The 72,089-nt window shown below is 39.4% G+C and overlaps 2 pseudogenes; both read right to left on the bottom strand.

Moving 5' to 3' along the window:
• Positions 1–35,486: 35,486 nt before the first annotated feature.
• On the bottom strand, positions 35,487–36,500 carry LOC135230425 (B-cell CLL/lymphoma 9 protein-like; annotated as a pseudogene).
• Positions 36,501–66,093, bottom strand: LOC111749996 (B-cell CLL/lymphoma 9 protein-like; annotated as a pseudogene).
• Positions 66,094–72,089: the final 5,996 nt, after the last annotated feature.

The raw sequence follows: 72,089 nt of genomic DNA, 5'->3' as shown, positions 1-72,089 counted from the left end.
CAACATTCTCTAAAGAGGTGAAAAAACTTATCATTAACTTTATATGGAAAGGGAAGAAGTCCTGGATAAGTAAAACACTATTGAAGAAGAAGAATAAAATAGGAAGACTTGCACTATGTGACCTCAGAACCTACTATACAGCCATGGTAGTCAAAAGAACCTGGTACTGGTACAAAGACAGATACATTGACCAAAGGAACAGAATTGAGAACCCAGATGTAAAGCCATCCACCTGTGGTCACCTGATCTTCAACAGGGGCCCAAAGTCCATCAAATGGGGAAAAGGCAGTCTTTTTAACAAATGGTGCTGGCAAAACTGGATGTCCATCTGCAAAAAAATGAAACAGGACTTAAACCTCACACTGTATACAAACACTAACTCAAAATGGATCAAAGAACTAAACATAAAACCACAAACTATGAAGTTCATAGAAGAAAAAATAGAGTCAACACTAGAGGCCCTAATATACAGCATTAACAGGATACAAGTCACAACTAGCAACATACAAGCTCCAGAGGGTAAGCTAGATAGATAACGGAGATCTTCTAAGAATTAAACAGTTATGCTCATCAAAAGACTTCACCAAAAGAGTAAAAAGAGAACCTGCAGACTGGGAAGAAAATTTGGGCAATTACAAATCAGACAAAGGTCTAATCTCTAAAATCTACAAGAAAATCCAACACCTCTACAACAAAAAAAACAAATAATCCAATTAAAAAACGGGCAAAGGAAATGAACAGACACTTGACCAAAGAAGACATTCAAGTGGCCAACAGACACGTGAGGAAATGCTCACGATCTCTAGCCATCAGAGAAATGCAATTCAAAACCACAATGAGATACCATCTCACCCCAGCATTACTGGCATGGATCAATAAAACGGAAATTAACAAATGTTGGAGAGGATACTGGGAGATCGGAACTCTTATGCACTGCTGGTGGGAATGCAAAATGATACAACCTTTTTGGAGAATGATATGGCGCTTCCTTAGAAAGCCAGAAATACCATATGTTCCAGCAATACCACTCCTAGGAATATATCCTAGGGAAGTAAGAGTTGTCACACAAATAGATATACGTACATCCACTTTCATTGCAGCATTGTTCACAATAGCAAAAACATGGAAACAGCCTAGATGCCCATCGACAGATGAATGGATAAACAAACTGTGGTAATACACACTCTGGAGTATTATGCGATGCTAAAGAACAACGATGAATCTGTGAAGCATCTCATAACATGGATGCATCTGGAGGACATTCTGCTGAGTGAAATTGGTCAGTCACAAAAGGACAAATATTGTATAAGACCACTACTGTAAAAACTCATGAAAAGGTTTACATACAAAAAGAAAAAAAAATTTGATGGTTTCAAGGGAGGGGAGGGTGGGAACGGAAAAACACTTAATAGACGACATATAAGTGGTAACTTTGGTGAAGGGTAAGACAGTACACAATACGGGGGAAGCCAGCACAACCTGTACAAGGCAAGGCCATGGTAGCTCCATAGACACCTCCAAAATCCCTGAAGGACCGAATTGCTGGGCTGAGGGCTGTGGTGACCATGGTCTCAGGAAACATCTAGCTCAATTGGCATAACTGTTTATAAAGAATATGTTCCACATTCTACTTTGGTGAGTAGTATCTGGGGTCTTAAAAGCCTGTGAGCAGCCATGTAGGGTACTCCACTGGTCTCACCCCTTCAGGAGCAAGAAAGAATGAGGAAAACTAATTACATGAGGGAAAGATTAGTCCAAAGGACTAATGGACCACATCTAACATGGCCTCCACCAGATGGGGTCTAGTACAACTAGATAGTGCCCAGCTACCACCACTGACTGCTCTGATAGGGATCACAAAGAGGGTGCCCGACAGAGCTGGAGGAAAATGTAGAACAAAATTCTAACTCTAAAAGAAAGACCAGACTTTCTGGCCTAACAGAGACTGGAGAAACTCTGACAGTATGGCCCCCAGAGACCCGTTCAGCTCAGTAATGAGGCCACTTCTGAGGTTTACACTTCACCCAAAGATTAAACAGTCCCATGGAACAAAACAAGACTAAAGGGGCACACCGGCCCTGGGGTAGGGACTAGAAGGTAGAAGGGAACAGGACAGTTGGTAATAGGGAACCCAGGGTTGAGAAGGGAGAGTGTCGAGATGTCCTGGGGTTGTTAACCAATGTCATACGACACTGTGTGTACTGTCTGGTCTGTAAACCTTCATCTAACGTTCAATAAAAAAAAAAAAAAACTACAATTAAAAAAAAAGAAATGTTGAGACTTATCTCTGTTGGTAAAGAAAGATCTATCTCATTCTTCAATAACTGTATAATATTTTTGTGGATTTATCATAAAATTTTTATACTTCCCATTGTTGGACTTAAAAAGAAAAACATACAATGAATACCTTGTGCTTTACTCACAGTGAACATATATAAATATTCCTCTAGGAGAGACACTCAGAATTTTTAATGGAACAATATGTATTTATAGTAACAGCATTATTGAGATATAATTCACAAATTTAAAGTATACAATTAAATGGTTTAAGTATTCGAAGTAGTACATCCATCACCACAATCAGTTTTAGAATATTTTCATCACCCCAAAAGAAACCTGTACTCTTTTGGCCTCACTTTTCATTCCTTCCTGCCCTCATCCTTTCCAGCACCTGGGAACTACTAATTTACTTTTTGTCTCTACAGATTTGCCTATAGTGGACATTTCATATAAATGCTGTTGTTGTTAGGTGCCTTTGAGTCAGTTCTGCATCATCCTAACAATGCATCTTTTGATTTCTTGACTCCTGCAAAAGCAAAAGCATTCGACTGTGTGGATCATAACAAATTGTGGATAACATTGTGAAGAATGGGAATTCCAGAACATTTCATTGTGCTCTGTGTACAGATCAAGAGGCAGTTGTTTGAACAGAACAAGGGGATATTGAGTGGTTTAAAGTCAAGAATAGCGTACGTCAAGTTTGTATAATTTCACCATACTTATTGAATCTCTATGCTGAGCAAATAATATGAGAAGTTGGACTATATGAAGAAAAATGGGCCTTCGGTTTTGGAGAAAGACTCATTAACAACCTGTGTTATGCAGATGACACAACCTTGTTTGCTGGAAGTGAAGAAGACTTGAAGCACTTACTGATGAAGATCAAAGACCACAGCTTTCAGTATGGATTACACCTCAACATAAAGAAAACAAAAATCTTCGCAACTGGACCAATAAGCAACATCGTGATAAACAGGGAAAAAACTGAGGTTGTCAAGGATTTCATTTTACCTGGGTCCATAATCAACACCCATGGAAGCAGCAGTGAAGAAATCAAAAGACGCATTGTATTGGGCAAATCTGCTGCAATGACCTCTTTAAAATGTTGAAAAGCAAAGATGTCACCTTGAAGACTAAGGTACACCTGACCCAAGCCATGGTATTTTTGAGTGCATCATGTTCATGTGAAATCTGGACAATGAATAAGGCATACCAAAGAGGAATTGACACCTTTGAATTGTGGCGTTGGAGAAGAATATTGAATGGACTGCCAAAAGAACAAACAAGTCTGTCTTGGAAGAAGTACAACCAGAATGCTCCTTAGAAGAAAGGATGGCTAGACTGTGTCTTACATACTTTGGATGTGTTGTCAGGAGGGATCAGTCCCTGGAGAAGGACATCATACTTAGTAAAGTACAGGGTCAGTGGGAAAGAGGAAGACCGTCAACAAGATGGATTGACACAGTGCCTGCAACAATGGATTCAAGCATAACAACAAATGTGAGCATGGCATAGGACTGGACAGTACTGCATTCTGTGGTACATAGGTTCGCTATGAGTCAGACCTATCTCGAAGGCATCTTACAACAACAACAACAACATACAAACGTTTCCTATATATGTATGAGAAAGAATATACTGTTACCTCTGATATATTTTATTATATCTCATTATTTTAAAAATACTGGTCATGGTCCGGTAAATCTATTTCACAAGACAAACTTACATAGTCTGAGAACCCAGAGAAAAGGATAAATTAAATGTCCAGTTTTCATTGTTCACTAGATAATGAACACTTATGAAAAACAAAGAGACATCTTTTTTTCCCACATCTTCTTCCAAACTCTGGTATCAAAGCATACTATAATTCTCATCCTCTTAGCCAACTCTCCCTACCTTTGACTGCTTTGACTTCAAGAAAGCTATAGAGTAGGAAATGATAAGAAATGACTGGCTAAATTAACTTACACAATTGCCTTTAATCTCTGAGAAGGCTATTCCAATTGGATTTCCAATACCCCCACCTTCATATTGCAAGTCAAAGTTTAGAAGAAGGTGAGGTAAAGGAAAATGGAAGGTTAGGCAAGAGCAGAGAAATCATTGATTCAGAGACTTGGTTGGGACCTTGAGCCAGTGGGTACTCCACAATAAAGGAATTCTTTCTGTTGAGTCTAAGAAATTAAAAAGCTTTGAAATGGGACTTAGAAAGGCCTGAGCTTCCCGAAAGGTTAGGAAATGGACAGTGACATGGATGAGGTGGGTCTAAAGTTCAGAGATGCAGATGCTCACCAAGGTTGACTTCAGGTAATGCCAAAGCAAAAATCATCATGTGATATGCCTCTCTGGGAGATGCCACAATGATCCACCTCTGTTGTGGTTGTCTTGAAATCTTTTTCATACACCTGCCCCCCCCCATTCTTTCATAATTTAATGAGATTAATAAAGCTGGTCTAACAATGAGACATCATTCAACACATTCAACTATGAATAAAAATTTAAAAGAAAAGTACTTGGAAGCAATATTTTCTGGGCAGCTTTAGACAAACAAAATGATTTAATAACTTGTGGAAAAAATTACAGTCGGTTACAAGAGTGGAGGAAGACATGGTAATTTGGAAACAATGTATGCTCCTTAGGAACAGACTTAACTAATAGAAGACACTTGATTTTGTTGGTAATCATTGCAACAGATTTCCATGATGAAGTAGGTGAAATGCTCCCATGATTGAAATTTAACCAGAATTGTTTTAACATGTTTCCTTTTCCTTTGCTAATATTTTACAATCAAAACACACAGAGTTTCTCTACAACCCTAGCACCACTTGTATGGAATTCCAGATTTATTGAAGATAATTTAGGCTTCTTCCAAAGACGTTCATTTACTGCAAGTATCAGAAGGACTGTAGTATGCACAGCTTTGCCCATAACACAGTGACACACCCTGTACCTAAAAATGGTTTCTGCATAGCAAGACTTCATTATAGTAGTATCATTTCTGCTTAATTGTTCAAAGATAGATAGATTGTTGTTATATGCCATAGAGTCAATAGTGACTCTATGCGACCCTATGTACAGCAGAACAAAACACTTACTGGTCTTGTGCCATCCTCACAATTGTTGCTGTGTTTGAGTCCATTGTTGCAGCCACGATAGATAGATGGATAGGTAGAAAGATAGACAGACAGACAGACAGATAGATAATAGATAATCTTGGAACTTTCCCGGAAGCATACACAATGTCCTAGTTGGCCTATTTATATAGCTAGAGCATTCTGCCAGGTTGGCCTTTTTGGCAGCCCTCCTTGGTTTTCTGGAATTTAGTCCATCTGCTTCTGCTGTAATTTAGTGTTTAGCATTAATTTGACTTAGAAATGAAAGTTTAAAATCCAATCTGAGTATCCCCACTTTACTTTCAGGGACACACACCCTTTTTGTAGCTTTGTTATAACTCTCCTATAGGTGATGTGTTTTGCTTAAAACAACTCAAGACATCTATCACTGTTTTCAGGCTGTTTCAATGCCTCATTAATCAGGATAATTGAGAGTGAGCTGGATTTGTAAAGCAAAGTCCTTTGGTTGACCTTCAAATTCTTCTTGCATCCATCCTACATTGGATGGCATCATCAAGATGGCATTGGTAGTAGATCAACTTTTGTACTCAATAACTGAATGGCTTGGATAATTGACATGGTAATTTATACTCTCTGGGGTGATGTCTTCACTAACATGGGGCAAAGCAAAATGCTCTCTAGCAGGGATAGGTGGTGACACCACTTCTGGAGAATATATTTTCTGGAACTGCTGTATCACATTCTTCAAAATGAGGGTAGGGGGTGTTTAAGAGTTTCAAATGTAATGCCAGACGGGTCCTTGCCTCCCTAACTCAGAATCCCCACAGTTGACTACAGATGCAAGTGCACAGGAATGGACATAGACATGAGAAGTCCTGGCTGCTGGGACCACTTCTTCCTGTAAACTTAATCTGAGCACAAAGTGAGAGAACTCCCTATCTAGACTCCAGACATTGAGAGACACAGCCACATGGATGCTCAAAGTCAAAGAAGACCTGCTTCTGGGACCACAATCATATTGCACAAGCCACTCATTCATTCCTCCTGATCTTCTCAATTTTAGAAATAAAATATCCTATAGAGAGCAGCAGCCAGAGATCTGAAGCCAGCATCCTAGGGGAGACTATGCCTCATAACAGGCAGATTCTTAATGTCCAAGGTCAGAGGGCATATACCCAACCTATGCTCAGCATATACACCTTCCTGAGTTTCCATCTGTCAGAGTCACTTCCCCTCCTATCACTTTCATGTCTCCAGCCATAAAGCTCCTTGCTGGGATTCTCTCAGCCACTTCTCCCTTTCTGACTGTGCTTCAAGATTACTCTTAGAGTGGTTAGTGGAGACTTCTAACTTTACCCTTTCTTCAGCATCATGTCCAAAGCATCAGAGTGGAAAAGTCAAGGCACTTGGAGCGAGGTAGACCTAGATTTGATTTTCAGATCTCTCGCTTATGAGCAATGGTAGCTTAAGCAAGATACTTAACTTCTCATCTTTAATCCTTGCAGGAGGCTGGAAGAATGAACTAGTTCATTCAACAAAGGTTCACTAAGCATCTTAATGTAGGGAAAGCAGAATGCATAATGCATAGCACCTGGCTCATAATAAGTACATGATAAATGTACTTATTATGCTTATTTTTTTCTCATGCTTATTATGGTGAAAATAATAGGCACAGAAATAATATTAAACACCAGCCTGACCTGGATTCCACATCATTCAGAGTTCCATAAATACTAACCCACTGACTCTGGTTTCTGTGAAATTTCCTGGGCCTCTAATTTCTAGTCCACCCTCACTGTAAATAGCACTTCTTTCTTTGCTCAGCTCTTGAAAGTTCTCAGATTGTAGTCTTGTCTTTTTCTCTGTACAATACAATCATCTATGAGAATTTGAATGCCTTCACAAACTTCAGTTACCAAATGACCTCACTAAAAGAGTTCCTCTGCTGAGGTGACATTGGATAGTGTTCTAAGAAATCTCCACCTGCCATATGGTGTGGCAAATGTCATGAGGTAATTGCTTCCTTCAATCCAATCTAGCTTGCCAGGAACCTGATGCCACCTCCATAACACACAACTTCAGTGGCTTAACTGTACTAAGGCCTTCAAAAGCAACTGCTTTGAATGTTCTAACCATATGGATTTGCTGAAATATCTACAATCCCACTAAGTGCAACTCCCTAGTTTTACATCAATTGTCCTCTTTACTAGTTCTTGGAACTGGTTCTAAGTTAAGAAGACTGTTTTTAGTTCCAAATGACTGTACTTTTTGTATTTGTGGTTAGTAAGCCCAACTAATGCTCTCACAGTCCCTGGGTGATGCAAATGTGCTTGGCTGTTAACTGAAAATTTATTTTAGAGGTCCGTGTCCACCCAGAGGTGCCTTGGAAGAAAGGACTGATGATCTATTAAAAAAAAATCAGTACTTAAAAACCTTATGAAGCACAGTTCTACTCTGACACACATGGGGTCATCGTGAGTTGGAACCGAATCAAGGGCAACTGGTTCTGGATAATAATCTCACGACTTGCAGGAATTTGCTTATAATCATTCAAGTGTTTTGTCTGTTATTTTCTGTCTTAGAACAAAATACTATGTTTTTTGCTTGTTGTACAGCTTATTTCTGTCATGAAGTGACAGCTTCCACTATGTGGGTTTCCAGAGGGCATTACCTTTCTTTAACAGAATGTGTTGTGTAATTTATTAACCACACGTAAGGATGGTTGGTCAAATTATTTGCTTTACATAAGAGACCTTATGCAACAAGGTTTTTATTTAGTTTATTTTTCTTGGTGACATCTTTGGGGTTAGCTAAGCAGCTACATAATTCATCCTTAGCTTCTTGCAACCTTTACTTACTAATGGCCTCATTAGTTATTTTGATTATTTTTCCTAGGTTGCAAATTTAAGTCCCTAAATGGAGTGGAGAGGAGTGGCATACAGGAGCGAGCTGTAAAGAAATGGTAAGTCAACACATCACATCAAGCCCAGTGCTGCTAGTGCTTCTGATTTTTCAAGAGAAGCTAGAAACATATACTTTTAATAAAATAGATACTGGAGGTAAAAAAAAAAAAAAAAAAGGTAGATTAGACTTAATCCATGGAATGGCAGTTTGCAAGCCCTGATTTCTTGGTTTAGGATTTTTGTTTCCATGACTGTTTTTTAAATAAAGATCAAGGTACTCTGGCATCTAGATCTATGCTATTAGCGGTTGAGCACATTTCATCTTAAAGGATAGTTCTGATTTTTATTTTATGATTTGAGACATGTTTTAGAGTGGTTAGAGTGTTACTGGCTGATCCATTAGCCTTTCTATTGCTTCTGGAGAATGTGTGTGTGTGTGTGTAACAAAAATAAATGACTCTTCTTAGTTCTATATCCCGGCATCTTCCTATTAGCATAATGTGTGTGCATTTGTACTACTTCAAGTGTTTCTATATTCATATAATGTCTCAGAGGCTTTTCTCCCACAGTTATTCGTGTCATGGAAATTATTACACATAATTCAGGTTTCCCTCACATCTTCAAGATCTTGGCAGCAGGAGCAGCTTACTAACATTTGGTTGACAGATCCACACAGGCTAGTGTTGAGTATTTGATAGAGCTTTCTCCCTGTGGTTGGCATAGCTTATCCCCCTGACCTTTGTAGAGTGTTACTAGAATCTAAATTCACCATTTCCTTAATCATATGTCTCCTTATAGTTTTTTGATTTGCTCTTAATTTTTTTGTGTGTGTCCACTTAATAAAAAATGAAAGTCATGATCATTATGAACTAGTCCCAATCTCTAGGGAACCTCAGAACATCGTAATAGGACACAGAGCTAAATGTTTTCAGAAGAAGGAGAATTTAAGAAGGAAGCAGAAGTGAAGGGAAAAGCAGATATAATCCTTGATGTAATTTTTATATTGTTGGCAAATGCAATTGGAGATTCTGCTGGAGAACAATTTGGGTGAGCATGTGTTTACCCAAAAATGCTCCAGCCCTTCTTAACACCCTTTACCCTCAGAACCTGCAGACAATTATTTTTTTTAATGTTTCAAAAACGGACCTCCCTTTTCAAAGATCTGTGAAAATTCTTAGATAAATCAGAAGAAATCTGATTTATCTCTGACCAAAGGTTTAGCTCATTTTTCCCCAGGAGGATATTTTCTTACTCCAATAAATTTCAGGTTCCTTGTCTTCTATTTTCTCAGTAAATGTTCTGATTTTAAAACTCAACAGAAGACTAAAATCACTGCAACATTCATGGGAAATTTTACAGTTGGAATCATGGTGTAGTGGGTGCTGTACCATCCAGATGACTTTTTTAGGACCAAGGCACTCATTTTCCCAGCTACTAGGAGCAATAATTTACAACTGAATCTTTCATCGGTAATTGTCATTGGACAAAGGGAGCTACCTCATCCAAGTTTATATGCCTTCCCGGAAGTACACTGCATCCACTGAGATTACTTGCTAGCCAGGTGACCATAAGAACCCCATCACTAGTGGTAGATAGAGTACCGATAGCTTCTTGTGTGCAGCAGTATTGCAATTGATAACATTTATTACCAATGACGAACTGCAATGGGATATCAGCTAAAAAGAATGCACTGGTTGATAAAATATCTCTGGACAGTCTGAGAAGTATGGAGGAAGTAGTAATCATGTTGTTGTTAGTTGCTATCAAATTAGCTTCAACTAATGGAGACCCATGTACAACAAAACAAAACCCTATCTAGTCCTGCACTATCTTCATGGTTATTGGGATGATCCATCATTGCAGATACTGCGTATTTTGAATGCCTTTCAAAATAGGGTACTCATTGTTCCAGCACTATAGCATACAATATTCTGTTGTGACCCATATGGTTTTTATTCACTAAGCCTTTCTTCCTAGTCTGTCTTAATCTGGAAACTCTAAAACTTGTCCACTATGGGTAACCCTGCTAGTATTTAAAGTAACAGTGGCATAGCTTCCAGCATCGTAGCAACATGGAAGCCACCATAGTACAATAAACTGACAGGCTGATGGTGGGTAGCACTCATGAAGATTATGAAATTCAATGGCTGTTCTGGTGCCATTGATGTATTAGAGAAAGACACCAAAATGCTAAGGAAAATTAATCCCCAGTATAAGACAAAATGTTAAAGTTGGAGGGTCTTAATTGCAGTATATAAAGCGACTCATTTCCAGTTTCAAAAGTGCAGCAAAAATATAAGAATCAGGTCCAGGACTTAATTATAAGGCTAACAGAGATCCAGAGAAGGTTGAATCCTGAGTCCCAACAAATGTGCTTCAAAGAGACCAGTTCCAAACTTGAGCCTACGTCTCAAATCAAACTCATTGACTGAAAGACAAGCCGTGTTTCCATAAGAAAGAATTTTCGAGCTCCACAGCAACAATGTATAGGAATAAGGCCCCAGTCAGAAGGGAACAATGGCCACTTCTTTGGGCAACCATATATTGGAGAAAGGGGAATAGCCAGACATTTTGAGCATTTTTTGGCAAAAGTTCTGTGTTAACATTGATAGCCAGGACCTAAATGATCACCATAGCCCCTGTGAGACTGGTGGGATCTGATTGCCAGGTAATAAAATGGAGTTATGTCCCATTTTGACTCACAGAAGGTCCAGTTGGTGGTCATTTCCCCATTCAGAAAATGCATGTTTGGAAGTTGGCAGAAACCCCACATTGGATCTTTGGCCTGTGATGAAATAGCTATCCTAGTGAGGAAGATTAAGAAGAAGCCTTCAAAACTGCCGCTTTCCCAATCCAAGACAGCAAATCAAAAACATTTTTGTATCTTGAGTGGAATGACAGAGACCAGTGTTACTTTTAAAGACTTAGGGTGGTAGTTGCCTTCAGAATCCCATTTGATTTGCCAATCTGGCCCCTACATAAGACAGATGACTCCTGCTGGATGATAGTGAACTACCACTAACTTAACCAACTATTAACCCTAATTGTAGTTGCTATGCCAGATGTGGCATTTCTGCTTGAGCAGATAGACATGGTCTCAGCATATAATCTGGCAAATGCATTCTTTTTCCATTTCTATCAAGAAGGAAGATCAAAAACAACTATATTCATGAAGGAACAACAACATTTAAGATCTTGTCTCAGAGCTCTGTCAGTTCTCTTATAGCTCAAAGTACTTTAGTCTTGAGGGATGAGACACATCTGGATATTTCACAGAATATCACATTGGTCCACTATATAGATGATATCACATTACTTAGACTTGAGGCCATGATAAAACACTTGTGTTCCTGAGTGGGGGCGATAAACTCTATGAAGGTTTGAGTTCCCTCTATATCAAGAAGTTTTAATAGCAGTCTAGGGTATGCTCAGATATCCCTCTAAAGCAAAGGACAGATTATTGCATCTTGTTCCTTCCCTCACTAATAAGGATGCACAGGTTCTAGAGGTAGCATATTTCACACTTGGGAATATTGTTCCAATTCATTTACTGAGTGATACAAAAAGTTGCCAGCTTTAAGTGGAACCCAAAGCAGCAAATACAGGCAATGATAAAATCAGCCTTGCACTTTGGATCACAAAATCCATCAGACTCTGTTGTATGAGAGACATCTGTATCAAAAATAACTCTTCTTGCTACAAATGCCTCTCATACCATGGTAGCTTGTAGTAAGTCCTTATAGGAAAATCACAACATAGGCCTTTACAGGTCTGGAGGAAGCCAGACCGTCTGTAGTCTAGAATCATATACATATTCAAAATTCAGTTCCTGACATGCTAGCGGGTCCTGGTAAAGATAGAGCTTCTGACGTAGGACGTCAAGTGACCATGAAGCCACAGCTGTCTATCATGAGTTGGATTCTGTCTGACTACCAAGTCATAGGTCAAGCAGTCTCAATACAAATACATCATAAGATGGAAATGGTACATCAGGATCAGAAACAAGCAATACCAGAGATACAACAAAGCTGAGCAAGCAAGTGTCCCAAATTGCCATGTCATCAATTACTATGTCATTGTCTTCTTTCCCTCAGTTCATACCTACGACTGCATGGGAGTCCTTAAGACTAGCTGAAGGAGGAGGGAAAAAAACTGAGATCATTCATAGATGACTATCTTAGCTATCTAGTGCTGCCATAACAGAAATACCACAAGTGGATGGCTTTAGCAAAGAGAAATATATTTCCTCACAGTAAAGTAGGCTAGAAATCCAAATTCAGAGCATCAGCTCCAGGGGAAGTGTTTCTTTCTGTGTCAGCTCTGGAGGAAGGTCCTTCTCATCAATCTTCTCCACACAGGAACCCCAGGTCCAAAGGACGCACTCTACTTCTGGCACTGCCATCTTGGTAGTATGAGGTCCCCCATCTCTCTGCTGGCTTCTTTCTTTTATATCCCCCCAAAATTGACTCAAGACACAATTCAATCTCATAGATTGAATCCTGCTTCATTCACAGAACTGCCACCTATCCCTCCTCATTAACATCATAGAGACAGGGTTTACAATGCATAGGAAAATAACATTGCATGACAAAATGGTGGACAATCACACAATACTGGGAATCATGGCCCAGCCAAATTGATACACATATTTTTTGGGGACACAATTCAATCCATGACAACGAGTGGGTACAAACCAAAAAAGAACTTTCATTGTACTGCAGCCTTTCTCAGGGGTGCCCTTGAAAGAGAGCAGTGAAGAAAAACCTTACTAATGGGCAGAACTTTGGGCGGTGCATCTGGTCATCCACACTGTGTAGAAAGAAAAATGGCTGATGTAAGAATAGATACGGATTCTTGGGTAAAGAAGGAGACACAAGAAAACAGTATGTGAATGAGCCTATGGGAGAGTGCACAAAAGGTGAAGACTTTTGTCCTGCCTATTAACACCTCCAATGAGTACCCACTGAAGTTATAGGCAGAGAGTAGGTACCCAGCAAAGATGTATGAATTGGAAAATAACAGGTAATGGGTGTTGCCACCAGTAGAATGCAATGGGTAAAACTAGCTATCCTAGTCAGAAGAATGAAACAAACAAAAACGATTCTTGTTTGAGGTTGTTTTTAAATATGCATAACAAGGAACAAAAATAACATCACAAGGAAACATCAAGTGACACTAAAATCTATTGTTCTGTGCCACATAACTGTTAGGGCGTGTGATTAGCTGAATGTCTTCACTTGGGATCAACAAACGGGCTTCCATGTTTAAAGGCAGATTTTTGTAATGATGAGTGGATGTTTGCACGTGTGTGCATGTTAAATTGGAAGTGTTGTACTAGCTTAAGAAACACTGAATCATTCAAAGAGCATTGGAGTGAATCACAAGACCTGTGTTCTAGCCTCATCTTCGCACCAATAAGCTTTGAGAATTGAGTCTTTCTAGACTTGATTTCCTTATCTATAAAATGAAGGGTCATACTAGGTAAGAGGCTTTTCAAATTTTTCCTGCTCTAACATGCGTGTTTGTGTGTGCAGCCCAGACACATACTTGATGCCCCCACAGTTACCACCAGACCTTGACTATGTGCAGCAGCACTAGTCATCTGTCCCTTGTAGCCATTCCCATTTCTTCGTCATTACAAAGAGGAGGAGCCTTGGACAATAATGTATTTAAGTTCTTGTTCAGTTGTGAAGTTCTATCCTTTTTGATATAACTTCCCATGATAGAAACCATTATATAAGAGGCAATCACTGGATTTTTTTTTTTTTTGGAGGGAGGGGAAGTCTCTGTTCTTGTGTTTCTAGAATATTTCAGGCCCTCTATTTTTTTTTTTAATTGCAAATCAGTCTTTGTCTTCATTATGGCCCAAAAGATAAAAATGATAAAGAAAAAAGAAATTTACAAGAAGGAAACATGTAGCTTAAAAAATAAAATAAGTCCAACATATTAATTTTTTTAACAAATTTTTTTTTAACTTTAGGATAAATCTTTAGGAACCAAAAGCTGTAGTTTTGTTCTCATTTCAAAGAAATGTTTATCTGAAGTTTAACAGTTTCTTTAATTACGATTCTATCTCTTTTCATTCTATTTAATTCAAATAAAACTATATCAGTTTATTCCTATTAAACTGCTAAAATGATATTTCTACCTTATTTAATTCATAGTGATCATATTTTTATATCTTTATGTATTTTCAAGTTTGTCTGCTATGGCCATGTATTACTTTTTTTAAGTAAGAAAAATATAATTAAAAAATCTAAGCCCCTCAGAATTACCTTTGAAAACGTATGTAATGTTTGTTTATTCAATAAATATTACCAGGTTCACTGGCTAATTAAAAAGAAATCAATTTTTCTCCATCATACCATAAATCAAAAATATATGTATAAAAAACCCAGTGCGTTGAGTCGATACAAACTCATAACGACCCTATAGGACAGAGTACAACTGCCCCACAGAGTTTCCAAGGAGTACCTGGCAGATTCGAACTTCCATCCCTTTGGTCAGCAGCCGTAGCACTTAACCACTACGCCACCAGGGTTTCCAGTATGTACATACATATATATAGTAATATAGCTAACTACGTTAGGCACATATTGTTATAAGTACTTTACATGTATTAATTCATTTAATCCAATGAGAAAATTTTACAGATGAGGAAAATGAGGCTAGCTCAAAAAAAAAAAAAAAAAATTGACTTGCCCAAGGTCACACAGCTAAAAATTGGAAAGGTGAGAATTTGAACACTGGTAGTTGGGTTCTGAGGAGCCCTGGTGGAGCAGTGGTTAAAATACTTGGCTGCTGACCAAAACTGGTTCTAACCCACTAGCCGCTTCATGAGAGAAAGATGTGGTTGTCTGCTTCTGTAAAGATTTACAGTCTTGGAAACCCTGTGGGTCAGTTCTACTGTGCCCTATAGGTTTGCTATGAGTCGAAATCAACTTGATGGGACTGGATTTTTCTGGAGTTGGTTTTCTGAGACCATATTCTTAACTACCAAGCTATTTGATAAAGATAGAAGAAAAAGATTGGATATGGAAGAATAATTAAACCAGAAAAACTATTTGCTCTCAAGTAGATTCTGACTCACGGTGATCCCATTTGTGTCAGAGTAGAGCTGTGCTTCAAAGGGTTTCCAAAGGCTGATTTTTCAGAAGTAGATTGCTAGATCTTTCTTCCAAGTCACCTCTGGGTGGCATGGAACCTCCAACCTTTCTGTTAGTAGCCAAGCATGTTAACCATTTGTGGCATCCAGGGAGACCTATGGAAGTCCTTGACTGTTTTTTTGTTTGTGCACTGTTAAAGCAAGTAACCAAAGTGGAAATGTATAATGTTTCTCAAACAATAAAATTACTGTCTCAGAAATTAAAGAACAAAAAGGTTTCAAAGTCACGTAAGCCTGGCTAGGACTTGGAAAATTGGATGCTGTGTAGCTGAATTGTGGTTGCCAATGATTTGCGTCTTTTAACATGTACCAAGCCAACATATTAAGCCTCATTACCTCAGTCTTATTAAATTACTTTTTGTAATTTAATGAAATGTGAAGTTAGACCTTTCAGTGCAGTCAGCTCAAAGTGCTGATGTGTCATCTGGCAATGAGTCAAGTGACAGACTCAAGATTTTGAATCTTGATGAAGGTGATCAGAATATCTCAGACTCATTTTGGCCAACAGGTCAAATGCTGTCTTATTCTAAGACTTTTTTTGAATTGCTAGTTAGAAATGAATTAGATTATATTTATATTTTTTTTCTTTCTTTCTTTTTTCCTTTCAATAAGGAGCCCACAAATAGAGATTGCTGGCAAAGCTTAATATAAGATTTTGAATACCTTTTTTTTTTTTTTTTAATATGAGATAGGGTCTTGCTTAGAAAGGTGTCTTTAGCAAACCTATAGGACAAGGGAATACTGCGCAGTTTAAAGTCAGGAAAGGTGTGTGTCAGGGCTGTAACCTTTCACCATACTTATTCAATCTGTATGCTGAACAAATAATACGAAAAGGTGAACTATATTAAGAAGAACAGGGCATCAGGATTGGAGGAAGACTCATCAACAACCTGCGTTATGCAGATGACACAATCTTGCTTGCTGAAACTGAAGAGGACTTGAAGCACTTTCTGATGAAGATCAAAGACCACAGTCTTCAGTATGCATTACACCTCAACATAAATAAAACAAAAATCCTCACAGCTGGGACTAATAAGCAACATCATAATAAATGGAGAAAAGATTGAAGTTGCCAAGGATTTTATTTTACTTGGATTCACAATCAACACCCATGGAAACAACAGTCAAGAAATCAGAAGACACATTGTATTGGGCAAATCTGCTGCAAAGGACCTCCTCAAAGTGTTGAAAAGCAAAGATGTCACATTGAAGACTAAAGTGCACCACAGCCATGGTATTTTCAATCACATCATAGGCATGTGAAAGCTGGACAATGAATAAGGAAGAACAAAGAATTGACTCCTTTGAATTGTGGTGTTGGCGAAGAATATTTAATATACCATGGGCTGCCAAAAGAAAGAACAAATCTGTCTTGGAATAAGTACAACCAGAGTGCTCCTTAGGAGCAAGGATGGTGAAACTGCATCTTACATACTTTGGACATGTTGTCAGGAAGGATCAGTCCTTGGAGAAGGACATCATGCTCAGTAAGGTACCCGGTCAGTGGAAAAGAGGAAGGCCCTCAGCAAGACGGATTGACACAGTGGCTGCAACAATGGGCTCAAGCATAACGATGATTGTGAGCATGGCACAGAAGAGGGTAGTGTTTCGTTCTGTGGTACCTAGGGTTGCTATGAGTCGGAACCCACTCCACGGCATCTAACAACACAACAACAACATAGAACAGAGTAGAACTACCCCATAGAGTTTCCAAGGAGCGCCTGGTGGATTCCAACTGCTGACATTTTGGTTAGCAGCCATAGCTATTAACCACTAGTCCACCAGGGTTTCAGTCATTGTAGTAGGGCCCATGTAAGTGTTTTTATATAGGAAGAGGATGGTGTTATTGTGAGGTTTTAGGGCATTTATGTTTAATCATAAATATCCTTCTGCAAGTAAAATAAAGAGAAGGTGTCAGAGGAGAAGAGCAGATAAGGATGGCTTATGCCCTAGAGTCCCCTCCATGAATACAGGAAAAGAACCAAACAGGCTTCCCTTAAAACAGCAGCTCACAAAATGTCATCTGTGCGCCATCAATATCAGCAACACCTGGGAACTTATTAGAATGCAAATTCTCAGTTCTACTGAATCAGATACTCTGGGATTGGGTTCAGCAATCTGTGGTTTAAGAAACTCTCCAAGTGATGCTGATGCATTCTTAGGTTTGAGAACCGATGTTTAGGTTATTTCTGTCTATACCATGTGTCAATAATTAATATTTTGGGGGTAAATAACTTATGATGACCCAAATGCACAAAAATATGGAATGTAATTGTTATGAGTTGTCTCCTTACCCATGGAACAATACCAAGTTCTGGCATTAAGTCCAAATTAGTGTCTTAACTCAGGCATCACACTAAGAGCTGGGAGTGACAGCAATAGAAGCCAATATTAAGATGACTGGGATGATTCAAGCTAAAGAGAAGAGAAGGCAAAGGGTAATTTCATACAAATAATGATAATAATAGCAATTAAGATTTACTGAACAGTCAACATATGTCAAGTACTGCTCTAAATGCTTTACATGTTTTAACTCATTTAATCCTCAAACTAACCCAATGTGGGTAGCTACTATTATTTTCCATTTTACAGATGTGGAGATTGGGGCATAGATATTTTAAGTAATACCTAGTAAATGTCTTCAGGTATCCGAGGGCCTCTAACACAGGCAAGCTCTTCTCCATTTCCATTAGTCTTTAAAATGCAGCAAAAGGAAGAATTTACTGAGTTCAGACATGTTAAACATTGGAATAGGTTATAACAATCTAGAATTTATGACTTTATGAACTCAGATAATATTTGTTGATATTTTCCCATTTCGGGTAAGTGTTTTCTAGAGCCATGCTTTTGAAGACAATTACAAAGAGGATATTTAATCATCATAATAACCCTATGATGTAGGTGTTACAAATGCCTTCACCTTACAGATGACGAAACAGAGGCTTTGAGACTAAGAGACAACATGCTGGTTTACGCACTGGATGCCTAGCCTGGTCCCCCATCTTCCCCGATTGTAACTAACTTCTGGAAACCTGAGGACTTGTGAGCAATACCAAATTCTAGTCTGTGCTTTCTCCACCATAAAAGCCTAGAGATTCTAGCAGAAACAGTCCTAAGAACAACCCCAGTTATCATACCAAAGTTTTCCAAGTGAGAATTACAAGATAAATTCAAATAGTGTCTGTGAATTACTTGCACATACACACACACACACTTTTTTCCATTAGTGTCTTGTTAACAAACACAATTACCCTAGTTTATACATTAGATTTACAAAATATTTTCCTATACACCTCTATCTATCTATCTTGAGCCCTGGCAATACAGCGGTTAAGAGCTCAGCTGCTAACCAAAAGGTCAGCAGTTCAATTCCACCAGCCACAAAATGGAAACCCTACCAGGCATTTCTCTTCTGTCCTATAGGGTTGCTATGAGTTGGAATAGATGACAACAGGTTTATCTATCTATCTGGAAACCCCAGTGGCGTAGTTGTTAACTGCTACAGCTGCAAACCAAAAGGTCAGCAGTTTGAATCTACCAGGTGCTCCTCAGAAACTCTATGGGGCAGTTCTACTCTATCCTATAGGGTCACTATGAGTTGGAATCGACTCGATGGCAACGGGCATTGGAGATCTGTCTATCTATATCGTTTATTTTTTTAATCAATTAATACTTTGAGGCTATACAAATATTCTGTTTCTTCTTAAACTCTTACCCGCTAATTTAAGAACTCATGGTAGATCTTGCCCGCAGCACTTACCTTAGTGTTCTGAGGTGATTTTCTATATACTCATTCTTTCCAAATTTGTTAGATGTCTCTTCTCCCCCATTTATTTAATCATTCTATTATTTATTTGGAGCCAGGTGGCATAGTGGTTAAGAGCTTCTCTGCTAACCAAAAGGTCGGCAGTTCAAATCCATTAGCTGCTCCTTGGAAACCCTATGGGGCAGTTCTACTCTGTCCTATAGGGCTGCTATTAGTTGGAATCAACTCGAAAGCCTTGAGTTTGTTTTGGTTTTATTATTTATTTATATTATCTAGACTTATGGATACTTCCTTTTTCTTCCCCACTCCTAAAATCAACCACTTCTCCCAGGACCCCTGGCTACTTTTATTGGAAATTGGTACTTAATCCAAAACCAAGATTTGGACTGTGGATAGGTTTTAATTCTCTTTTATAATCTGTGTCTTTTAAAAAGTGAACTTTATTTATAGTTTATTGTGGAGATTAACGTTCTACCACCTTATTTCTTATTTTCTGTTTTCTATATTTTCCTTTCATTATTTTCACCTTCCCTACTTTCTCTAAGCTTGATGGAATTTTCTTTATTCTATTTTTTTCTTCTGCTTATTTTGAAGCTGTGGAGTATATTACATATGTTATTACCATTAAATTTTTAATATAAGCACACGTCTATAAATTTTTCAAGCAAAGTCCAAAGCTATTCAGTATTTTTACACCCTCTTAAACAAGAAATCTATTCACAGCATCTATCTATTGACGCCTCCTATCTTAGGCTGAGTTCTCTAGAGAAGTAAAACCATTGAAGCATATATATATATACACATACATACACACATAAACATATATATATACATATAAACCCCATTGTTGTTGTGTGTGTATATATATATGTATAGAGAGAGACAGAAGAGAGAAATTTGTCTCAAGGAAATGACTAACAATTGTATGAACTGGCAAGTCCCAAGTCCCTGGGTCAGGCATCAGGCTGGAGGCTTCTCCTGACTCATGTAGCTGCAGGGGCTGATGAACCCAAGATCAGCAGCTCAGACGGCAGGCTGCTGGCTCACAGGCTGCAGAGGCTAAGGGATCCCAACAGCAGCAGGCAATATAGCAGGCTATTGGCTCAAGCTCCAAGAACTGGAGATCAAATGATGACAAGCTGGTTGCAGAATCCAGAGCGAGCAAAAGCCAGCAAGCTTTGTTAGAATATTTACATACATTGGATGCAGGCCACACCCCCGGGGACTCCCCTTACAACTGATTAGCCAATCACACCAGATCACATCATAGAGGCAATAACATTATATCACAAAATGGAGGATAATTACATCATTAAATAACTGCCAAGCTATATCATTACTCAACTGCCAAACCACTGAGAATCATGGCCCAGTCAAGCTGACTCACAACCTTAACCATCATACTTCCCCACCTTGAGTGATTGCTGTCCCGAATTTTACTTCAACACTTTTAAAACTTTTATTCAAGTACAGATATCATAAGCATACTGTTTGGTGAATTGTCAGAAACCGAATAACTAAACACATTATGTAAAATGCATACAGAATATTAGCAATACCTGTAGAAGTCCCAGATTCAGAAGACAATGTGGAACCAGGGATAACATTGCTGATGTCAGATGGACCCTAGCTGAAAGCAGAGAATACAAGAAAGATGTTTGCCTGTGTTTTATTGACTATGCAAGGGCATTCGACTGTATGGATCATAACAAATTACGGATAACGTTGCACAGAGTGGGAATTACAGAACACTTAATCGCACTCATGAGGAACCTGTACATAGATCAAAAGGCAATGGTTCCAACAGAACAAGGGGATACTACATGGTTTAGACAGGAAAGGCATGCATCAGCATTGTATCATTTCACCATACCTATTCAATCTGTATGCCAAGCAAATAACCAGAGAAGCTGGACTATAAGAAGAAGAATAGGGCATCAGAATTGGAGGAACACTCATTAACAACCTGCGTTATGCAGACAACACAGCCTTGCTTGCTGAAAGTGAAGAGACTTGAAGCACTTACTAATGAAGATCCAAGACCACAGCCTTCAGTATGGACTGCACCTAAACATAAAGAAAACAAAAAAATCCTCACAAATGAACCAATAAGCATCATGATAAATGGAGAAAAGATTGAAGTTGTTTAGGATTTCATTTTACTTGGATCCACAATCAACACCCACAGAAGCAGCAGTCAAGAAATCAGAAGATGCATTGCACTGGGCAAATCTGCTGTGAAAGACCTCTTTAAAGTGTTGAAAAGCAAAGATGTCACCTTGAAGACTAAGGTGCGCCTGACCAAAGCCATGATATTTTGCATCGCATCATATGCATGTGAAAGCTGAACAATAAATAAGGAAGACTGAAGAAGAATTGATGCCTTTGAATTGTGGTGTTGGTGGAGAATATTGAATATACTATGGACTACAAAAAGAATGAACAAATCTGTCTTGGAAGAGTACAACCAGAATGCTCCTCAGAAGTCAGGACAGCTAGACTATGTCTTACATACTTTGGACATGTTATCAGGAGGGATCAATCCCTGGAGAAGGACACCATGTTTGGTAAAATACAGGGTCAGTGAAGAAGGGGAAGACCCTCAAAGAGATGGAGTCTCACAGTAGCTGCAACAATGGGCTCAAGCATAACAGTGACTGTGAGCATGGTGCAGGACCTGGCAGTGTTTGGTTCTGTAGTACATAGGGTTGCTATGAGTAGGAACCAACTGGATGGCAGCTAACAACCACAACAACAACATAGAAGTCCCTACTCATTCTCCTTTCCTGTTATCACAACTGTATATGTGCCCCATGTGTAATCGTTATATGATTTCTAACACACAGTTAGCTTTGCCTTATTTTGTATTTTTATATAAATGAATTCATGCAACGTTTACTCTTTTATGTTCGGATTATTTCATTCAATATTATTTTTGTTTGATTAATCTATTTGTTTGCAAATAGTTCTTAATAGCTCATCCTCATTGATATATACTATTGTGAGTGTGTTACTACAGAATTTATATACACATTCAACTGTTAATTGGCAATGTAAATTATTTAAAAAAATAAGCTATCAGAAAAAGAAGCATTCCTGTGATCTGTAAATCTGTTGTTGTTGTTGTTAGGTGCTGTCAAGTCAGTTCTGACTCACCGGGACCCTACGAACAACAGAACGAAACACTGCCCAGCCCTTCGCCATCCTCACAACCGTTGCTATGTTTGAGTCTATTGTTGCAGCCACTATGTCAATCCATCTCTTTGAGTGTCTTCCTCTTTTTTGCTGACCCTCTATTTAACAAGCTTGATGCCCTTCTCCAGGAACTGGTCCCTCCAAAGTACGTGAGACCAAGTCTCTCTGTCCTCGCTTCTAAGAAACATTCTGGCTGTACTTCTGAGACAGATTTCTTCATTCTTCTAGCAGTCCGTGGTATACTCATTATTCTTCACTAACACTATAATTCAAATGTGTAAATCTGTAATTCCAAAATATAAAACAAAGAGTCTCAAAGTTGGCTTTTTAAAGGTAGCAGTGTTCGCCAGGAATGTAACCACAGTTTCCATAACAGATCATGGAGTCCTCATAAAGCTTTGGTCAGTTACCTGAAGCTTCTGGACATTACCAAAACCGTTCCAGTAGGCAGGAAGATAGAATTTCAACTTCCCCAAGACTATGCTTAGGTATTGTCTGAGTAAAAAATGTGGAAAAGATACTCTGATTACTAAACAAATCACTAGAAACTCATTTAGTCAAATTCTGGAACATGGTTAGCAACTTAAAAGCAAGAGTGTCCCCAATATTCCTGCCAAGACACCTGACAGATATTGCTGATCATGCCTCCCCATTGAGCCAAACTCTCCCACTGACTCTCAAGGGATCACTCTAGAAACTGTCCCCAGTCCCTTAGAACCTGCATTTGAGAGGTCACTTCTTTACCATTTTAAAACTTAAAGAGTTATCCATTAACCACAGTAGGTTACATTTAAAAGAACCTGTTATGGATTAAATTCTCTCACCCCTACCACTCCAAAACATGTGTTGGAATCCTAACCCCTATACCTGTGAATGTAACCCTGTTTGGAAAGAGGGCTTTCTTTTTTATGTTAATTAGATCATGCCTGAGTAGGGTAGGTTCTGGATCTAATCACTTTTGGCCTATAAAAAGAGCAGACTGGACAAAGAGACACATGCACAAACAGGGAAAGACAGATGCCATGTGAGGATCCTCTACAAGCCAAGGAACAAAAGAATGCCTGGGGGTACTGACAAGGAAGGGATAGATATAGCCAGGACGCTGATTTGGACATTTAGCTTTCAGAACTGTGAGAAAATAAATTTCTTTTTCTTTAAAGCCACCCATGTGTGATATTTCTGTTACAGCAGCAGTAGGTAACTAAGACAGAACCTAAAAAAAAGCTTGCAAACCTCTATCACGATTCCAGTTATTTAGGAAGAATGCCCTGCCATCTTACTTGAAGTAACCTAACAACTGAAAACACTTTGAGAAAAACTCTGAGAAGCCATTTTTTATTAAATATTCTTGGCTTATACAATTCAGTTCATCTGCACTCTAATTTCAATTGTAATTGATGCATCATAAGGATGTAATGTTAGGACCTTGCATAGCCAAAGTTTTGAAGAAATAGGCAAAGAGTTCGAGAATTTGATTCTGGTGGAAAGGCTGATGGAAACTGTCCATAGAAATTTCCTGACCTAGAGCACCTCTTTATACTTAGGATGCTTTGGATTATCTCATTCCAGTGTCCTTACTAGCATACTCCCAGCATAATTCCACTACTAGATCCTTGGAGAAAGAATACATTTGTAGCTGTAATTTTTTTTTTCCATTATGTAAGAAACATATATTTAGTGTCAAAAACTGTAAAAAGTAAAAAAGGACAGAAAATTATAGAGGAAATGAAAAATCACCTGTAATTCTGTGAAAAACTTCTATTAGTAGTATTTATATGTACATATTTTTAATACAAATTGATAACCAAATTACATAACTCTCTTTTTTACCTTCTAGAATGGCCCATTTTCATATATTTACAGTACTTCTTTATACTGAAGCACATTTTTGTCTACTGACCAAAGCTTTTTGAGAATGAGAAATTTCTTTTCTCACTCTACTGAATTCCTCAATCTCTAAATCTGTGGGAAAAAAAAAAAAAAAGAATAAGAAGAAAAAAGCCAGAATAACAAACTGGAACATGGCTTTTAGTGCTCAGGGCTGTGGTTTTTTTATTTTTATTTTTTTAGTTTTTGTTAGAAACAAAGACCTTGAAGAAATGGGCTAGATAGCTTTTTATTTGGAATAGGACCCAGAAACTTCAACCAGTGTTAAATAAATGTATCAGTCTCCAATAACTTTCATAATTCTTGGAGTTTTTTGGCTTTGTTTTTGAGTTTTTACATTCTATTTCTCCCCTCCGATCCCTTTTTCAAGAATGAGGACTATTTCGGCATTTCTCTGAAGCAGAATTATGCCATCATGTCGACCAACTGACAGCAACTTAGATGTTTAAAACACTGTTGTTATCATAATGGGCACTGAAGTGGAGGAAAATGAATATTATGCATTCTGCTATGATTTCTAGTGCTTTTCAGCATTATTGGCCCACCTGTAGAAAAGACGGTACTTTAGACATTATGTTTGTTTACATTAAGCAACTGTTGTAACTCTTCAGCAGAGGAGCATTTGGAAAGGTTCTCCTTTCTCTTTGGAATGTTGGCCCGTAGTACCGCATCCTTCCCTCCTTCTATTAAGAAATGTGGACGGACTTCCCACTAACTCAGCTTTTTGAGATTAGTGTGTTTTCTGAAGAATAGGCAAAGTTCTCCTTTCCTGTTTAGGGTCAGAAATCATTTGATTGATATTCATAGAGAACTCCCAGGAGACCCCCCTTTTAGGAAAACTATTTGCCAGTGAGATAGCTAAAGAACAAGAAACAGAGGGAGGAAACTTCTAGATGGACTGGAAGAGAGAAGCATGGGAGCATGTCCAATGTGGATGGGTGGAAGACACTCCATCAAGTTCATTCTCCTCTTGCAAAAAACCAAGTGGCAAGGAAGTGATGAGAGGATCCTTCTGGCAATGCTTCCACGAGAGCACGTGAAACCCTGAAACACCAGACCTCTAGAGAAGAGCTGCCAAACCCTCGACAAAACCACAACCACAGAGACTCCTAAAGCTTTCAGCGGTGGGGGGGTGGGGGGTGGGGGGGTGGAATTACATCCACCCACCTGTATAATGAGCTATTCATCTTATAGCCTTGTGGTTCATAACTGTCATCCAATTACTTGCGAATCAAGGATGGATCCAAGTAGTGACCCAGTTAAAACTGCAGAAAAGGAAAATTAAATTATTGTATCTGGCTTATCTTTTTTTGAGTAAGCAATGAAACAACTGCTAGGCATATACTGCATACTTCATGTCTTGGATCAACAAGGGAGTCACGCCAAATGTCAGATTAAATACTCCACAGCTGAAGTGTTTGCATAACTTTTCAGTGGCTACCATTTAAAGAAAGAAAAACAGTGATGGGCCTTTAAAAAAAAATATTCCCTTCACTTGACATGCTCACAGTGTTCTGCCAGCAATTGCTCTCAACTTGGAAGGCGAGGCCACACATATCTTGTCCGTGGAGACTCGGAGCCAGCTGGCAAACACAACCCTGTATTTCCATTCACTCTGGGAGTGTGAAGCCCCACTGTGCGTCCTGAAGGCCACAGCTGCACTGCTGTATTGTTTAACCCATGTCTGCTTTGGCTAAGCAGCAAGTGAGTTTTAGAAGGAATTTCCTGGTTCTTGAAGTGTCTGTCATGCTTCAACAATGAGTTTGAAAAAATCACTGCATGTGTTTTCAGTTTGTGTTGGCTCCGCAGGTCTGCTGAGGAAACTGGAGACATGTCTTTTATTGAAACAAAATAATGAGTCTGAACAAATCAGCTTTATTGTCACTGGCTCTGGTGTGGTTTGGATTCATTTCAGCTTTATACTTCTAAAGGATTGCTCAAGAGGTAGTGCTCTTCGATCCCAGGTGATGTGAGGGAAGGGAGAGTACTGACATACCTTAGGTATCAGGTGCTTTGTATGTACAATCTCAGTTACTTTTCCTAACAATGCACTGAAGTAGTTGTTTCTTGATTCTTCTTGCTGAGGAGGAAACAAGAGATGCTGAAAAAGTCATTCACTTGCCCAAGGTCACATAGAGCCTGGGCTCTGAAGTCCAGCTACTTTACTTCATCCCATATCTGCCATGTACTCTCTGTAACCTTGGGCAAGTCACTTCATCATTCTACTTCAACTCTTTCATTTGCAAGATGGCAATAATGATGGCAACCTTTCCTAGTATTAAATAGAATAATGTGTGTAAAGTGGTCAGTACAGTAACTGGTCAATAACCTCAGCCATTGTTCTGTGACAATGTCAAGTTTAAACCTAGTCCAGCTTCTTTGCAAAGCTCGTGGTCATGCCACGTCACTGCTCTGGAGGGCAATACCACTCTTCATGAGGAGGGTTTAGGTCAACACTGATATTCAAGAAATGCAAAATAGAAGTTGATTTAATATTCTCAATTTAAAATCATTTTCCCTATCAAGGCAAACTCAGCCTGTAGCTCTGGCTAACTGGAACTTCTACAAAGGAAGCTCTCTGTAAGAAGCAGTGGGGAAAAAAGACAGATGTAGAGGCTGGAGGGCTCTGACATCTCATTCTTTGGGCAAGTGGCTTGAATTCAGAATTAAAAAATGAAAAGTTGCCATATATTTTCTCATGACAGCTGATGTCAATTCTACTCAATGCAGCAAAAGTGGAGCTGAACTGGTCATGCTAACTGGTATCAACCAGCTTGGTGCCTGTCACTCCAGTGCTCAAACACTGCCTGGTTGTTCCTAGGTACACCAAGACACAAAGATGGATAAGACATGGCCCTGTCCTTGCACACCTCCCAGCCCACTGATAAAATGAACCTACACAATGCAGAAACCTTGCTCACCCAGGAGTTCTTGGAGCTTTGTGAAGAGGCTTACAATAAATTTCTTTAATAATCCTTGGTGAAAAAGCAGAATATACAAGTAGGAGAGACATCCATCATGCAACCAAATTAATTCATCACTTGGAAGTTTTTCCAGTCTTGCAAGGATTCTTGGGCACTAGCTACCCCAATAACTACCCCTTGGGACTTGGAATCAGAAGGCCTGGGCACAAGTTCTGACTCTGCCACTTGTAAGCTAGGTGACCTTAGCCAAAATCACTCTGTTAGTCTGAGTCATATTCTTTTACCTGGAAGATGGGAAGGATGGCAAATACTCAAGCTACAGATTTGTTACGGAGGAGTGAATGGATTAATTTCTATGGAAACCATTTTTATACAATAAAGACTTAGAAATGCTTGTTCTCATTATTCCTATTTAAACTATTCACTTCCATTCATTTTGGATAAATTTTATATAGTGTGACTTTTAGGTCTTTAGCTTCTTGCTTCATAGTTTGATGTTTTGAATATTTCAATATAAAAGGTTAGCATTAGTGAGCAATTTTTCAATATGACATCCATGTGGGGTAATTTCATTGTTAGTTTTAATGATGATTTTTGGATTACTTGCTAAAAGATGTTTGGATTATGTCAGATGTGCTAAATTACGTGTATATATATATACACACATATATGTATACTTATACATATCTGTATGCATGTATGTATAAAATCTCAGTTATCACAACAAACTCATCAGGTATTATTACTCTTTTCATTTTACTGATAATAAAACTGTGGTTCTGAAAACCTAAGCAACATTTCCGGGGCCAAATATCTAGTAAGCAGTTGAGTTGGGGCTTGAATCTCTATCAGCCTGATCCAAACTATAGGCTCTTAACCACAACCTACTCTGTCTCTGAAGATGATAATAATAATCTGAAGGGGAAAGTCTGACTAATACCAATGTCCAGTCATTATATTTATAGGAAACTGAAATTTGATAGTAGTTTATGGCTTTTATTTGAGGATAGGATTAGAATTATAAATATGTACATATGAAAAGGAATTTATGAGATATAACTTAAGCAAAAGATAAATGAGAAGTATAAAATACTAAGTAAATATGTGGTGGCTTTATACTAGCCCCCTCCTCTAGCAAGCTCTCTGTCCTTCTCGGACTGGCCTTAAGGGTTATACCATTATCACCCTTTGTCTGGAAATAGTCTCATCAACCCTGAATTCCCAGTGCCCTTGGAAGAATCTCTTTTATAATTAACATTCCTGCCTCAGGGCCTTTGCATTGACTTTTTCCATTGCCTGGAACATTTTTCTCCCAAAAACCTGCTTGGTTTATTTTCTCACTTCATGCAAATGTCTGCTCAAATGTTTCGTTATCAGGCAGAGCCTCCCTGACTAGGCCTTTTGTCATCACACTATATAAAATAGCTGCCCTCCTCCATCATTCTTTATGCATTATTTTACTTTATTTTTCTTCTAAAAGCTTCCTACCCTCTTATTTAATTCCAGACTTCTTATTTAATATTTATTTGTCTTTTGCCTGCTTCTGCTGACTCCATAACAGCAAGGATCCTCTTTTGTTTATTCTCCAAAATCTAAAATAGTACCTGGTACACAGTGAAAGCTCTATACCTATTTGTTGAATGAATTTATGAATGAACAAAGCCCTCTCTTCATTATATTACAGTTTTTATACACAAGTATTATTTTCCCTAGAAAATCATTCACTTTTTTAGGGAAAGGTCTGTGCCTGGTTCACGTTCACATCTCTCCACGTCCTAACACAATACTCAAAATACATTTTGTGATTGAAAATTGACAAAAATCATACACACAATGTCTTATTTCAGTGACATAATAACTCTGTGAAATAAGTTGGTGTATTCCCATCTTACAGGTGAGAAATCAAAACTAAGGGAAATTAAGTGATTTTTCCAATGTCAAAAACAATGGAGACATCAGATCTCAAGCCCAGTTCTTCTTTTCTCAAGCCCACGACCCTCTGTGTTAGTGACCACTGCCTCTCCCTGTCTTTCTTTCTTGTTACTAGTTACCATCAAGTGGACTCTGACTCAGGGAGATCCCATGTGTGTCAGATTAGAACTGTGCTCCACAGGGTTTCTAATGGCTAATTTTTTAGAAGTAGACCATCAGGCCTTTCTTCTGAGACATGTCTGGGTGGACTTGAACCTGGAACCTTCCAGTTAGCAGCTAAGTAGGTTAACCATTTGCACCATCCAGAGACTCCTTCCCTGTCTTAGAACCAATGAATATTGAACCATTCATGAATGAATGAATACTGAAGCAGGACTCTTCGTGTCTATGAAGAGGTGCAAATGAGGCAATACTCTTCAGGAACGGAAAAAGCCTTTCATACCATCTATATGAAGGCAGATTTCCATTACACACTTCCTTAAATTTTAAATAAACATGGTTTTTAAAGTTTATTTTGTAATAGGCATTCTATCTACATGCTATAATCCTCTCTCTCTTTCAGTTGATATATATATCTATATACTGTGTATATATATCTGATAAGATAAAAAAATAAAAAAAATAATTTTTTTTTTTTTTTCCTGATAAGATAGAATAACTCAAATAGGACACACAACCACTAAAGTGAGTAGAGGCAGAATTTGAACTCAGGTCAGGCTTTCTCTTTTTTCACCCACAAAGGAGTCTCATTCTTAAATCGCTGTTGGGAAAGACTATGTGTAGTCTTCTGTTTGGTCGGCTTGTTTCAGTCAGAGTGGATCAGGTTACACCCTCTTCTATGAGTAGAATTTGACTCAATGTCAGCTAACAAGGATCTCTCACAGAAATGGTAAAGACATAAACCTCTGGAAATTTAAAACCTTGGTCATTCATTCTCCCTTCCTAAGTTAAAAATAGTAATTTGCTAATGTATATGTATTTTGGAAAAGTCTCTAAAGATCATGAATTTTTTTCAGGATTTGGTAAGTTTTTTAATCTCCAAATATTTATGTAATCTGTCATTAAACCTCAAAACTCCTGGACCTCTCATGTGAAGTCAACCCAGATTCCAAACGTAATGGCATTTATCCTCTATTAATCTTTGTATCTGTTTTTAACAGAAATATTTATTTTTAAGACAGAACATGTCACCACAACATGCCCCTGCAGCAAATTTTAAATCTTTGTAGGTCAGAGTACAAGGCAGAGTAGAGAGCTAGATCTCAACCCAGAGACTTTTAGTCTTTATTTTCAAACTGGACTATAGATAGGAGGAAGGCCTAGATAATGTAGATGCTGTACAGACTAATTAACATCAAAAGCTACATTTTAACGTGTATGCATGTCAATGTATGATTGTTCTTCAAAATTTTATTCTCATTCTCCACCACCCATCTGTCAGTTTGTCGTACTGTGGGGGCTTGCATGTTGCTATGGTGCTGGCAGCTGTGCCGCTGGTTATTCCAATAGCAGTAGGTCACCTATGGTAGACAGGTCTCAGCAGGGCTTCCAGGCTAAAACAAACTAGCATAAAGACTTGGCAATCTAAATTTTGAAAACTGGCCAATGAAAATCCTGTGGACCAAAACAGAATATTGTCCTACTAAGCTCCAACATGTTTGGTAAAGTAGAGGGTCAGCAAAAAAGAGGAAGACCCTCAAAAGATTGGTTGACAGAGTGGCTGCAACAATGGGCTCAAACATAGCAACTATTGTGAGGATGGCACTGGACCAGGCAATATTTCATTCTATTGTACATAGGGTTGTTAAGAGCTGGAATTTATTTGATGACACCTAACAACAACAACAGACTCAAACATACCAAAGATCGTGAAGGTGATGCAGGACCAGGAAACATTTCATTCTGTTATGCATGAGGTCTTCATGAGTCAGAGCAAAAGCAGAGTCAACAGCAACTAACCACAACATTCTCTATTCTCCTCCATGTGTGGCCAGAACAAAACAAATAAAAACAAACTCAGAAACCCAATATTTGATGAAAATAATAAGTACGGAACATTCCTTCAATTCCCATGACATCTGCCTTTTCCCTGGTATCCACTATACATGAAAAATGTGAATACACCTAGTATGACATAATTCAATAACTTTAAGAGGAGTCAACCAGGAAGGTTTGGGACTGATGGCAGCTGTAATGCCATCACTATTTTGTTACCCTTCTTTGGAACTGGATTCACGTTTTAAGGTTGACTCAGGAAGAGGGGAAGAAATGCTAGACAGACCAAACTAACAGATGCCCACTATAGTCTCTGCATCTTTAATATGAAGGATTTAGACCAATTAAGAAAATGCTAAGGACCATCTAAACTCTAACATTTTGGTTACCTGATTCTCTCCACATGTTAAACACTATTCTGCCAAATCTAATCATATTTTCTTTCTTCTCAGAAAGCCAAACCACTTTATATGGAGTAGGCTGCCTAATATGATTACCCCATGAGATAAATAAAAGAATTTTTTTTGGAGGTGTCAAGCAGCACATTGGTAAAATCAATTCACATCAAATCAGGGCTAGAACAAGAAAATAGTTATTTCACTCTTTGGACTCTTATTCTGGACTCATGGGCCACACAGCCCATCACATAAACCATTAGCTCTTTGTCTTACTCCTAACTGGATTCAAAATTGTTGAGGTCAGCGCTAGAGCGAAAAAGAGAATATAAATATATCACAATCCCAGCAAACCCACAATTCCTGGGAAATAAACATTTGAAACCTTAAAATGCACTAAAGCAGGTTATTTAAAGCATCAATACAGCAAAGTATCCTTTTCTTTAGCAGACAGTCACTCCGCCAGGTTTTCTATTCGGTAGGTTTAATTTTTTCTAAATTCGATGTGTTTAAATCAGACTAACTGTGAATTGGCCCCCAATTCATGGAAACCCCATTCACAATGGAATGAAACGCTGCCTAGTCCTGGCCATTCTCATGAATGGTTCTGGATTGGACAATGTTCCCTTGTGATCCGTCTTCAGGCCTTCCCTTCTAGACTGTCTTAGTCAGGAAGCTCGGCTGAAACCTGTTCATCATTATTGCAACACGCAAGCATCCACTAACAGAGGCGTGGTGGCTGCATATGAGGTACTTTGGTCGGGAATCGAACCTAGGTCTCTTGCGTGGGAGACAAAGATTCTACCACTGAAACACCAATGCCTCATTGTGAGTAACTAGAGAGCATTAAAGTCCGGAGAGTGACAAAGTTCCTGGTGGATTATCCATGGCTTATATTTGGTGCTCACAGCAGCAATGCTATGAAGTTCTCCTTGCTATTCTGTTTAAAAGGCAGGAATCTTGGAAATGGCATTTTTTTGTTGTTAGGTGCCATCAGGTCAGTTCCGACTCATAGCAACCCAATGTCCAACAGAATGAAACACTGCCTGATCCTGTGTCATCCTCACAATCATTGCTATGTTTGGGCCCATTGTTGCAGCCACTATGTCAACGCTTCTCCTTAAGGGTCTTCTTACTTTTTCCTGACTCTCTACTTTACCAGGCATGATGTCCTTCTCCAGGGACTGGTCCCTCCTGATAACATGTCCAAAGTATGTGAGGCAAAGTCTCACCACCCTTGCTTCCAAGGAGCATTCTGGCTGTACTTCTTCCAAGACAGTTTTGTTCATTTTTCTAGCAGTCCATAGTATATTCAATGTTCTTTGCCAACACTACAATTCAAACGAATGGCATTATTGTATTTAATTACATATTTGTTGCACCTATTTCTCTATGACATTTCCAGGCTGCTATCATTGTGGTAAAGAGCATTGGTGGCATAATGGTTAAGTGCTCGGCTGCTAATCGAAAGGTCGACAGTTTGAACCCACCAGCTGCTTTGTGGGAGAAAGACGTGGCAGTCTGCTTCTGTAAAGACTTACAGCCTTGGAAGCCCTATGGGGCAGTTCTGCTTTGTGCTATAGGGTAGCTGAGTCAGAATCAGCTCGATGGCAACAGGTTTTTTTTGGGGGGGGTTATCTTTGTGGTGGAGTCTCTGGGTGGTGCAAACAATTAACATGCTCTGCTGCTAACCAAAAAGTTGGTGGTTCAAGTCCACCCAGAGATGACTCGAAATAAAGACCTGATGATCTGCTTCTGAAAATCAGCCACTTAAAACCCTGTGGAGCACAGCTCTACAGTGACAGACATGGGGCTGCCGTGAGTCAGGACGGACTTGACAGAGCTGGTGGATTTTATCATTATGATACTTAATCAAGTTTAATAGAAAACATTTTAAAAATGAAGAGTCTTCATGAGATTCATTCTTGAGTGTAAATTACAATAATGTGTAGAAAATATTAGTTAAAGAAAAAAAGGTTGGCTGCAAAAATTACGATATAGGCATATACTCAGAACGTTTTCTGAGATAGAGAGACACAGAGTTCTTTTTCTCCTCCCAGCATGTACACTCCCTGGTTTCTAAGCCCTTATTTAACTAAGCAAAAAAAAAAAAAAAAAAAAAAAAGGACTGGCTGAACTCAACCGCTTTGAGTAAGAAATTAATTTGATGATGCCACCAAAAAGCTGTTTTATAATTGCACAGGAGCTGGTAAAATTTAACCTTCAACTTTTCCCGAGGGACAGTGTGAGGAAGATTTTTATTAAAATTCCCAGTTTCCATAGCTTTAAGAGGCCTGACCTGCAGTGCAGTGTATTGCTGCTCATTTTATCTGATATAGGAGACTTTCTGAGCTAGGACTGAACCTCAATAGGCCCTGACATGCCTCCTTGCACTGCTAAGAAACAAACTTTATAAACATCCCACTTTTTTTTAGGAGCTCAAGCTTTTTACTCTTACCAACATTTTTGTGTGTGTGTGGTAAAATATATTTAACATAAAATTTGCCATTTTAGCCATTTGTAAGTACACAATTTAGGGGCATTACTTATATTCACAGTAATGTGCAATCATGATCGTTATCTACTTCCACATTTTTTTTGAACACCCCAAACAGAAACTGTTTACTCATTAAGCAATAACTCCTCATTTCCTGCTCCCCCAGGCCTTGGAAAAACATTGCTTTCTTTCTCTATACATTTACCTGTTCTAGATATTTCATATAAGTGGGGTTATACAGTATTTGTCCTTTTGTGTCTGGCTTATTTTACTTAGTATAATGTCTTCAAGGTTCATCCATGTTGTAGCATGTATCAGAACTTCATTTATCTTTATGGCCATTTCTCTTCATTCCAGCTTGTAACTGCATACAAACTCTTCCTTCTCCTGTAGCTCAGTTTCCCTGCAGCTCTTTATAGCTCAGCTTATATCCTCCTTGTGTCTATTTTTTCCCCCTAATTTCATAAATTGAGCATCATGTCTCAACCTGTGAAACTTGTTTTAATTGTTCCTTTCCACTGTTCCCCATATTTAGGTATAATTTAAAGTAGTTAGGGGAAAGAATTTTATGCACCAGCCTAACATTCAATGAACAAGTATATGCAAAACACTGTTGTGGGGGATCCAAAGTTGAATCAGACTCAAACTCAACCCTGATATAGTTTCAATTCATAGGAAAGATAAGATGTGAACAAAAATGAATAGAAGGGAAGAAGGTATCAGATGTCAGCAGAAAATTCCAAGGAAAATGACTTTTGCTATTCCTGTGGAGTTCAGAAAGGATCTCCTAGAAATCATTTTTAATTGAATATTAATTTTTTTTTATTGTGTAAGAAACAATGTATTTTATTTTTTTGACATCACAGCCCCGGAGTGGTTTTGCACCAAAATTAACAGAGGTTACACAGAATGCTTTATGTGTGGGAGGAGGAAGAAAGAGAAATAACCACGAAATTAAAAAAAAAAAAAATCCTGGGTAAATCTTAGCAGCTGTTCCACTCCCACGTTAATAAAATTCACCTGGGAATTTTTAATAAGCGAACAGAAAACAAGGGGGCATGGATGGCATACTGGCAAAGAAAAGGACCAGAGGATGAAAAACAGCACAGCAACCCAAGGGCAGACCTCTCCCTCCCAGAACCAGGAGGATGTTCTGCATGGAATGTGAGGCTTGGCTAGATTTATCTCCCCAAAATAACACCATTTATTGCAACTGCCAAAGGGAAAAAGGGGAAGGAGTGAGGGGTAAGCAGAACGGGGAAGTGAGCCCTAGAAGAAGAAGACGCACTTAACAGAGGAAACAGCAAAGAATGAGGGACAGTCAGAGAACCACGTGGAGGGGGATTTGTATATACAGGGAGAGACAGTGCTGAAGAGCTCTTGAACTGAGAAACAGATGTCTTAAGCTTCATTATTTTAAAAGAGAATCATTTCCTTGCTTCTCCTACCTCTCACTGAACTTATTTCCTTATTTATTTATTTATTATTATGCTTTTCATTAATACTGTGCTGGAAAAAGACTAGCAATCTCATTGGGTTGAGACCCAACATGGATGCAGCTGTCCCCAAAGGAACGTCTGGAGTTCCCAATGTCCCCGGAACTCCCGTGCTAGGAAATTCTGGGGGATTGTTTGACCATCAACCTGCGCATGTGCCAAAACACAGGTCCAGGACCCTTGACAATTTATGGCCTGAGACTTTCCCTGCAGGGAATTATTAGTGTCTGGCTGGGCTTCTCAGATGGAGTGGGACAGATCAAACTGAGGTATGACCTTGGGCAGATCTGGGCCCATACACACTGAAGACATGCTGTTTCCCAGGGAAGTAAAGCAGTCAGGACTGCCTGGTCCTCTGGGCTTACAAAGTGCTACATCTACTGAATTTAGACACAGCTTGCTGGGATGGCAAAGAAGGTCTTCCCCTAGGAAACCCATGTCTTCTGGGAAATTTCTCTGCTCATATTAGGCATGTGGAAACTGATGTGAAGGAGACTGTACTGGAGGGAGCCCCAGGGAAACCTTGGGATACCGTTCTTGAGATACCATCAGAGATTCCTGGGACTCATGCCCTAACGTAGGATGGTCTGATATCAAATCAGGCCCAACTGGAACAATATGAGAAAATATGTTGGGTCTCAAGGAATTCAGAAATGGCAACTGGTTAAAATGAGAAAAAGGCTGGGTTATTCCCACTGGACTGAGTGTTGGCATTGGAACCATGGGGTTTAGAACTGAAACTTGAGGATTCTGTGTATTGATAGTTATGCCTGGCATGTAATTCACTGATGGCAAGTAGGGAAAAAGAGCTGAAGGGAAATCATCGTCTGAGCTGACCGTAGCCTTGATGGCATCACGGTATAATTAGGTGGAACAGGACATTGCAAACCTGGATATCGAAGGCATCATAATGGAGACTGAGTTTGGAAAAGGGTAAGCTCTGAAGGCAAAGGATATTAAAGGGAAGATTTCTGTAGATATTCACAGAAGCAGATCAATAAGCAAAACAGCAGCAGACCGCAAGACAGGGTGATTTAATGGAAGCAGCAGCATCTGGACCTGCCACCATGCCCACCAGGTATTATGGAATCTGATGGTATTTGAAGTTCCTTGAGGGTAAGCTTAGCAATGGTGATTAGACTGTACATGATAGGAGATTTCAGAGGACTGATGCCTGGGGAATGCACCGGGCTGCCTGCCACAGACTGAGTTAAACTGGAGGAGCTGTGTTGAGGCTAAGAGGGCTCCCGGAAGGGTTGATAGTGGTGGCATATGACTGAGGTGGCTATTAGTCCTTTGTTCAGGCCTGATTTGTTCTTGGAGATTCAGCAAGCCTTTGTTGCTGCCTGGACCCTGAGACATGGAAAGGAATGGTCTGGGGCCCATGACATATTCCTGCTGAGGGTGCTCACCAAATGTCAGGGGCATCATCTTATGTTGAGAAAGAAGCATCTGTAAGCCATGAGGCATAATTCATCATCTCCTAGGGTACACTCAGCTTCACTCATCTTTTGAGGTGTCGCGTGAGAGTGAGACCCATATTGATGCTCAGATTGGCATCTTCCTTTGTGAATATTAAAGACCATGCCAAAGTCAAGTTCTCAACCAGGGCCCATCTGTAGGACATTCGTTTTGGAAAATCACCTCAGGAATCACTCAGAGGGCTTTCAACTGAGGTAAAATGAGATTATTTACTGAAAGTCTGGGATCATTCTTGTCATCTACATGCTGGGCCTTATGCCTGCCATGCTTATCCCAGGGAGGGGTGGTGGCTTATTGTTTCTCTGCCAGATGCTGTTGAGACATCTCCTCAGATAATCTTTGGGGATTTGAGCAGTGCTCCCCTCAGCCAAGGCAACTGATGACCCCTTGTCCAGGATGGGAGTTTCGATCATCTGGGATTTTTGGCACATTGTCTAGCCAACTGACTTGAGAAAGATTTACTTTGGATGCAGGGCTAAGGACATTTGGCCCTTCAGTTTCAGAGCTTATCATTCCTGCAAATCTAGAGAGGCATATCTAGCTCCCTGGCATAATGAGTAAGGGAGTCATACTCCTAGGGGTAGAGAATGTGGCCTAGTCATACTATCAGAAAATGGCTCTCTGCATGCTAGAGGTCATCTGCAACACAGGGAAAGGCCTGTGGATCACTTCCTGATATTCACGTTCTCCATATCTTGCAGGGCACAACCTCTTGTCTTTGATTCTTTCTCTTCTCTTCATAAAACTCCTGGTAGAATTTCAGCCAAGCTATCTGCTCAAGAGTCTTATGATAGAGGTGTTCGGAAACTATGGCACAATCCCAGAAGTTCATGGAAAATGGAACCATTTCATCTGGAGAAAAGGGCATACCTCTATATTCTGGAAGGACAAATGGTATTCCCACATCTGTCTGAGGCCTAGGTATTTTATCTAAGTTTTGGGATTGAGATACCATAGCCTTTATTGACCTTTCTGATTTCTTCTGAGGCCCATGTAATACCCCAGGATCCTGCTGGGGTCTCCCATTTTGTGCTCCTATGAATTGTTTTCTCATTGGGGAAAAGCATATACTGGGTATCTCTGATGGTGCAGTGGTTAAGAGCTTGGCTGGTAATCAAAAAGCTGGCAGTTCGGATCTACCAGCCATTCCTTGGACAGCTCTACTCTGTCGTATAGGGTCACTATGAGTCAGAATCGACTTGACTACAACAGGTTTGGTTTTTGTTTTGGATATCTCTGAGAGTTTGTAAGGTGTATTCCTGATGCTCCGGCTGCTCCTGAAATAGTCTATCAGGATTCTCTCCCCAAGTGAGTGGGGAGGAGGTGGGAATTAAAACTGTAAAAGAGCTATTGCTCCTCTAGGAAACAGGGATCTCTGCTTGGCTTTAGGGCATCATATCTGGCCTATTGCTGCCTAGGCACAGTACAGTGGAGCTGGCAGGTCTGCCTATAGAGAGAATCAGTTTGTTTTCTACCCCAGAACTAAGCCAATCTAGGTGACACTGGGGAGCAGTAGGTTTTGTTGCTGATGCCAGAACATGTAAAGTGGGCTGCAGTTTGGTATTCAGGGAAGAATTCTGGTTCTGGTTGTTTGGAGCTGGGGACTCTTCTGGGAGAAGTTTCAGGTTATCCAAAGGCAGTTATCTGTGTGTTCAGAGGGGATGTGCTTTTGCCCTACTGTTAAGAGTGTTATGAGGGGACCAAGATGGCTGACTAGGCAGAAGCTTCCAATGAACCCTCTTCAACAAAGACCCCCCCCCAAAAAGTGAATCGATTATATATATGACAAACTACAAACCCTGACCATCAAACACAGAACTAAGGAATCGACCTGAGTGACAGAGGAGTAAGAAATGGTGCAGAAACAGTGACTAGTAGCTGAGCCTGTGCAGTGCCTCAGCTCTGATTCCTTGGTGCTGCTTTCTGGCACAAATGCGGTGGGGCTGATGGTGGTTTCCTGAGACACGGCAAGCACGGATACAGCCCTAACCCCCTGGGGCAATCTCTGCAGGGATCCAGCCAGTGCACACAGTCTACACATGCCTCTGGAATCTGAGATAAAACAGCACACAGCTCTCAACACAAGATAAGTGATTTTGTCTACTTTGCTACTATCTGTCTGATACCTCCCCTCCCTGCCCCAGCTGGCTTCATTAACATTTGAATTCCCTGGATCTGAGAGAGAAGTGCCGTGCTTTTTCTGACCCATTCTCCTGGCCTGGGAGAAGTATCAAATAAGCAAACTTTCCTGACTCCCCTAAACTGGAAGAGCAGAGCAGAAGCAGTTCCAGTCCAGGCATAAGAGATCCACAGACTTTGGCTTTCACCCCTACAGGTAACCAGGAGGCTATTATGATGCAAGGCAAATCTACTAGAGGTCTGACTATAATTGTTTCAGCTGAGCAGTGGAGAGGCAGGTTTTGGAGGTCCGATACTGCTCTACCTACCAAACAGAGCCCTTACCTACCCATAACAGGGTCCTGAGGGCTGAGGCTCCATCCACACCACCTAGCCACCTGCAAAAGGGGTCTGAGGATAATGGTGCCTACCAGTCTTTACAGGTATAAGCATTGGGTGCCTAGGGTACAGCTGCAGATTCCACCCACCAGAGTGCTCTAGAGAACAGAGACACTACTTCCTCACTGACACTTGGGGGAAGGCTGTCAGCACCCTGCCTTCCTCAGGGTGTGACCTCCGCTGCTACCAGAGACCAGTGCATACAACCATTGCCAGTACTCCTCTAAGATAGTAGGTGAAAGCCTACAGCACACACTAGAGGACAGACTATCAGGACACCTGAGCGGATTCTATTCAAGAGTAGTGAATGGACTCATAGGTTCATATCCCTGATAACAGCTCTAACCATCTGGTTGCAGGACATTAGTGACTCAAAGGCTCCGATAATCAAGTTAGTGCACTCTAGTAGCCTATCTGGGTATATTGAAACAAAACAAAACAAGAAGACAGGACTCAGTAAGCAAATATAAAATAAATTATTACAATAACTTATAGATGGCTTGGATACAGCAGTCAAAATCAAATCACATCAAGAAGCAGACCATGATTGCTTTTACAAACCCCCAAAACAAAGAATCAAGATCTCTTCCAGATGAAGATATATTCCTGGAATTGCCAGATGTAGACTACAAAACATTAATATACAGAATGCTTCAAGACATGAGGGATGACATCAGAAATGAAATCAGGCAATGTACAGAAAAAGCTAAAGAACACACAGATAAAGCAGTTGAAGAAATTAAAAAGATTATTCAAGAACATAATGAAAAATTTAATAAGCTGCAACAATCCACAGAGAGACAGTATTCAGAAATTCAAAAGATTAACAATAAAATTAGAGAATTAGACAACTCAATAGGAAGTCAGAGGAGAAGAATTGAGGAATTGGAAAACAGAATTGGGGAGATGGAGGATAAGGCAATTGGCACCAATATATTTGAAGAAAAATCAGGTAACAGATTTAAAAAAGCAAAGAAACCCTAAGAGTCATGTGGGACTTTATCAAGAAGAATAACTTGTGTGTGATTGGAATTCCAGAACAGGGAGGGATAATAGAAAATACAGAGAGAATTATTGAGGATTTGTTGGCAGAAAACTTCCCTGACATCGTGAAAGATGACAGGATATCTATCCAAGATGCTCATAGAACTCCATACAAGGTAGATCCCAAAAGAAAATCACCAAGACATATTATCATCAAACTTGCCAAAACCAAAGACAAAGTTTTCAAAGCAGCCAGGGATAAATGAAAACTCACCTACAAAGTAGAATCAATAAGTTCAGACTACTCAGCAGAAACCATGCAGGCAAGAAGGCAATGGGATGACATATAGAGAGCACTGAAGGAGAAAAAGTGCCACCCAAGAATCATATGTCCAGCAAAACTCTCTCTCAAATATGAAGGCAAAGTTAAGTCATTTACAGATAAACACAAGCTTAGGGAATTTGCAAAAACCAAACCAAAGCAACAAGAATTACTAAAGGAAATTCTTTGGTTAGAAAATCAATAATATCAGATATCAACACAACACAAGGACACAGAAAAGAGCATACTGATAGGCAAATCACAAAAATAAATAAGATTAATTTTAAAAAAAGCTCAAGTCAGGGAATCACTAATGTCATTGTATAAAAGATGACAATAATCAATAAAAAGGGACTAAATAGAGGAAACATAGATCTTCCATATGGAAAGGAAATCAAGGCGATATAGGGAGATACAAGTTAGGTTTATACTTAGAAAAATAGGGGTAAATATTAAGGTAACCACAAAGAAGAAGAATAATCCCATACTTCAAAATAAAAACCAAGATAAACATAAAGACTCAGCAAGAACAAATTCAACTACAATGAAAACGAGGAACACACAGTTTACAAAGAAAAACTTCTCAGCACAAAAAAGTAAGTGGAAAAATGAAATTGTCAACAACACAAAAAAAGGCATCAAAATGACAGCAATAAACTCATACTTATCCATAACTACACTGAATGCAAATAGACTAAATGAACCAATAAAGAGACAGACAGTAGCAGATTGGATAAAAAAATATAATCCAGCTATATGCCACCTACAAGAGACACACTTTAGACTCAGAGACACAAACAAAAACTCAAAGGATGGAAAAATATACATCAAGCAAACAACAATCAAAAACAAGCAGGAGTGGCAATATTAATTTCTGACAAAATAGGCTTTAAAGTTATATCCACCAAAAAGGATAAAGAAGGCATTATATAATGATTAAAGGGACAATTTACCAGGAAGATATAACCATATTAAATATTTATGCACGCAATGACAGGGCTGCAAGATACATAAAAACAAACTCTAACAGCATTGAAAAGTAAGATAGACAGCTCCACAATTATAGTAGGAGACTTCAACACACCACTTTCGGTGAAGGACAGTACATTCAAAAGAAGCGCAATAAAGATACAGGTGATCTAAATGCCATAATAAACCAACTTGACCTCATAGACGTATACAGAACACTCCACCCAACAGCTGCAAAGTACTTTCTTTTCTAGTGCACATGGATCATTCTCTAGAATAGATCACATATTAGGTCATAAAGCAAGCCTCTGCAGAATGCAAAACAACAAAATATTACCAAGCATCTTCTCAGACTATAAGGCCATAAAAGTAGAAATCAATAACAGAAAAACCAGGGAAAAGAAATCAAATACTTGGAAATTGAACATTAACCTGCTCAGAAAAGACTGGGTTATAGAAGGCATTAAGGAGGGAATAAAGAAATTCATAGAATCCCAGAAGAATGAAAACACTTCCTATCAGAACCTTTGGGACACAGGCAAAGCAGTGCTCAGAGGTCAATTTATATCAATAAATGCACACATACAAAAAGAAGATAGAGCCAAAATCAAAGGACTGCTCATAGAACTTGAACAAATAGAAAGAGAGCAACAAAAGAAACCCACAGGCACCGGGAGAAAACAAATAATAAAAATTAGAGCAGAATTCAATGAATTAGGGAAAAGAACAACAATTGAAAGAGTTAACAAGGCCAAAAGCTGGTTCATTGAAAAAATTAACAAAATTGAGAAACCATTGGCCAGGCTGACAAAAGAAAAACAGGAAAGGAAACAAATAACCCAAATAAGAAATGAGATGGGTGATATCACAACAGACCCAACTGAAATTAAAACAATCGTATCAGATTACTACAAAAATTGTAATGTAACAAATTTGAAAACCTTGAAGAAATGGTTGAATTCCTAGAAAGACACTATCTACCTAAAAAAAAAAAAAACCTAGACTAACACAAATAGAGGCAGAACAACTAAATAGGCCCATAACAAAAAAAGAGATTGAAAAGGTAATCAAAAAAACTCCCAATGAAAAAAAAGCCCTGGCCCTGATGGCTTCGCCCCAGAGTTCTAACAGGCTTTCAGAGAAGAGGTAACACCATTACTACTAAAGGTATTTCAGAGCATAGAAAACAACAGAATACTCTCAAACTCATTCTACGAAGCCAGCATATGCCTGGTACCAAAACCAGGTAATGACATCACAAAAAAAGAAAATTACAGACCTATATCCCTCATGAACTTAGATGCAAAAATCCTCAACAAAATTCTAGCCAATAGAATTCAACAACACATCAAAAAAATAATTCACCATGACTAAGTGGGATGCAGGGATGCAGGGATGGTTCAACATTAGAAAAACTATTAATGTAATCCACCATATAAATAAAACAAAAGACAAGAACCACATGATTTTATCAATTGATGCAGAAAAGGCATTTGACAAAGTTCAACACCCATTCATGATAAAAACTTTCAGCAAAATAGGAATAGAAGGAAAATTCCTCAACAGAATAAAGGGCATTTATGCAAAGTCAACATCCAACATCATTCTAATGGAGAGATTCTGAAAGCATTCCCCTTGAGAACAGGAACCAGGCAAGGATGCGCCTTATCACCACTCTTATCCAACATTGTGCTAGGGGTCCTAGCCAGAGAAATTCAGCTAGATAAAGAAAAAAAGAGCATCCAGATTGGTAAGGAAGAAGTAAACGTATCTCTATTTGCAGATGACATGACCTTATACACAGAAAACCCTAAAGAATCCTCAAGAAAACTACTAAAACCAATAGAAGAGTTCAGCAGAGGATCAGGATAAAAGATAAACATACAAAAATCAGTTGGATTCCTCTACACCAACAAAAAGAACATCAAAGAGGAAATCACCAAATCAATGCCATTTACAGTAGCCCCCAAGAAGATAAAATACTTAGGAATAAATCTTACCAGAGACATAAAACACCTATACAAAGAAAACTACAAGACACTACTGCAAGAAACCAAAAGAGACCTACATAAGTGGAAAAACATACCTTGCTCATGGATAGGAAGACTTAACATTGTAAAAATGTCTGTTCTACCAAAAGCCATCTACAGATACAATGCAATTCCAATCCAAATTCCAATGACATTTTTTAAGGAGTTGGAGAAAGACATCACCAACATCATATGGAAGGGCAAGAGAACCCAGATAAGTAAAGCATTACTGAAAAAGAAGAACAAAAGGGGGAAGCCTCACTCTACCTGATTTTAGAACCTATTATACCACCGTTGTAGTCAAAATAGCCTGGTAGTGGTACAACAACAGATACATAGACGAATGGAACAGAATTTAGAATCCAGACATAAATCCATCCACATATGAGCAGTTGATATTTGATAAAGTCCCAAAGTCAGTTAATTGGGGAAAAGACAGTCTTTTTAACAAATGGTGCTGGCATAACTGGATATCCATTTGCAAAAAAATGAAACAAGACCCATACCTCACACCATGCACACAAATGAATTCAAAATGGATCAAAGACCTAAATATAAAATCTAAAATGATAAAGATCATGGAAGAAAAATAAGGATGTTAGGAGCCCTAATACATGGCATAAACAGTATACAAAACATTACTAAAGATGCAGAAGAGAAACCAGATAACTGGGAGCTCCTAAAAATCAAACACCTATGCTCAACCAAAGACTTTACCAAAAGAGTAAAAAGACTACCTGCAGACTGGGAAAAAGTTTTTAGCTATGACATTTCAGATCAGCTCCTGATCTCTAAAATTACAGGATTCTGCAAAAACTCAACTACAAAAAGACAAATAACCCAACTAAAAAATGGGCAAAGGAGATGAACAGATACTTCACTAAAGAAGATGTTCAGGCTGCTAACAGATACATGAGGAAATGGTCACAATCATTAGCTTTAGAGAAATGCAAATGAAAACTACAATGAGATTTCATTTCACTTCAACAAGGCTGGCATTAATCCAAAAAACACATAATAATAAATGTTGGAGAGGTTGTGGAGAGACTGGAACACTTATACACTGCTGGTGGGAATGTCAAATGGTACAACCACTTTGGAAATTGATTTAGCGCTTTCTTAAAAAAACTAGCAATAGAACTACCACATGATCCAGCAATCTCACTCCTTGGAATATATCTTAGAAAAACAAGAACCTTTACATAAACAGATATATGCACACCCATGTTCATTGCAGCCCTGTTTATAATAGCAAAAAGTTGGAAGCAACCAAGGTGCCCATCAACGGATGAATGGATAAATAATATTCACACAGTGGAATACTATGCATCGGTAAAGAACAATGATGAATCCATGAAACATTTCATAACATGAAGAACTCTGGAAGACATTATGCTGAGTGAAATCAGTCAGTTGCAAAAGGACAAATACTGTATGAGACCACTGTTATAAGAACTGGAGAAATAGTTTAAACAGAGAAGAAAATATTCTTTGATGGTTATGAAAGTGTAGAGGGAGGGAGGGTGGGAGGGAGAAGGGTATTCACTAATTAGATAGTAGATAAGAACTATTTTAGGTGAAGGGAAAGATAACACACAGTACAGGAGAGGTCAGCACAACTGAACTAAACCAACAGCAAAGAAGTTTCCTGAATAATCTGAATGCTTTGAAGGCCAGCAAAGAAGGGGCGGGGGTTTGGGGACCATGGTTTCAGGGGACATCTAAGTCAATTGGCATAATAAAAACTGTTAAGAAAACATTCTGCATCCCACTTTGAAGAGTGGCATCTGGGGTCTTAAATGCTAGCAAGCAGCCATCTGAGATGCATCAATTGGTCTCAGCCCAACAGGAGCAGGTTTGAAGAACACCAAAGATGCAAGGTTAATTATGAGCCTAAGAGACACGAAGGACCACATAAACCAGAGAATAGATCAGCCTGAGGCCAGAAGAACTAGACAGTGCCCAGCCTCAACTGATGACTTCCCTGACAGGGAATACAACAGAGAACCCCTGAGGGAGCAGGAGAGCAGTGGGATGCAGACCCCAAATTCTCATAAAAAGACCAAACTTAATGGTCATACTGGGACTAGAAGGACCCCGGAGGCCATGGTCCCCAGACCTTCAGTTAGCCCAAGACAGGAACCATTACCAAAGCCAACTCTTCAGACAGGGATTGGACTGGAATATGGGTTGGAAAATGATACAGGTGAAGAAGGAGGTTCTGGATCAAGTAGACACATGAGACTATGTGGGCAGCTCCTGTCTGGGGGGGGGGGGGCAGAGATAAGAAGGCAGAGGAGGCCAGAAGTTACCAGAATGGACACATGGAGAGAGAGTGGAGGGAAGAACTGTGCTATCTCATTAGAGGGAGAACAATTAGGAGTGTATAGCGAGGTGTATGTAAATTCTTGTATGACAGACTGACATGATTTGTAAACTTTCACTTAAAGCACAATAAAAATATATTTAAAAAAAAAGTTATGAATGTGAAAATAAACTACAGTTTAACCTGGCCCTTCAATACAGCTTCTGAAGTTTGAAAACAAGTACACCACTTTGGCTGGAGTCTTCTCAGGAGGCATGATCTCTGGGCAATGTCTAGCCACGGGAAGGTGTTGAAGACCTGGGAACTGCAGAATTTGACAGGATCACGCAGTGTGGTGTGAGCTAGAGATCCTGGGGCTTTATGTTATCAGCAGAATTACATTCCTTAGTCCAGGATCTCTCTAACCAAAGGCGTTGATGGGAATACTTCACTCCTCAGCAACATCTCCAGGCCAACTCTTTAGCCCATGCTCCCACCTGGGCTAGGGGGTGCTTTAGCAGTATGGCTCCCACACTTCAGGCCACAGAGGAATGGCTGGCTAGCCACCATGTTTATCCTAATTGGAGGATTTGGAAACCAGCTGGAGAATTGAGGTTTCCACATGGGAAACTCATGCAGGGGGTGGGGAATGATCCATCATCTCCTGTTTTGACTCTGTGTTTCCAGAGGGAGAGTTCCTCATTTGAGGATTATTGGAAATCATTGATTGAACTGCTGAGCTCACAGTTACCAACTGCGTTCCCCTTGGGGGTGCAGCAGAGACAGCTGTGGAGGACAGTGGTCATGGTCCTGCTTGCTTCATGCTGGCCACCTGTATGCGTGTTCCTATCTGATTTTCTCTGTTGTGGAAGTGGGTCCTGCAGCTTCAGCATTCTCTGGGTGTGCCTCCTGCTGCCAAAGGAAAACCTCACATCTTCAGAGCACACAATACAAGGGTTATGACATTGCAAGGCTAATCCTGGAGGTGAGTTCAGGAACCCCTTTCTCAAAGGCAGCCCTTATCTTTCAAGATGTTCAATTTGCTATCTTTTCTATGTTGGAACACAGAAGAACTTCTCAAAGATGATCTCTGTCTCCCAAACAGAAATGAATTTCTAGGTCATAATTGAGCTGACACGAGCTAACCCTACATTCAATCCCAGGAGGTTGGGAGAGAAGAGAAGGAGGAAGAAGAGAAAAGGCACAGAGAGGGGAGAGAACATTGGTCCAAGGCCGGCACCAGCTGTTAGGGTGGAGCAGGTCTTATAGTGTTTTAACCAGTGGACAGGACCATGCAAATAAAACATATGGGAAGTAGTCTGGGAAAGGTAAGTTGGGACAAAGTATAATGGTTGGGGCAAAATATAGCAAAGCCTAAAAAGCTAAATTACAAATTTGAATTTTTGATAGAGTCAGGAGCCCCTGAAAATTTCTGAGCCTGGAAGAATATGATCGTGACTTGGTTTTAGAATGATTTACTCTCCCATCATAATTTAATTGAAGGAGAGAGTCAGGATGCTTTCAGAGGCAAACAACAGAATACCAAACTAAAAAACTAAGATGGTTTATTATCCCATGTAACAATAGAGACTTATCATCCCATATAACAAGAAGTCCTTCAGCTCTAAAGAGAGATTCAGTTGTTTTTCACAAAGCATTGGTAATATATGAGGCTCAGGGATTGTCTGAGAGTGTTGAGAGAGAATATGTAGATTAAATTAAAAAAAAAAAACTCCAATAATGGAGACTTGTTGTTGTTTTTGTTGTTGTTCGGTGCCATCAAGTCGGTTCCAACCCATAGCAATCCTATGTACAACAGAACAAAACGTTGCCCTGTCCTCCACCATTCTCACAATCGTTGTTATGCTTAAGCCTATTGTTGCAGCCACTGTGTCAATCTATCTCACTGAGGGTCTTCCTCTTTTTCACCCACCCTCTTCCTCTTTTTCACCCACCCTCTACTTTACCAAGCATGAAGTCTTTCTGATCCCTCCTGACATGTCCAAAGTATGGAAGACCCAGTCTTGCCATCCTTGCTTCTAAGGAGCATTCTGGTTGTACTTCCTCCAAGGTAGATTTGTTCCTTCTTTTGGCAGTCCATGGTATATTCAATATTCTTCTCCAACGCCAAAATTCAAAGGTGTCAGTTCTTCTTCCGTCTTCCTTATTCATTGTCCAGCTTTCACATGCATACGATGTGACTGAAAATACCATGCCTTGGCTCTGGCACACCTTAGTCTTCAAGGTGGCACCTTTGCTTTTCAACACTTAAAGAGGTCTTTCACAGCAGATTTGCCCAGTACAAAGCATCTTTTGATTTCTTGACTGCTGCTTCCATGGCTGTTGACTGTGAATCCAAATAAAATGAAACCCTTGACAACTTCAATCTTTTCTCCTTTTATCATGATGTTGCTCATTGGTCCAGTTGTGAGGATTTTTGTTTTTTTTTATGTTGAGGTGTAATCCCTTCTGAAGGCTGTGGTCTTTGATTTTCATCAGTAAGTGCTTCAAGTCCTTCTCACTTTCAGCAAGGAAGGTTGTGTCATCTGCACAATGCAGGTTGTTAATGAGTCTTCTTCCAATCCTGATGCCCCATTCTTCTTCATACAGTCCATCTTCTAGGATTATTTGCTCAGTATACAGACTGAACAGGTATGCTGAAAGGATACAACCCTGACACACACCTTTCCTGACTTTAAACCACACAGCATCCCCTTGTCCTGATCAAACAACTGCCTCTTAATCTATGTACAGGTTCCTCATGAGTACAATTAAGTGTTTCAGAATTCCCATTCTTTGCAATGTTATCCATAATTTGTTATGATCCACACAGTCAAATGCCTCTGCATAGTCAATAAAACAAAGGTAAACATCTTTCTCTGATTCTTTGCTTTCAGCCAGGACCCATCTGACATCAGCAATGATATCCCTGGTTCTACCTCCTCTTCTGAATCCAGCCTGAATTTCTGGCAGTTCCCTGTCGATATACTGCTGCAGCCACTTTTGAATGATCTTCAACAAAATCTTACTTGTGTGTGATATTAATGATATTGTTCAATAATTTCTGCATTGGGTTGGATCACCTTTCTTGGGAATAGGCATAAATATGGATCCTTTCCACTCAGAGACTTAGAGAATGCCAAAGAGGAAAGTCAGGAAGCAAAAAAAAAACAAGCAAACAAAAATCCATACTCTCTGTTTTTTTTGCCATTCCTAGATTAGCATACTATTTCATCTCTACCTCCCTCAGTGATTATTTTTAAGTTAAAATAAAACTAGTACTCACTCTCTTGGGAAAATTGCATTCTCACTTCAGGAAACCAGTTTAGACAAGCATAAGAACAGCCGAAAGAGTCTTTTCTCTATAGACAAGAACTCCATTCCATTTCAAAATAATTTTATTTACTGTCATCAAAAGTAATGCAAGCATTCCTTCATCCCTAGTGGTGCACTTGTCATTTGATGAGAGGTTTCTACATCCACATAGGAAGCACCCACTGGGATCTATAAGGAAACTGCAATCCCATGAATCAGCCTTATGCTGAAAACAAGGAAGGTGCTATTTTGCAGACTTTGTATAATTTTTCTGTAATAAGGCCAGGTGCTCACTAGAGTTCCAGGTAGGATGACCAAGACAGGAGCCTCTCTTCACGTATCTTGGCAGGACTTTCTCTAAGACCTTATCATAATCAACACGAGTGTCTATTTTTTCACAGCAGGATAAAAAGATGTGGCCTTGAAATTAAAAAAAAAATGAAGACTTTGCCATTCCTTAGCTTTTGCCTTAGCCTAGTTAATGTACCACTTTTGTCATTCTTCTGCACTTTGGCTAGGTCTGTGTGGCAACTCCCAGTCACGGTAGGCACTTGATTGCTTTTCTCACCAATAGATCAAAATGACCGAGGTACAAATTCTCGTGAAAAGACCAGACTTAACGGTCTGACTGAGACTAGAAGGACCCCGGAAGTCCTGGTCCCCAGACCTTCTGTTAGCCCACGACCGGAACCATTCCCAGTGCCAACTCTTCAGACAGGAATTGGACTGGACTATGGGATAGAAAATAATACCGGTGAAGACTGAGCTTCTTGGATCAAGTAGACGCATGAGACTATATGGGCAGCTCCTGTTTGGAGGAGAGATGAGAGGGCGGAAGGGGTCAGAAGCTGGCTGAATGAACATGAAAATAGAGAGTGGAGGGAAGGAGTGTGCTGTCTCATTAGGGAGAGAGCAACTAAGACTATATAACAAGGTGTATATAAAGTTTTGTATGAGAGACTGACTTGATTTGAAAACTTTCACTTAAAGCACAGTAAAAATTAAAAAAAAAAAAAATGACCGAGATATAGGGCTGGGGCCCTATGACATAGGATTGTTTCTGCAGGAAAACAGAAACTGGATGATAAAACTTTGCTAGATGATGAAGTAGATGTCAGGTAACTTGACTTCGAAGATTGATTACACTACCTTCACCCAGGACTCAGCTCCTTGCCCTTGGTGAGATGTTCTTTGCCACAGGAAATAATAACTGTCGGATTCAACAGTGCTGCATTTTGTAAAAATCGTACCAGAGTTTTCATTTAAAAATTCCCATTTGTGTAAATTTTACTGATACCTCATTATACTGTAAGCTTCTTGAGTGGATTTGAATGAATGAAAGAAAGTAAACACAAAGATGTATCGATACAGTCCTACCTCAGAGATGCTGAGGATTCAGTTCCAGAGCACCTCAATACAGTGAACATCACAATAATGAAAGTCCCATGAATTTTTTTGTTTCCCAGTGCATATAAAAGTTATAGTCCCACTATACTGAAGTCCATTAAGTGTGCAACAGCATTATGTCTAAAAAAACAATGTACATATCTTAATTAAAAAATACTTCATTGCTAAAAAATGCTATCATCTGAGCCTTCAGTGAATTGTGATCTTTTTGATGGTGGAGGGTCTTGCCTCGATGTTGATGGTGGCTGACTGATCAAGGCGGTGGTTGCTGAGGGTTGGGGTGGCTGTGGTAATTTCTTAAAATAAGACAATGAAGTTTACTGTATTGATTGACTCTTCCTTTCACAGAAGATTTCTCTGTAGCATGCAATGTTGTTTGATAGCATTTTCCCCACAGTAGAACTTCTTTCAAAATTGTAGTCAATCATCTCAAACCCTGCCACTGCTTTATCAACTAAGTTTATGTAATATTCTAAATTCTTTGTTGCCATTTCAACATGTTCACAACATCTTCACCAGGAGTAGTTTCCATCTCAAGAAACCACTTTCTTTGTTCATCCATAAGAAGCAACTCCTCATCTGTTAAAATTTTATCATAAGATTGCAGTAATTCAGTCACATCTTCTGGCTCCACTTATAATTCTAGTTCTTTTGCTATTTACAGTACTTCTGCACTTAGTTCCTCCACTGAAGCTTGAACTCTTTAAAGTTATCCATGAGGGTTTGAATCAACCTCTTCTAAACTCCTGTTAATGTTGATATTTTGACCCCCTCCCATGAATCAGAAATATTCTTAATGGCATCTAGAATGATAAATCCCTTCCTGAAGGTTTTCAATTTACTTTGATCCGTCAGAGGAATCACTATCTATGGCAGCTATAGCCTTACAAAATATGTTTCTTATACAATAAGACTTGAAAGTTGAAATTACTCTTTGATCCATGGGCTGCAGAATGGATGTTGTGTTAGCAGGCATGAAAACAATATTAATCTTCTTGTATAACTCCATCAGAGCTCTGGGTGACCAAGTACATTGTCAATGAGCAGTAATATTTTGAAAGAAATGTTTTTTCCTGAGCACTAAGTCTCAGCAGTGGGCTTAAAATATTCAGTAAACCATGTTATAAACAGATGTGCTGTCATCCAGGCTTTGTTGTTCCATTTATAGAGCACAAGCAGAGTAAATTTAGCATAACTGTTGAGAACCCTAAGATTTTTGGAATGGTAAATGAGCATTGGCTCCAGCTTAAAGTTGTCAGCTGCATTAGTCCCTAACGAGAGAGTCAGCCTGTCCTTTGAAGCCCTGAAGCCAGGGATTGACTTCTCCTCTCTAGCTATGTAAGTCCTAGATGGCATCTTCCAATATAAGGCTGTTTGATCTACATTGAAAATCCGTTGTTTAGAGTAGCCGCCTTCATCAATTATCTTAGCTAGATCTTCTGGATAACTTGCTGCAGCTTCTTCTACAACTGTACTTGCTGTTCCATGTTGCATTTTTGTATTATGAAGATGGCTTCTTTCCTTAAACCTCATGAACCAGCCTCTGCTAGCTTCAAACTTTTCTTCTGCAGCTTCCTCACCTCACTCAGCCTTCACAGAATTGAAGGGAGTTAGGGCCTCACTCTGGATTAGGCTTTGGAACATTGTGGCTGGTTTAATCTTCTATCCAGACCACAAAGACATTCTCCATATCAGCAATAAGACTGTTTCCCTTTCTTATCATTTGTGTGTTCACTGGAGTAGCACTTGTATTTTCCTTCAAGAACTTTTCCTTTGCATTCACAGCTTGGCTAACTGTTTGGTGCAAGAGGCCTATCTTTCAGCCTATCTTGTCTTTTGACATACCTTCCTCACTAAGCCTAATCATTTCTAGCTTTTGATTTAAAGTGAGAGACATGCAATTCTTCTTTTCACTTGAACACTTAGAGGCCACTATACAGTTATTAATTGGCCTAATTTCAATATTGTCATGTCTCAGGGAATCTGGAGGCCTGAGGAGAGACAGAAAGATCAGGGAATGGCTAGTTGGCAGAGCATTCAGGACACACAATATTTATGGATTAAGTTTGCCATCTTACAAACAATTACAATAGTAACATCAAAGATCACAGATCACCATAACAGATATAATAACATGAAAATGTTTAAAATGTTGACCAAATTATCAAAATGTGACACAGACACAGGAAGTGAGCACGTACTGTTGGAAAAATGATGTCAATAGGCTTGCCTGACGCAAGGTTGCCACAAACCTTCAATTTGTAAAAAATGCAGTATCTATGAAGTATAATAAAGCTAAGCACAATCAAACAAGATGTGCCTATATAGACAAGGCCAGTCGCTGTAAAGTGGACTCTGATTCATGGTGACCCCATGTGTATCAGAGAACTTTGCTCCATAGCGTTTTCAATGGCTGATTTTTTAATCACCAGGCCTTTCTTCCTAGGAACCCCTAGGTAGATACCAATCGCCAACCTTCCCATTTGCAACTGTGCTCTTTAGCCGTTTGTACCACTCAGGGACTCCGCAGAGAGATATATAGAGCTAAAGATAGAGATATAAAGCTTATATTTATTGAGCATTTAACATGTGCCAGGCGTGTATTTACACATGTTGACTCATTCCAGCCTTACAAAGTGGTACTGTTAACACTATATCCTTTTGATAGATGGGAAACAGAAGGAATAGAAAAAGACATTGATAGTTGGAGAGCAATGAGCTCCAAAATGAAAATAATAAATGGAATGCAATCTATGACATTTGCATATACTAATTTCATACATATTTACTTTATCTTTTTTCCTTTCTCCTCCCTACCACATCACTCAAAACAGTTTTAAACTTGGACTCTCTGAACAGCAATCATCGGTATTGCAAAGGGAAAGGTGATGTTAATTAATAGAACATAAAACACTCCTTTCTGGAATAATGTGTCCATGGACGTTTGCTTCAGAGGGTTAGGTATTGGTAAAGAGCTCTGTGGTGGCTCTTTTAATCATGTCCTCATACTTTACTGTTATAATATGCACTAGATTCAATGCATTAAATAATCAGTTCTCAGTATCATGTGAACTGAGGACCTATTTCCAAAATGATTTAGTGCAGTTTCCTCTGAAGTCTGCACTAAAAGAGGAAATAATTAGGCTCAGAAAGGTTTTACTTAAAACCTCGTGTCTCAACATATCTAAAATGACTGTGCTAATTAAGTTTCTCATAAATTTCCCTGTGATACTTTAAGGACTCAAGTCTTCACGTCAGGTGTTCCTGTGGGGTCTGGAATGGCACTAGAAATCCACTGAGATGGGAGTCACTCGGTCTGGAGTCCTGGGAGATACAATTATTTACTTAAGGATGCAAGGTTCTTATATGGCCATAGGTTCAAACCTGATTTTCTGCCCTAACCACGTATTCAAGGCATTCTGTTTGGGATGGGGAAAGCATTCAAAGAGAAAATGGTCTAAACAGGGCTACTCACATTGTGATCCTCAATCCAGGTGATGGTCTGTAAATTGTTACGAGTCCACAGAGAGTTAAGTACAGAGCTTGAGAGTAAGCATTTAGAGACTTTTGTAGAAATTTTATGTCAATTAAATCTAATAATTTTAGACTATTCGTTGTCACATTGTAGGGATTTCAACTAGTGTGGCATGACAATATGTTTATAAAATTTTACTTGGGAGATTAACTTGAGCTGTACTAAAGCACAATAAAAAAATCTAATAAAAAATGGAGCCATATTTTATATGTCCTCTTTATTATAATTCATCTTCTAGCATTTGACTTTTTTTTCCAGGTTATGGTTCATATTTCCTTGCTTTCTTTGCATGCCTGGTAAGTTTTTTGGGTTCTAGGGATTGTGACTTTTTCATTGTGGAGTGCTGGGTTTTGCACTGTTCCTTTAAATACTATGGAGCTTTGTTCTGGCATATAGTTAAGTTACCAGGGATCAGTTTGATCCTCTCCAGGCATACTTTTAGGGTGACCCCAAGCAGTAAACTGAGGTAACAGGCTCACCTTTTTTGTTTCCCTTCTCTAAAGGGATCACAGTCCTGCAGAATCTTTTATCCAATGTCTGAAAATCATTGTTTCACTTATTTTCTGGTTTTCTAATCGTTTAAGGTGGAAGAGTTACAGCCCCTTTACTTCATCATGGTTAGAAGCAGATGTTCTAGGACTTCCTTTTGAAGTCCTTCATCTCGATATTCAGTAATTCATTTTTTTTACCATTCTTTATAAAAGTGTCAATCTGCCATGGGAAGGAGGATAAACAACAAATCAAAAAACTGGACCTTCCCCACAGATAGTTTGAGAACACTGATCTTCAGAAGCTGGAAGTAGGGAAAGCCCTAAGTGAGGGGGAGTTTGGTGAGATTTCTGCCCAGGATTAGAGATAAGAAACAATAAGTGTTCAGGCAATCTAAGTAGTTCCCAGCCTTGGAATGCCTTAATATGTCAAACTTATAAAATCTGCCAAGGTTGTTACTTTTATACCCACCTCTTTCCTTACTCAATTTGCAGTAAAGTCTAACAATGGGCCATGTATTGGGTTTCAAGGACGTTGTGGGAAGTAGAAACTGGGGAGGCTGTAATCATCTTGGGTAGTGAGTCTCGGGGAGCTTTTACGCAAAGTAAGTGGCCTTTGTCATTGATTCCTGAGAAATAACCCTTAGACTAATTGGGGTACCTTGGTCTGGCACTTCCAGGACACACCTGAGGGTTAGTGCTGATGAGCGCACTAACCAGACCAGAAGGGCTCGCCTGAGAGGTCAAAATTAACTAGCCTGAGGAGGCATGATTTAGCCTTTCATACAGGACTGAACAATAAAAGCCTTGAACACAAAGGCTCAGAGACCTTCCTGGTTTGCAAAGAGAGGGTGGTACACCCTCTTTGAGTCACAGAAGATCTATGCTGGGGACCCTCCCAGACCTCACCTGTGCCTCTCTTCCTTCTGATGACCCTGATCTGTATCCTTTGCTGTAATTTATATATAGTCATAAATATAGTACTCTCTGTGAGTTCAAGAGTCATTCCAGCAAATTATTGAATGCAGAGGAGAAAAGGGAGCCAGCAAGTAGAAGTAAGGAAGTCATGTGGACCCCCCAAACTTGCAGCTGGAGTCTGCATACTTGGCAGTCTGAAGGATGGCATCCTTTCAACTCGTGAAATCTACCCTAGCTATGGGTGGCTAGGGTCAGAGAAAGTATGCTGTGTGGGTGGCTGGTATCAGAAACAATTGAGAAGTGGGAAAGTGGGGATTGGATCAATCTCCACATTTTGGGGATTGTATTTATGATGTTCTTTTTATCCACGAAATTATCTCTGAAGAAGAGATGCCAATTTGGAGAGATGGTGTCTGCTCTGTAGAGGAACAAAAGCAATTGAATTCCTGTGGTTTGAAGGGAAGAAGAGGGATAACATCAGCCCAGCATATATTATTTAGAATGAAGGGAAGAATATTCAATAATAAGTATAAAATTATTTCATTCTTATGCAGTAGGAAAAGATGCATGTACATATTTCTTATACGTATGCTTAGAATAAAATTCCCTGATGAATATAAACCAAAATATGAACACTGGTTAAATCTGGGAGATCAGATCATAAATGGTTTTTACTTTCTCTTGGGAAGTTTCCATATCATCTGTTATTTCCACAATGGGTAGGTAAATGTTTTATAATCAGGGGCAAGGAATCAATTTTTATTAAAAAAATTAGAAAAGGAGTAGGGGGTGAGGAGAGAGGTTATATGGCTCAGACTTGAGACACCTTTAATTTTGTTTTTGGAGATATAACATAAACCATAAATTAATGTATAGGCTTCATGATTTCTCATTCCATTTTTGTCTTTGACATTATAGATCTGACCAGCAGTTTACTACACACTTTAAGGAAATAATCCTGACTGTTCTAGGTGTTGGAAATGCATTTTGTTTACATAGGTCAAATAAGATTAAGGGGGGGCGTTAGAGTAATTAAGGTCACTGGAGTTTGTCATTTAACAAGTCCTTAAATCCAACTCTAATCCCATATAGTAATGCCACAGACAAAGGGGTTGATCGTAAAATGACATGTTTCCTATCCATTGAGACACCAATGTTATATTACTATTAATGCAGTGCTTTGAATCTTTGGAGAAGTGCTAATGTATTCAATACTCCAAGAGTTACAGATTTATTAGTTCTGAAGAGGTTATCCCTGGGGTAACACATTACCACTGGTACAAGCACAGAATGTTCTGTGACAGAAGAACATCTAAGAGGAAACAGCTCAATTAATCAAGACGGGGCATGCATGTGCGAACTCTGCAACAGGAGCAGATGCTGCTAACTCCTGCCCTTTCCTGTGCCACCCTGTGGCCAAGGCAATGCCCCAGCTAGGGACAGGTTGGCTGTTGATGGGCCCAGGATCCTACACCCAGTTGCCACACCAGACCCATGCTCAGTTGCCTCACTTTAGCCCTGACCCAGCTGGAAAAGACAATCCTGTGGCCTCATGATTTGCCTGCACCAAACCTTTCACCAGTTTAACAAGGAGGCAAGTGAACTGATTTCAGCCTTAATCTTTTTTTTTTTCGTTTCCTTTTTCCAATTCTGACAAAGGTGGCAAGGAGGAGTCAAACTTCCTAAAGGCTCTCTGGAAAGAACAGCCTCCAAGTGTGTCACCACAACCTTTGGAATCTTCTGCAGCCATGAAAAATGACGTTGTAAAAGGTTTTTAAAGGCATGTAAATGGGTCCACTTCACACTATTATCGTGAAAAGAGCAATTTACAAATGTAACCTTATGAATATAGAGTATGATTCCAATTTTGTAAATAAACTACGAAGATAGAGAGTCTCCATCTACAGTAAAAGACTAGAAGGATGAAAAGACCTAATCTTAACATTAGCTGGGAGAGTAAAGATATTTTTTGTGCCTGCATACTTCCCTGTATTTCCTAAATTTTCTGGGATAGACATCTATCACTTTCTAAAAAGTAAGGCTCTCAAGAAATGCTATTTTTAAGGTCATTCTCTAAAGAAATGACGCAGTAGCTTCTATTTCTTGATATCGATTCAATAGCAACAGCTGTTTTCCTATAAACCTACTACATTTTGCCCTGTTGGGACAAGGCTTAAAAAGAGATTGTATACCCATGCCACATTCTTCTAAAACTAACATCTTACAGGTACTTTGACCTTTCTTATCACAAAGTGTGAAAGACTTTTACCCAGAAGAGGGAGAAGACAATGTCCAAAGAGCTCTGCTTTTTCTCAAAATTGTGCTGGAAGATTTAATAAAGAGGCTGACTTGGGCCAAGGGGTCACTTCCTTTGGGAATGATTTTCCCCCTCCTCGCCCTGACAGCAGGAAGGAAAAAATTAACAATTGGCATTCATACACTCTCAGAGCTTTAAAAATACTTCCACACATAATAAGAAGGATACGAAGAGAAACTCTGTCTACACAGTCTGATGCCCTACTGACAAACACATTCCCCTGACTCACCCACACTCTAACTTGGATAACAAGTGGCAGCACATGAATCACAGAGGCACAGAGGAAAGGAACTAACCGTGTCTTAGAGAGCTGACTTTATGCCAGGCGCTGGACTAATCACGCAACATATGTTAGAGGATGTAGTCCTTACAACAACACTATTAGTAGGTATCAATATCTATACTAGAGATCAGCAAAGTGTGGCCCATAGGCCAAATTCAGCCTGCTACATCTTTTTATAAACAAAATTTTATTGGAACCCAGCCACACTATTTGTTTACACACTGTCTGTGGCTGCATTTGTGCTATAATGGCAGAGTCGAGCAGTTGCAACAGGGATTATCTAGCCTGCAAAGACTAAAATATTTACTATCTGACCCATTACAGAAAAAGTCTGCCAATTCCTGATCTATGTAATATATAATGAGGAAAAGGAGGCTCAAGGAAGTTAAACAATATTCTCAAGGACACTCAGCTACTATTGGCAAAACCAAGATTTAAACATGTGTCTAGCTGACTTTAAAATCCATATTCTTTGCATTGACTCATTTCTCCTAAACAAAACTTAAAGAGTAAGACCCCATCTTCCTCTAGAGTGTACATGTGGCATAGCACATTACCAACTGAGGAAGAAGACACATGAGTAATTGTGCTATGATTTGGAAGACTCATTATGAGACATGATAACTATTGGAATCCTTAAGTTGTGTAAAAAAAAAAAAAAGCACTACAAGTTTTTCCTTCAACTTCTAATTTAACTCTACAGCAAAAAATCTCAAGACAAACTAAAGAAGACTAATGGAATTTCACAAGCAAAATTGGCATTAGATTTCAATGTATAGCTTTTACAATGAAATAATTTCTAAAATATTAGATGTGTACCCTTAGTGAGATATGACACCACCTGTGTGAACTTTCTAGCTCCTTCCTCTTCTAGATAAGGAGTGTGGGGAAAGTGTGCTTAAAATAAAAGTCTAACTTACTCAGTAATTTTAACATGGCTTTTTAAAAGGAAACCCTGGTGGTATAGTGGTTAAGGGCTATGTCTGCTAATCAACAGATGAGCAGTTCGAATACACCAGGCTTTCCTTGGAAACTCTATGGAGCAGTTCTACTCCATCCTATAGGGTCGCTATGAGTTGGAGTCGACTAGACAGCAACAGGTTTGCATTTTTTTTTTGGTTTTTTTTTTTTTTTTAAATGTCAGTTTCACTTTTAAGACCTCTTTCACTTAGTCCTTTAACCACTCAATATGCTGAGATTTTTTTTTTTTTTTCTGGGTTAGGCTGAGATAGGGGACTTTGAAGAGACTTTTGGCAGGTATCTGATGGATGAAATTGCTGTGGAAGAAATTGCTAATACTCACCTGCTCAACTGCCTCACCTGAGCTTTCAGAGCTTAGCAGCCTTTACTCACCCATTCAGTCTACCTTACCTTAAGGACCGTTGGTGACATAAATGGCTGACACTTTAAAAACAGAGGCCAGAGAAGGGTGGTGGACACACCAGGGGCAGCAAATGTAGGACATACTGTATCTCCCCATGACCCCAATATTTTCTGGACAGAGATAAGCTGTCGTGTCAACCTGAGCAAGGCCACATGTGGGGGAGGAAGAGAATGGAAGACCACCAACTAATTTTTGCTCTTGAGACAAGTTAGAATTCAGGTTTCCAAAAGTAAAAGCTTCTACGTCCCTGTGTCCTCTACCTTCCCTTTTGGGTGGCATGAAAGGGCTGGAAATAAATCAGTAACAAAATCGCAATCACCACAAGCAGATCTAAGAAGGAGAGATAAAAGCCTTAACACCATAAGTCTAATTTTACAGCATAAACCACTCTCCAGCATTCAGGTAGTAAATTTATTTTCTTTTACTTGCTTATTTTTACCCACCCTCTCCTGTTTACGGAACACGGGCCAGAAGGGGATGAAACTCCAACCAATCAACTCAGCTTGGTGGAAGTGCTTGTCAAATGTTTAGGCAGAAACAGTGGTGAAAGTACTGAGCAGAGTGTAGCTTGGGAATCTCCATTCCTACACGTTCCATTTGTCTGTGAGCGCAAAGAACAGAGTTGGCATTGCTATTCTCCAGAGGCCCCTCTGAGAACAGCCTCTGATCTCAGCTGATTACACACTGGTGATATGAGAGCCAAGTGCATAGATTCTAGAAGGACCCACTCCTAGTTTGACAGGTCATGCTGTACAATTACAGGGTCAGAACGACCCACAGCATGAGACAGCTTCTGCCAAGTCAGCTTTTAATCCTCCTGGGCAGAACGCTCCTCCTTCCCCAAAGACCAATGGAAGAGCAAGGGTCGTTCATTCAAATTTCTCTTAATCCTGTTTCACTTCTGCACAGCCTTCTTGCACTGTAGGAGCTTCTGCTTTCAAAGAGAATGCATTCCAGCAACCCAGGGCTTTCTCAACCAATCGCCACTGGAATTCTCATTTGTTCTCGATGCCTTCTTGAATTTCTTCAGAGGGTAAACTCAGCTGTTGAGGTTCAGCTGAAATATTATCACCTCTGTGGTCTCTTTTCTGGCTCTTTCCACCCGAGTTTGTAACTTTTTCTCTATGTTCCCTTACATCTTGCGTCTGTGTAGCTCCATGTAGAACTCATCACACCATGCTGCAGATACCCGGTTATTATCTGTCTGCTCTATGCCATGTTTATCTTTGTAGCTACAGCACCCAGAGTAAATAAACGTTCAGGAGATATTTATTTTATGACTAATCATATAAAAGGTTAATAGTTAACAGTTGCTGTCAAGTTGATTCAAACTCATGGTGACCTCATATGTGTCAGAATAGAACTGTGCTCCATGGGGTTTTCAATGCCTGATTTTTTGGAAGTAGATTGCAGGCCTTTCTTCTGAGATGCCTCTGAGTGGACTCAAACTTCCAACCTTTTAGTTAGCAGCCAAGTGTGTTAACTCTTCGTACTACACAGGGACTCCACAATGTGATTAAGTGGATATTAAAATCTCGTATTACCCATAGAGTCAGAAAACATAACATGCATCCACATTTATAAGAAGGAGGGGAGAAATTAAGCAAAAAGGAGAGAGATGAAGAGGAATGAGATTTTGCTAATGAATGTGTGCAAGTAACATCCCTGTTTTAAAAGAAGCCAGGTAGGTGGGATACATCATGCTTCATCACCCACAAATACCAGGGAAAATATAGACAGGGAACTATTAACAACAGGAGGCATAATCAATTTCATACCCAAAGGGGCTAAGAGCAAAAAGGCACCAGGAGGCTAAAGGCCGGAAGTTCAGAAATGGAGACTGAGGACGTAGACCCTTTTCTTGCCAGTATCATTCTCAGGATTAGAGTTGTTTGGTGTCAAGTGCAGTTGGGCCAACAAGAAGCTAGATGCAAAGAAGCTTGTATCAAACAAGCACCATTTTCCACTTGATCAGTTTGTGGAAAACAACACAAATATTGCACAGACTCACACAACACATGCTTTTTGAAAAGTTTACTATACAATCTCTTGGACAAATAATTTGGCATCTGTCATAGACTGAATTAAACCCAGTGCCGTCGATAGATTGAATTGCGTCCCCCTAAAATATCTAACAACTTAGCTGGGCCATGATTCTCAGTATTGTGTGATTATCCTCCATTTTATGTGATTTTTCTATATGTTGTAAATCCTATCACTATGATGTAATAAAATGGATTAGAGGCAGTTATACTGATGAGGTCTATAAGGCTAGGTAGTGTCTTAAGCTGACCTCTTTTGAGATAAAAAAGAGAGAAGCAAGCAGAAAGACATGGGGATCTCATCTCACCAAGAAAGCAGTTCTGGGAGCAGAGCACGTCCTTTGGACCTGAGGTTCCTATGCTGAGATGCTCCCAGACCAAGGGAAGACTGATCCACCACGAGGACCTTCCTCCAGAGCTGACAGAGAGAGAAAGCCTCCTCCTGGAGCCAGGGCCCTGAATTTGGACTTGTAGGCTGCTGGACTGTAGGAGAAAAACTTCCCTATGTTAAAGCCATCCACTCATGGCATTTCTGTTATAGCAGCACTGGATGACTAAGACAATATCATCTTCTAAAGTTATGCATATGTATAATCTAATATGTACTCCATGACCCAGCAATTCCACTATTAGAAAAGAAATGCTTGCATCAATAAAACAGAAGTCATGCACAAAAATGTCCACAACTGTACTGTATGTGAAAGAAAAAACAAACCATTTTGTCCATCAGCTGGAGAACGAGTTGCCAAAGCGTAGACTATGTGATGACATATCATACGGCAGTGAGAATGAATGAACTACAGCTATAGATGAAATTATGGGGGAATCTTAGACACATATTAAAAAATAAAATCAGCCAGTTGCTGAAAACACTGTATAGAATGATTAACTTATTTTCTTAATCCTCTAAATAGGAAAGCTAAATAACGTATTGTTTACTAACATGTACATATGTGGTGGAAAAAAAAAAAAGTACATATGTGGTAAAATCACTGGGAAAAAAGCAAGAGAATAAAAGCCCCAAATTCAGAAGAGTGGTTCCGTCTCGCCAGTGAGGTATGCAGAAAAAGGGACTGGAGAGCATGTAGGTCACAGCAGTAGTTTGTGCTGGTTCACAGATGTTCGTCTGTGTGTGTGTTATGCTTCTGAGATGAGCAAACGTTATGTACTTTCTTCTGCGTGAATCAAGTATTATGTAGCACTGAATTAACATTTCATTAATACATCATTTTGTTTTGAAAAAGTGTTAATCTAGAAGCTTTGCTAACTCATGTGCTACTGAAGAAGAGATTAAGACTCAGATATGGAGTGGGAACTTTTTTTACATGAATCAATTCTTCAAGAAACCATTCATCCCTAATTGAAACATGGGAAAGCCATCAGTGTCAGGTCAATTCTGACTCATAGCGACCCTATAGGACAGAGTAGAACTGCCCCATAGTGTTTTCACAGCTGTAATCTTTGCAGAAGCATATTGCCACATCTCTCCCTCTCTGAACAACTAACATTTCAGTTATCAGCCAAATGCTTAACCCACTTCGCTCAGTGCCTAGCCAACAGTAAGCACTTAAATTGTTTTTACAATATTTTAGTTAATATGAAAAAACAAACAAACAAAAAAGATCCAGGATAAGCTTTTCACTACAGAAATAATATTTCAAAGGTCTAAGGTTTAGATTTTTATAGTAATTTTTTTTTTTTTTTAATTTGAGAAAAGTCTTTCTTTGTTCATCTCCATAGTAAACCAAGCAAAGCAAAGTTCTGTGGCTACCCAGGACTGAAAATTCTGAGAGACTATTTCCTATGAGAATCTCCTTTACTTTCCCCACGTGAAATACAGAAAATGAAGGCTCAAATAAAGTCGTGCTGATGTGATATTGAGAGTAAAAATGCTAAAGGAAAAGTATGAAGCTCCAATGTGTGTCACATTTTAATAAAGAAGAAAAATCCAGTCAACTGTAATGGCCTTTGCAGTAATTTTGCTAAACTTCCCATCCAATTTAACCATATTAGAACACAAAGGTAAGCAAGGAATATAGCTAAAGAGGACCATAAGTGGAATTTCTTCACAGCCAGAGCCAGAACAGATGTAGCATAAGTGGTAAAGTTCCAAAACCAGGGTCTTGGGATCCAGTAAGTTCTATGGGGGAAAAGGAAAGGAAGATCTTATTTTCAGTCTTCTTGCACTGGTTACAATCTCCAGTACAATGCTGAATAGCAGTGGTGAGAGCGGACATTCTTGGCATGCTCCTGCTATTATTCTGGCAGATCATTTTAAAAGAAGTTTTAAGAGGAATGAAAGCAAAAATGCAAGAGTCAATATAATTTAAGTAAAGAGTTAAGGGGAAAAAGACCTAGGGCAAGGAAAGAAGGAGTACGTTGGGACAAGGTTTAAGTATATTCTGTGGAAAGGTCAAATATTGTTGAAGTCTTTGAGGACTTTGATGCAGGTAAACAATATTTGCAAAACCCACAACCAGACACTAGCGCAGGCGAGCTGTAGAGAGATGACCACAACGTACTACTTCTAGTGGGGATCATGGCTTTTCCCTCAACTACACTCCTGTGTCATAACAGTAGAAACTACATTTGGAAACTCATAGACTCAAGGACAGCACTGATGTTTTCAACATGAGTAAGAGGAAGGCTGGAGTTTCCATTAACTGAGATATTTCACACGATTTGGGGGAAAAATCAGTTTAATTTGGGACATGTTACATCCCTTAGTGGTGTAAATGGTTAATGCCCTCAGCTGCTAATGAGGTTCGAGACCACTCAGCCAGTGAAGCCTCAAAAGAAAGGCTTGGAAATCTACTTCAGAAAAATCAGCCACTGAAAATCCTACAAAGTCAACAACACCAAAACAAAACAATTAAAAAATGAGCAAAAGATATGAAGAAACATTTCACCAAAGAGGACATTCAAGCAGCCAACAAACACGTGGACATATGGTCACTATCATCAGCCATTGGAGAGATGCAAATCAAAACTAAAAGGCTATATCATCTCACTCCAGCAAAAATGGTATTGATCAAAAAAACAGAAAACAACAAATGCTGGAGAGAATGTGAGGAGATTGGAACCCATAAACACTGCTAATGGAAATGTAAAATGGCACAGCCACTATAGGAACAGTATTGTGGTTCCTTAAAAAACTAGAAGTAGAACTCCCTTATGATCCATCGATCCAACTCCTAAGTATACCCAAGAGAACTAACAGAAGTGACATGAACAGATGTGTGCACACCTCTGTTCATTGCAGCACTACTCACAATAGCAAAAAGTCCTCATCGACAGAGTGGTTAAGTGTTCAGGAGCTAACAAAAGCTTCAGCAGTTCAGATCCACCAGCCACTCCTTGGAAACCCTATGGGGCAGTTCTACACATACAATGAAATACTACACAGCTGTAAAGAATAATGACGAGTTCTGAAAACATCTTATAACATGGATGAATCTGGAGGACATTATGCTTAGGTAAAGAAGTCAACCACAAAAGGACAAATATCATATGATCCACTTTTATAAAAAGACAAGAATATGTATTCATACAGAAATCAACATTCATTGGTGGTTACCAAGGACTCGAGGGGAAGAGAGGAAGACTCACTCTCTTCACAGCAAAAAAAAAAGATCCATCACTGTCAAGTCGATTCCAACTCATAGTGACCCAAAAGGACAGAGTACAACTGTCCCAAAATGTTTCCAAGGCTGTAATCTTTACAGAAGCAGACTGCCATATCTTTCTCCCACAGAGCAGCTGGCGGGTTAGAAATGCTGACCTTTCAGTTAGCAACCAAGCGCTTTAACCACTGTGCCACCAGGGTTTCTTCTGTAGATAGTAAAAAAAAAAAAATTTTTTTACTATCACTTGTTATTTTTGGTGATGGGGAAAGCAATTTGGAATGTGGGTGAAGTGTGCACAACTTGGCGAAGGCAAACGATGACACTAAGAGCTACACAAGAATAAGGGACGCTTTTGGTAAATGCTATAACATATAAAATTCTGCAACAACAGCAATAACAACCAACAATATGTGTGTGGTTGTTGTTAGGTACTGTGGAGTTGATTTCGACTCATAGAAACCCTATGTACAACACTGCCCCATCTGCCCCGTTCTCAATTGTTGCTATGCTTGAGCCCATTGTTGCAGCCACTGTGTCAGCCCATTTCCTTGAAGGCTTTCCTCTTTTTCGTTGACCCTCTACCTTACCAGGCATGATGTCCTTCTCCAGGGACTGGTCCTTCCTGATAACAAGTCCAAAGTACAGGAGACGAAGCCTCTCCATCCTCACGTCCAAGGAGTACTTTGGCTGTACTTTTCCTAAGACAGACATTCAGTCTTCTGGCAGTCCGTGGTATATTCAGTATTTTTTGCCAGCACCATAGTGAAAATGTGTCAGTTCCTCATCTTCCTTATTCATTGTCCAGCTTTCCCATGCATATGAGGCAATTGAAAATACCATAGCTTCGGTCAGGCACACCTTAGTCCTCAAAGTGAAATCTTTGCTTTTAAACACTTTTAAAAGGTCTTTTACAACAGTTTTGCCCAATGCAATATGTCATTTTATTTTTTGACTGCTGATTCCATGGGCATTGATTACAAATCCAAATAAAATGAAATCCTTGACAACTTCATTATTTTCTCCAAGTGTATGGTTACTTAGATAAATATGTATGCATGTATGTGTACAGGAAGGTACATACGTGTTTACACATGTGCATATATAGGTGTATCTGTAGGCACAGGTATATACATGTAAATGTATGCTGCATGTATATTCATACATATAATAAAGCTCCAAACAACTCAGGAGATTGATTTACCGGGTTTGAAGGCTTAGGACCATAGTCTTCTGGGACAACTTGGTCAATTTGACATAACATAGTGCATAAAATTTATGTTCTACATCCTACTTGGTGAGCCTTAAAACCTTGTGAGCAGCCATCTAAGACACAACTATTGGTCTCTATGTGTCCTGATCAAAAGAGAAAGACGGAAACCAAAGACTCAGATAACAAACTAGTGTATACGACTAATAGTCTAGAGGAAACACAGCCTCATCTGCCCTGAGACCAGAATAACTAGATGGTACACAGTCACTGCTACAGACTATTCTGGACATAAGACAGAATAGATGGTCCCGGATAAAATGGGAGAAAAATATAGAACAAAACTCAAAATCTTAAAAAAGCCCAGAGTTACTAGGCCAGTTGAGACTAGAGGAACCCACAAGACTATTGCCCTGAGATACCCTTTAAATGTTGAACTGAAACTACTCCCAGAGGTCACTTTTCAGGTAAATAACAGATTGGTTCACGAAATAAACAATATCACCCACAAGTACTGTGCTCTTTTAAAAAAAATCATCAACGTGAGGCCGAACGGTCAACAGTTACCCTAACACAAATATGAGAACGGAAGGGAGGTGAGGCAGGGAAGCTAGATTAATGGAAATGGAACAGCCAGAAGGAAATAATGAGAATGTTGACACTTCGTGAAAAATGTAACCAGTGTCACTGAACGATATATATAGAAATTGTTAAAAGGGAATATAATCTGCTGTGTAAACTTTCACCAAAAACACAATAAAGTACTATTTAAAAAAGAAAAAACACTACGGAGCACAGTTCTACTCTGAGCACATATGGGATTTCCACAATTGGGCTCAGCTCAACCGCACCCGTTTTTTTTTTTTTTTTAATTAGTCATGTCTCTTCATGACCCTGGTGGTGTAGTGGTTAAGAGCTGTGGCTGCTCTAACCAGAAGGTTGGCAGTTTGAATCCATCAGGTGCTTCTTGGAAACCCTATGGGGCACTTCTACTCTATCCTTTAGGGTGGCTATGAGTCAGAATCGACTCGACGGCAACAGATTATTCATTTTTGTGAAGCTCAAATGAAATTAAATATGTAAGCTAGACAGATTCTAAAGCCATACCTATATAAGGAAATAGCACAGGGGGTAGGTCATTCAGAGAAACTTTGCCTCCAGGGAATTCATCCTCAGGCCAGCCCAGAAAATTTGGGCCCACAGCTTTAATCCTGGTGGCCTCTCTTTACTGTTACTGTTCATACTTAAACATATTTTAAAAGTTATGAGAAGTCACACAATTCTTGGGTTTTCTTTCCACCTTGCCTTACTGTGCATTTCCTCTAAAATGTTCGTGATAACCATATATGTCACCTGTATACATCACCTGTCTGGGTGATGTTGGGAATCTTGGATCACTTGGCAACTCACTGCCAAACCATCATCACAAATACCATCACATGGCTGCCTTATACCCAGGGCTGTGCCAGGCACTATAAAAGCACTCTCTCCTTTCTTCTACCCTCCCCCCCATGACTGAGCCACCTACACAGGCTATGCAGAGTCTATCATGGGACAGAGTGAGTTAGGTCCCTTCAGCCAGTCAGCAGTCATGGTGGGAGGCCCGCCTATAAAGATGCATTGCAAATATTTGTGTCTTCAAAAAGGAAGTCCTGCATAACACATTAGATGAGGTGAACACATTAGAAGAGGCGAACACATTAGATGAGGCGAACCTAAGCTCTATCAGCCACACACGTCATTTCAAAAGATGATCATTAGTCTGGAGTTTCCTGAATACTACCCAGAACTTGAAATCAGGGAAGGGGAAATCATTGCTATGATATTCATGGCACTTTCCCACAGCAGTGCTGATAGCAAGTTGCTGCTGGGTCTTGTTCTCTTAGGAGTGACAGATGTGAGTGTTTGTGATTCAAAACGTCAAGAATCAGGGAGACACCTTCCTCTCTTCTGTTCCGTTTCAGTGAACCATGTCTCTGGAGGGCAGATGGTAGGCTCTGGGTCCTACCCAGGGTAGCTGCGATGTCATTGCTTCCCCTCAGCACCTTCATTGTACACTCATTTAAAAACACCAGGTCACCACAAAGGCCAATTTCTGACTCATCTTTTGCTTATGCACACACACACAAAAATTTATTTATTTTATGACATTGTTAGTGAGATATTTGGACCAAAGCTGAATGATAAATGTCAGAACAAAGTTTGTCCTGATATTCAAAAACAATTAGGAAATACAATTACCAGTTTAAAAACCAAAATGCTCTTTTGAAATATATTTAGGGGTGGGGGGGGGACAACAATATTCTGCTTCAGTGACAGTATTTAAAAGAAATATATTGGGCTCTGTAATTTGACTGTCAAATCCGACATTCATACCCATCTGGACATTTTCAAAAGGATCTTGAGTCCGTCAGAATTGGCCGTTGGCTGTATCATCACACCTGCATATGTGCAGGATTTTTTTTCAAATGGGCAACAGTTAGAGCATAAAAGGATTGCATGATATGCCTTCACTGAGAACCCACGCTTAAACATGTTTGCACGTGTAAGTAATTACATTTTAAAGCTCTCTGTTAACAAGCCTTTGTTCTTTATTTCCTACAAATCAAATTAGTTGGGGATACAGTTCATTTTGAAATTATTTGGAAAATATTTGGTGTTCTAGAATTTCCTTTGTACCAAAGTTTTGCAAAGTTAAAAGGGAAACCACAAACCACCACAACCAGTGAAAGAAAAATGCATAAACCCACCAACCAATGAAATATTTTAAATACACACTGTATAGGAGAGTGTAAGAGAAGCTTATATGTCTAAGACCATGTTGACCTCCATGTGGAGTTTAGCTCTAACTCACTGTACGCTAAGACAGTCTTTAATGCTTATGCATGCAGGGAGAATCTTGGCTTCAGAGAGATTACATTTGTTTCAGTCCAATTCAGGCTGCCAAACCTCTTCTTCCACCTTCCTTGTAAGGACAAGCCTAACTGCCTATTACCCAGCACCACAGGGAAGCTGCTGTATCATGGGTGCTATTCTTTGAGATGGTTTCCAAAGAAAGATCAAAAATGGAGGGGAAAGGGTTTCCTTACTTGGGAGAACTGATAAGAGATTGTCTTCAACTACCTCCCCTGCCTCCTTTGTTGGTAAATGGAGCTCAGCCTGGGGTAGGCAATGAGATAATCTACAAAAGCACATGAGATGGTATTGTTAAGTGAGACCCACTGATCCTGGCCGTTCTGCTTCTTTATAACAGGAGTCGCTGTGCGAAAATCACTAGTCCCTATGCAGGTGATTCCACCTAAACAACTTTTACTGAATGCTTTAATAACTGCCAGTCACCAAGATGGAAGAGAATTTAAAAAAATTAAAAAGTAGAAAATTAAAAGTTGTATTTAAAACATAGTGTGAGGTGCCTATAATAACTTCTATCTCATGTAAGCAGGAAATCTGTGACCACTTTGATATTCCTGAGGCCCTTCCTCTTCTTCAGTCTCCCCATCAGCCTTGCCTTCCCCCTACATTCTTATTATCTGCCTCCTTACTGGACCATCATCATTTCCTAACACCAAAAGCTATTGTTATCCTTTGTGTGTAGAAATATTCTTTAAAAATCAGAGAAGCCTAATTAACGTAAAAGAGTTTAATCATCACAGAGCAGTATTTGAAAAAATAAATCACATACACACACACACACACACATCTATATAGATATAGCTAGATAGATATATCAGTTGCCATTGAGTCATTTTCAACTCATGGCAACCCCATGTATGTTCAGAGTAGAATTGTGCTCCATAGCGTTTTCAATGGCTGATTTTTTCAGAAGTAGATCACCAGGTCTTTAGATCTTTCTTCTGAGGTGCCTCTGGGTGGACTCGAACCTCCAGCCTTTCAGTTAGCAGCTGAGTGTGTTAACCATTTGCACCACCCAGGGACTCCTACACACACACACACACACACACACACACTCCTATACACATATACATGTATGTATATATACATGATCGTAAGGATGGCACAGGACCAGGCAGTGTTTCATTCCAATGTGCATAGGGTCACTATGAATTGGAACCTAACAACAACATATACGTATATATGTGTACGTATATATTGTTGTTGTTAGGTGCTGTGGAGTTGGTTCCAACACCTAGTGACCCTATGCACAATAGAATGAAACACTGTCTGGTCCTGCGCCACCCTCACAATTTTTGCCATGGTTGAGCCCATTGTTGTAGCCACTGTGTCAATCTATCTTGTTGAGGGCCTTCCTGTTTTTCACTGACCCTCTACTTTAGCAAGCATGATGTCCTTCTCCAGGGAGTGAACTCTCCTGATAATATGTCCAAAGTATGTCAGAAGTAGTCTCACCATCCTTGCTTCTAAGGAGCATTCTGGTTGTACTTCTTCCAGGACAGATTTATTCATTCTTTGGGCAGTCCACAGTATATTCAATATTCTTTGCCAACACCACAATTCAAAGGCATCAATTCTTCTTTGGTCTTCCTTATTCACTGTCCAGGTTTCCCATGCATATAATGCAATTGAAAATACCATGGCTTGGGTCAGGCCCACTTTAGTCCTCAAGGTGACTTCTTTGCTTTTCAACACTTTAAAAGTCTTTTGCAGCAGATTTGCTCAATGCAATGGGCCTTTTGATTTCTTCACTGCTGCTCCCATGGGTGTTGATTGTGGATCCAAGTAAAATGAAATCCTTGACAACTTCAGTCTTTTCTCCATTTATTATGTGGTTGCTAATTGGTCCATTTGTGAGGATTTTTGTTATCTTTATGTTGAGGTGTAGTCCATTCTAAAGGCTATAGTCTTTGATCTTCATCAGTAAGTGCTTCAAGTCTTCTTCACTTTCAGCAAGCAAGGTTGTGTCATCTGCATAATGCAGGTTGTTAATGAGTCTTTCTCCAGTCCTGATGCCCCATTCTTCTTCATATAGTTCAGCTTCAAGTATTATTTGCTCAGCATACAGATTGAATAAGTATGGTGAAAAGATACAACCCTGACTCACACCTTTCCGGACTTTAAACCGTGCAGTAGCCCCTTGTTCTGTTCACACAGCTGCCTCTCAATCTATGTACAGGTTCCTCAAGAGCACAATGTTATCCATAATTTTTTTTTTTATGATCCACACAGTTGAATGCCTTAGCATAGTCAATAAAGCACAGTTAAACATCTTTCCGGTATTCTCTGCTTTCAGCCAGGATCCATCTGACAACAGCAACGACATCCCTGGTTCCAGGTCCTCTTCTAAATCTGGCTTGAATTTCTGGCAGTTCCCTGTTGATATACCGCTGCAGTCACTTTTTGAATGATCACCAAAAAAATTTTGCTTGCATGTGATATTACTGATATTGTTCAATAATTTCCACATTTGGTTGGATCACATTTCTTGGAAACAGGCATAAATATGGATCTCTCCCAGTCAGTTGGCCAGGTAGCT

Source organism: Loxodonta africana, chromosome 2 (assembly GCF_030014295.1).
Source record: "Loxodonta africana isolate mLoxAfr1 chromosome 2, mLoxAfr1.hap2, whole genome shotgun sequence".
Taxonomy (NCBI): Eukaryota; Metazoa; Chordata; class Mammalia; order Proboscidea; family Elephantidae; genus Loxodonta; species Loxodonta africana.
This window is presented reverse-complemented; position numbering and strand designations above follow the sequence as displayed.